The 72,089-nt window shown below is 37.4% G+C and overlaps 2 protein-coding genes across 2 annotated transcripts; both read right to left on the bottom strand.

Moving 5' to 3' along the window:
* Positions 1 to 29,827: 29,827 nt before the first annotated feature.
* NRPB5 (Eukaryotic rpb5 RNA polymerase subunit family protein) lies at positions 29,828 to 31,385 on the bottom strand. Its single transcript, XM_079017525.1, has 5 exons — positions 31,253 to 31,385; positions 30,907 to 31,135; positions 30,364 to 30,543; positions 30,177 to 30,290; positions 29,828 to 30,088 (listed from the first exon to the last, which is right to left on the bottom strand). Exons 2-5 carry the CDS (start codon positions 31,111 to 31,113, stop codon positions 29,963 to 29,965), a joined length of 627 nt encoding a protein of 208 aa, XP_078873651.1. The 5' UTR covers positions 31,114 to 31,135; positions 31,253 to 31,385; the 3' UTR covers positions 29,828 to 29,962.
* A 21,060-nt stretch (positions 31,386 to 52,445) lies between these two features.
* LOC145065503 (auxin-responsive protein IAA27-like) lies at positions 52,446 to 55,489 on the bottom strand. Its single transcript, XM_079012500.1, has 5 exons — positions 54,933 to 55,489; positions 54,171 to 54,400; positions 53,266 to 53,407; positions 52,915 to 52,976; positions 52,446 to 52,743 (listed from the first exon to the last, which is right to left on the bottom strand). Exons 1-5 carry the CDS (start codon positions 55,355 to 55,357, stop codon positions 52,706 to 52,708), a joined length of 897 nt encoding a protein of 298 aa, XP_078868626.1. The 5' UTR covers positions 55,358 to 55,489; the 3' UTR covers positions 52,446 to 52,705.
* Between the last annotated feature and the right edge of the window lie 16,600 nt (positions 55,490 to 72,089).

Raw genomic sequence — 72,089 nt, 5'->3', positions numbered from 1 at the left:
TATCTATTAGGCATAACTGCCAACATTATCCTTTAGGCGCAGCTACCAATGTTCATCTATAGAGCACTAAATCCACAGCTGTCAGGGTTTATTTCTTTTATTGATATTATTATTTTAGGGAGTCCACCCATAATACATGTCAATGGGTTTTTAGAGTACATCTGGTGAACACATCGTTCACAACACCTACAGGTTGCGATCCTGCTAGTGTTCCACTGGACTGCCTAGAATAGTCTGTGGTTGTCATCTATACTCTGCTAGATGACTGGGCCATCGCTTGGATCATCGTTTGGGTCATCCCGTCTCATCATCTTTCACCTTTCATCATCTATATCATCTTTCATCTCTCAACATTCATCTCTCATCTCATCTCTAATCTGCCCATCTTTACCCATCATAATTATAGGTATAAAGTATATATATAGTTTAAATCGAATAAAGCATGTATATTTTGTTCATCCAACATAGATATCAAGAACACAGATAATATGCACACATAGCACATAATTTATATTAAATACTACATATCTATGTGTAAGATGAAAGTAACTATGCACTCACCCGACTAGTTGGTGAAAACAAACTACTATTATGGCTCTAAGCTCAACACTGCTTGCCAACTTATTATATTGCCTAAAACATCTAGTATGTGAAGTGATATCCAAAAAAATTTCTTCAAAAGACTTTCGTTGATATAAAAATAATTCAAGATGTTATTTATACTAGAATTCAAACCGCCTATCTCTTATCTTTCGTATAGTTTAAAATGCTTACTCATTTAAAATTATTGACACGTATAACTCTAGTTACAAGAGTCAATAGAAAAACAAAACATGTATACCTTTTTATTAGATGAAGTTGTACAATCACATATTTAAACAATACATGTTATTTTTAATTAATAAAATATGTACAACCTTTCTTATATTTCTCTTATATTTCTTACATGTATGTTGGTTTGCAATTCACAAATCAATTATAGTTACATTTATGGTCCCTCAGTTATTCTTGTATTAACACAATATATCCTTCAAGTCACACTATAGTCCCTTAACTATTTATTAATAAAGTCATTATACCCTTTACAATAAAATCTTATCCAAATTTATAATCAACAACTAACGTCGTAAAAAGTACTCGGTCAATTATTATCGAAAAACGGGTATAGCGGAAAAATTATCATTTCACTACTTGGGTTCGCCCTTAGATGTATTTAGACCAAATACGTCTTATATAGTTTGAGATCTTACAATCGTTACACTTTTCGTTAAGATTATTTATCCTAAATAATCTTCTATTTAAAAATGTTATTTTATCACTTTTAGATAAGTTTATAACAAGATTTATACAAATATTACATACCCATAATATTTGTCCACATAACATGTATATAAGAAATAAGTATGTATATAACTTGTAACACATACGTATATGAAGAAAATTTATCCTATTTGAGGATTTAAATTATTTGATAAAACAAATATTTATTATTATTATCCCCTTAACGTTTAGCCTAACTCTTGGGTGTTACAGTGCTCAAGACGGTTGAGCTTGTAAAGCAGGGCATGCAAAGGTTACTGACGACTTAGAGTCGCCAGAAGAGTTATGCGGACGGACGATGTTATGAGTTAGAGTTTCATATTGGAGATATGATACTCCTGAAGGTATCACCTTGGAAAGGTGTTATTAGATTAAGGAAGTGGGGCAAGTTGGGTCCTAGGTTCATCAGTTCTTTTAGAGTAGTAGTCAGGGTAGGCAAGGTGGCCTACCGGTTGAATTTTCCAGATGAGCTTAGTCAGATTCATGACACCTTCCATGTTTCTCAACTAAGGAAGTGTATGGCCGATGAAACAGTTGTGCTTCCATTGAGAGATATTCAAGTCAATGATCGTTTGAACTACATTGAGCCACCAGTTGCGATTCTATACAAGAAGTCTAAGGCATTGTGGAACAAGGTAGTGACATTTTTCAAGGTTCAATTGCAGCATCGGAAGGGCTTTGAGTGGACTTGGTAGCCTGAGGCTGAGATGCATGAGCATTACCCTGATCTATTCGCAGTTGAGGACTTCGATAGCAAAGTCTGATTCAAGTGGGGGAGAATTGTAACACCCGTTCCTCAGGTATGTCTCTTTATGATTTTTAAGTTTAAAATTTTGAGAAATGGGAGTCTACGTAGGGCGTAGATTGGGTTTACACAGGGCATAATTCATTAAACCCATGTGCGGATCAAATCCACTACGTACGACATAACTTTGGCTATGTAGGGCGTACTGGTGCAGATTACAAACTCTAATTTTTGGGGTCTTGAGACCTATTTAAGGACCTTAACCCCTTGATACATGTCTTATGACCAACCTCCATCCCCTTTAACCCCCACCTGAAAACCCTAATCCCTTGGAGAGAGTTTTGAAGCTTTAAAGTTATTTTTGGTGCATTTTGATTGTGAGGAAAGGCCATTGTTGAAGTTCTGGTGCACTCAAGCTTGTGGATCCATATCTTACATCCCTTTGTCCATGTTCGGAAGGTATCAAGTTCAAACCTTGATGAATGCTTTGTTAAATCTTGCTAGTTTATGATTTTATGTCATTTTTGTCTCATATTCTTGGTCTTTTGGGTATGAGCTACTCCATACCTTGTGAGTAGCATTTTTAGACGTTTTGGGGTGTGTTAAGTCATAAAAATGCAATCATGTCCCCTTCCTTTCATCCATGCATGAGATTTGGATCATGAGAATGAATAAATGGTTAGGGTTTTGGACTTGAGCTCTCTTTAGCCATGCAAAGGCATAAAGTTTGAGACTTTAAGATTTGAAATGTTCATTAGGGTCAAATCTGAGATTTGAGTGAAAGGTCGTAAGATATTAAGTGCTTAAAATGAGGATTACCTAACAGGGCGGTACACAGGACGTAATCTGGGCTACGCCCGGCATAGCCTGATTTCCACCTGATTCTGAGTAAGGCTTTATGCCATGCGTAGAGACTTGGTGTATGCCATGCTTAAGTCAACAGTGAGGTTAGTTTTTATCATTTTGACTAGTTTAGCTATTGGTCAAATTTGAAGGGATGAGGACTTGGAAGGGAAAAATGGTATTTTGCCCAAATAAGGATTAATCTTGGTATTTGAACTTGTTAAGTTGAGGTAATTAACTTAATTGTTATTAAGCTTATTTTGATATGATTAGTAGGAGGATTCTAGTACCGGCAGTTCGGGTGTGAGGTTATCAGTCTTCTATGAAAGGTGAGTCTTCTCAGTATATTACCTATGTCATAGTATGTGTGCATGCTGACCAGTTGGGTCATATTTGATATTTGTTGTATGTACTATTTGGAGTTGTTGATAACTCACAAGCATGTTGTTAGCTCACTGAGACTGTTGATAATCTCTGGGGTTGTTGATAACTCATCGTGCGTGTTGTTAGCCCATTGAGACTGCTGATAGTCTCTAGGGTTGCTGATAACCCATCGGGCGTGCTGTTAGCCCATTGGGATTGCTGATAATCCCCAGGGTTGCTGATAACCCGTAGTTGTTTATTTTGTGTTATGTTGTATGTGATATTTTGGAGAACTCAATAAGTCTCATGCTTACAGTTGTTGACTAAATGTTTTTCAGGCACTTCAGATGATCGCGAGAAGGAAAAGGTTGGATTATACATATTCGTCTGTAGTTTTGTGTTTCCGCATGTTTTTGATACTCTGATATTATGCAACAACGGTATTTGATACTTATATTTTTCTTGATGTGGGTTTTATGAACATTGTTTTCTCTAAATTAAAAATGAAAATTCTGAATTAAAAATTCGGATGTTACAAATCGTCTTCTACGCATATATCGCCGTCATTTATATTTTATTGTTTTTATTTTCATAAGTAAGTATGATAATTTAATATTTTTTTGTGATGTAAGTTTTATATATTTGCATGTTATAATTATATTATAAACATTTAGTTAGGTTACTCTATTTTATGCGTGTATTGACCGACAATACATTATGCTTTGACATCTTTGTTTCTAGAGCAAATGTATGATGATGCTCGGTGGAGAATAATATTGTTAGCTTTAAACACTAATATACAAGATTGGCATGATTTAGCTTACGGAGCCTTTATATAGATTGGTCTAAATGTGATATAAATGTGTTTTTATGGATTATATTAGTATTTTTCACTTATAACGAAATGTATTTTAATATATTAAACCATTTGTGCAGCTATACATCCCATAAATATAATGCAAGGTCATTGGTTTTGGATTTTCGATCATTCACGCTCACTATCTATGGTAGTTCCTGGTGTAGCAATTATGTATATTGAAGGCGAATTACATTTATAACATGAGTTACATGTCAAATGTAACAGTCTATTTAGACATTTATTATTATATTAACAGATGTGAATATTTATTTTAAATGCAACTTTTTTTATGACATGGTTAACATGAGTTGATCTTACTTATAATCATACAGTTAGATTTGTTTAACAACCCACAATATCTTCTATCTTAATAAAAAATCCTATTTGCACACGTGTCATCTCAATGGTATTTTTGAAATAATAAGTCGAATTACCTTTTTACCCTTCTCTTCCTTAGTTTCCTCCATATTGTCAACGAAATTAAACTCAATCCCTAAACGTAATTATCACTATTTTGGTAACTTGGTGGCTTGCAGTTACACCCCCTCGCATTCTTCTCGCCATCTTCCAAAATTAAAAGCTGGATTCCTATATATTACATATATTATATTTGCACGTCTTCTTCGCTTTCTACTTCTTCGTCATCAGCTGAGTCTTCATCTGTTCTACTTCCCCAATCCATGCCTTCTGCCCCATCTTGCCACAAGTCTTTTACTTCCTTTTAACAGCCTACAAATCAATTTTCATGGTTCTTGATTTTTGGCCGCTTTATTTGAATCCATGTATGCTTTTCTTCTTCTACCCTTTGCTCTCAATCGCTCCCGACTATTTCCGGAAGAAAGAAAACCTTATCCCTTCCCTGATCTTTGCCTATATACGACCCATCTTCGTTCCTTAACTGTTGGCTTTTTTTGTGCTATTTGTTGATTTTGGGCGAAATTATTGATGATCTTTTTTGATGATCTATCATATACTTTGATTCTATGTGATGATTTTTGCTTCCACTGATTGTTTCATTGACCGTACTTTTCTTCTATCTGAAGTGTAAGTTTGAAAGTTGAGTAGTTGGTCCGTCTAAAAAAACAAAAATTGTTACTGAATCTTCATCGTATCAATCATACTCGCTTATTAAGTTTCTGTTATGTTTTGGCTTATTTCTTCATATTTATTGGTCTTTTTCACATGCCAACTATATTTTAGTTTATAAAAATATTACCGATTGTTTCAATACATTGGTCCTTTCACGTGTACAGGAAGTGTTTGATGAAATGCACCAATAAAATCTTGCATGCATATTATTCTAATAAGTTCAATGAAATTGCTATGTACTAATTGTTTTTTTTGTTATATGTGTATTTGTTGACATTTTGCTAAGTACATGATGTCATGATGGTTTATGGCTTATGCTTGAAATAAAATCTAAAACTACATGTTTTTATGTATGTGAACCATCTTTGTGTGTGATCTTCTGTACATTTTTCCATCTTCCTGTTCCATTCTCTCCTTTATCGCCCATGTTTCTACCAACACACAAACGTGCCACCAACACTGTAACATCTCAATTTTCAAGGCCAAAAATTTCATTTTTAAATAAGTTATTATATAAAACCATAAGTATAAAAACATTCATAATGATATCTCATGTCAAAACCAAAGTGTCAATAATCAAAACATATTATCATAAAACCATATCAGAGTGCAATCACAAAGATCTCATGCGTGGAAAACATAGTGTGATGCGCTGCGATCAAGCTGGCTCCTTTCCTTTAAACACGAAGTACCTGAAACCAAAACTGAAAACCGTAAGCACGAAGCTTAGTGAGTTCCCCCATCATACCACATACCATACAATCACAAAGTATACATACTGTCGGGCAATTCTTGGGTGCCCGACCTACCCGGTACGACCATTCTGGGGTGCCGACCTACCCGTGTCAAGCCATTATGGGGTGCCGACGCCGATCTACCTATGTCAAGCCATTATGGGGTGCCGACCTACCCGTTTCAAGCCATTGGGGTGCCGACCTACACGTGTCAAGCCAATCTGGGGTGCCGACCTACCCGTGTCAAGCCATTCTGGGGTGCTGACGTACCCGTCGGTCCTAATAACCGACCATCTGGGACTATTCCACCCCTACTGCTACTATCACATATATCATAACATAAACATACTATCAGACATATTTAGGGTGTCCGAACTACCCTTCGGTCCTAACAACCGAACTTGGGGACTATTCCCCTCCTACTACCACTATTACATATAACATATCATGCCAGCATATAAACATATCATCACATACTGTCAAACATATCTAGGGTGTCTGACCTACCCTTCGGTCCTAACAACCGAACTCTATTACTATCACATATAACATATCATGTCAGCATATAACATATTAGGTAGTAGCAAACCTAGATGATATCACAAAGACAATCATCTAACATACAACTCCTACTGGTAGGCCGGCATTGTGGCCGTAGACCCACCGCTACTGGAAGGTAACTCACCTCACACCGCTGAAGTCCCGAAGACACAATCTCACACTTGCTAAAGTCCCGCAGACTCGACCCCAACTGTTAGATGACAGATTCCCGAACTCACACTTTTAACCCCCGGCTTCCAAAAATGTGGCAATTAACTCCTCGAAACTAACACCATGCATATATAATTATTTATTTTAGGCTACCATTTGTTCATTAATTTATTTAATTAATAAATAAACGGGTGTTACAACTCTCCCCCACTTAACTTAGATTTCGTCCTCGAAATCACTCCTTACTATTTCTTGTATGCCAAACCACTTCTAGTAACATGATCACCGTCTTGGGCACACCCTAGCCTTCCCATGGTAGTTGTGACCAATCTTCACAAGGCCCTATTATCCTCATATAAACGAATCCCTCGCAACAGGATCACATCTACTTCGTCTGAATCTAATATCTTGAGATGGTCTGGTTCCATGACAGACTACTCATACTGAATCATCATCGACGAATCTCGTCTGTTTATCCCTCAACTGTCTACTCCACCTCTGATAGTTCAGGGTTCTCCCTATAAAGTGAAATTACCAACCCGATTATCCATGTGGGTCATTTAGCATAACCCAAGCAATCTGTTATTCCGTCCGTACTTGCAACCCAAAACACAATTACTAACGTTGCCCAAACACTGAAACTGTCCGAACATTGAACTGCCTGAAGTAGTATGTTGCCACATGGTTGCTTTCCAAAATCTAATGAGATCTCCCTGGTCTCCATTCGTTCACCCATTATCTGAAATATCGGGTTCCTGCCCGGCTGCAGAGCCAAAGAACTCCCACTTAGTCACCTCACACGACTTCTGAACGAAATCCTTCTGTGGAACTAGTTGCCAGTAGTTATTATGTCACTGTGGCTTTAACGACCTCCTGATCTAACTGATCGGGTCCATGCATCCAATCCTGTCATCATCAAATCCAAGACTAAAAGTGATTGCTACCTAACCAATGGTAGCCTTATATCACAAGCAATTTTATACAGTCCATTGCTTCCCTGATCTCATAACTGTAGTGTCTCTCCTACAGTCTTATCACTGGCCTAACTAGATCTAATCCATCTGGGTAACGCCGAAATCCAATCCGTGGATTTCCATATCCTCACTGTTGCACCCAAACTGGTGGGTACTATTGTTCCTTCCGCGTTCTAACAACACGCTTATGCCATCTACCAACCTAGTGAATGCTACAGCTACACCTGCAGGCTTACAACATTCTATCACTATCTAGTTGCTAGTGAATGCTACAGCTACACCCGTAGACTTACAACACTCTAACATTGTCTGCTAACCTGGTGAATGCTACGGATACACCCGTAGGCTTACAACACTCTAACACTATCTGCCAACCTGGTGAATGCTACGTCTACACCAGCAGACTTACGACACCCCTCACAATATCTGCTTCTAGTGAATGCTACGGCTACACCCGCAGGCTTACAACACTCTAACACTATCTGCCAACCTGGTGAATGCTATGGCTACACCCGCAGACTTACAACACCCCTCACACTATCTGTTGCTAGTGAATGCTATGGCTACCCCCGTAGCGTTACAACACTTCCTATGCTAACTGACTGCTAGTGAATGCTACGGCTACCCCCGTAGTCTTACAACACTTCCCATGCTAACTGACTGCTAGTGAATGCTACGGCTACCCCTGTATTCTTACAACACTTCCCAAACCGGGTCGAACATGCACTTGACCTAACCCTCAACTGAACTCAAGTCCTAACCGAACTCTAACCTAGTTCCCGAAACCTGCCATCACGTGACCTCACTGTACCAGTACCGCACCCATGCCCATGATCAAAGTGTCACCGTAAACCACAAAATCATCTACACCCTCTGGCAGGGTGAGAATCGATGCCTCGCACAACTGTTGTCTGAGAGTCTCGAAGGCTACCTGTTGCTCAGGCCCCCAACGAAAGGCCATCGACTTCTAGGTCAGTCGGGCCAAAAGAACCACAATCTCGGGGAAGACTCGTATAAATCTCCAGTAATAACCCGCTAGACCCAGGGAACTCCGAATCTCAGATGGAGACCTCGGAATCTCCCCCACTTAGATTCAACTAAGTCTTCATGGCCTGCGAGAATTGAGGGATTCCCAATCCCTCTTGCTTTCTAGTATCCCACTGACGACAACCTGTGCTTACCAATGCTAGCATTTAATCACCGATTAAACCTTAAGATCGTCCATCCTCTAAAATCTTGAAGAGTACGCTTGAAATCTGGTCCGATCTGACACCTCAATCCATATCTCATGCTGTCAATTGAAGGTCGCAATCTTTACTCTGGCTGACAAATCCTTGTTCCCACTTCCAATCTTGCAGTACCACTGAACTCTAACCGAACACAACCCATGCCAAAATACAATTCTTTTGAACATGAGATGACCAACCACTTATGCATCTAACACCCGCGACTGACACTACCCTTTTCATGTCACCAGCTCTGTCCTACCAACAGTAGTGCCTTGGACTCCAAAGTTCATCCATAGACAGTGACCGACCCTACTTGAACAATGATAGAACCCCTGAACGTCGGCTTCACTGGAGAACAATCACTCTAACCCTGATCGAGTATCCTCTATACAATACTCCTGCACAGATCTCGACAAAGATCCGAAATAATAACGGTACGTGCGGAACCCACTCCGTAAGATGTGTCCCTTTGTGGGTTCATCAAGTACCTTTCGGCATGCAGGATGGCATATATGATCCTTGGTAACCCAAACACTAGCAGAAAAAAAAAACGACCCGAGGTCTGACTTATCCAAACTCACTCACAATTCCCAAGCGGTACGTATTCCAAACATTCACCTAATAGCGTAGAAGATGTCATACTCACAACATATGAGGGAATACTGATCCCCTTCTGCTGACATGACCAACCCGCTACCCTGTAGCAGCCTAAACCCTTAGAGTGACAAACTCCCTCGTGTACTTTCTTGTACGCGCTGCACTGACTCAGGCCTTGCTGGCCTTTCACCCGATGATCAGAAATCATGGGTCTCTTCCCGGGACCCTCTACTATACGCACCTGGCACACACCTCTCTTTCCAGGGTGCACCCAAATCGATCCCACGTCTGCAACTCTTGGAAATCATAACCTTCAGGGTCTGACACTATGTCACGCTGACTAACTCGCTTGCCAATGGCTAAGCTACAACAACTGGAACATCCTTTGTCCCCAAACTGGGTCACAACCCTTCCCTGAAGCTTCTTAGATTCTCCAAGACTCTCACTGATTCGAGTATGAATCCTGTGCTTTCAGTAGTACGGGCCCAATACTACCTTCCACACCTATCCATACTTTCCTCAGTAATCCTCCTGAATCCTCCAAGTCACTTCCTCAAATTGGTACACCCAAGTCTCACTGAACCTCACTACTAACTCACTAAAATATATCCTAGGCTTCCCTTGGTTCCCGAACTCACCCAGTCCTCAGCTGCTGAAAGATTCCTAGTAATGTCAACTAGCCACCTCATGAATATAGCCACATGCAACAGAGATCATATAATCCTTCGAGTAAAAGAGCCATCCCTAGAACGGTTGGACTCAGACAAGAGCTGCGCAATAGGGTCAAGTCTCTCACTCTAAGATTATCCGGCATGTGTCTCATGTGACCTAGCATATTCACTTAATAGTTAGCTCACATTACTAAGAGTCCCACAAAGCACAGAGCAAGCAGCATTCAGACAATGGAAAATCTAACCATCATATTCCAATCAGATCATTCTATCCTCTAATCAGGAATCTGTACATGCAATTTAAAGGCTCATACAATCAGGCTATCCTATTACTGACTGATCAGTACTAACATGCAAATCTACAAGCACATACAATAGGCATATAAGGCGTCCTCCCGAGATCCTTAGCCCTAATCTAGCATGCAATTCTCATAATCATATCATATCATAACATTTCAAAGTTGGTATCAGAGCCTTGGTTTGAGGGATTCGGGCACACTCTCGGGTGTGTCTGAACTCAAACTAAGGACTTGGTATGAAAATTTTCAAAAAATAAAATAATTTTATAAAAGAAGTTTGAAAAGTGAAAAGAACTTTGAAAAGAACAAGGTGTGTGATGCGTGCAATCAACCGAGCTCAAGTAAGTCTTCCCCAAGATATCCATACATGTTATGAGATGATATGTTATGATATGATTATGAGAATTGAATGCTAGCTTAGGGCTAAGGATCTAGGAGGATGCCTTATATGCCTATTGTATGTGCTTGTAGACTTGCATGTTAGTACTGATCAGTCAGTAATAGGATAGCCTGTTTACGCTATGCCTGATTGTATGAGCCTTTGAATTGCATTTACAGATTCCTGATTAGAGGATAGAATCATTTGATTGGAATATGATGGCTAGATTTTCCATTGTCTGAATGTTGCTTGCTTTGTGCTTTGTGGGACTCTTAGTAATGTGAGTTAGCTATTAAGTGAATATGCTAAGTCACATGTGGCATAGGTTGGATAATCTTAGAGTGATATATTTGACCCTATTGTGCAGCTCTTGTTTGAGTCTAACCATTATAGATATGAATCTGTTACTTGAAGGATTATCTGATCTCTATTGCATGTGGCTATATTCATGAGGTAGCTAGTTGACATTATTGGGAATCTTTCAGCAGCTGAGGACTGGGTGAGTTCGGGAACCTATGGAAGCCTAGGATATATTTCAGTGAGTTAGTAGTGAGGCTCAGTTAGACTTGGGTGTACCAGTTGAGGAAGTGACTCGGAGGATTCGGGAGGATTGCTGAGGAAAGTATGGATAGGTGTGGAAGGTAGTATTAGACCCGTACTATTGAAAGCACAGGATCCATACTCGAATCAGTGAGAGTCTTGGAGAATCTGAGAAACTTCATGGAAGAGTTTGTGACCCAGTTTGGGGACAGAGGATGTTCCAGTTGCTGCAGCTTAGCCATTGTCAAGTGAGTTAGTGAGCGTGGCAGGGTGTCAGACCCTGAGGGACATGATTTCCATGAAGTTGCAGATGCGAGATCGATTTGGAGCACTTTGAGAAGAGAGTTCTGTTCTAGGTGTGTATAGTAAGGGTCCTGGGAAGAGACCCATGATTTCTGATCATCGGGTGAAAGGCCAGCAGGGTCGGAGTCAGTGCAACAGGTATAGGACAATGCACAAGGGAGTTTTTTGCTCCGAGGGTTTAGGCTACTTCAGGGTAGCAGGGTTGTTCATGTCAGTAGCAGGTGATTAGTATTCCTTCAGATGTTACGGGTATGTCATCTTCTATTGCTACTAGATGGATGTTGAGGATACGTACCGCTTTGGAATTGTGAGTGAGTTTGGATAAGTCAGACCTCGGGTCGGTTTTCTGCTAGTGTTTGGGTTATCAAGGATCATATATTCCATCCTGCATGCCGAAAGGTCCTTGATGAACCCACAGAGGGACGTACCTTGCGGAGCGGGTTTCGCGTGTACCGTTATCAGTCCGGATCTTTATCAAGATCTGTGCAGGAGTATTATTTAGAGGATACTCGATCAGGGTTGGAGTGATTGTTCTCCAATGAAGTCAGCGTTCAGAGGTTCTATCATTGTTCAGGTATGGTCGGTAATTGTTTATGGATGAACTTTGGAGTTCAAGGCACTACCATTGCTAGGACAGAACTGGTAACGGGAAGAGGGTAGTGTCAGTCGTGGGGGTTAGATGAATAAGTGGTTGGTCATTGGATGTTCAAGAGAATTGTGTTTTCGCATGGGCTGTGTTTGGTTAGAGTTCAATGGTACTGCAAGATTGGGAGTGGGAACGGGGATTCGTCAGCTAGAGTGAAGATAAAGGTCTTCAATTAACAGCATGTTAGATGGATTGAGGTGTCAGACTGGATCAGATTTCAAGAGTACTCATCAAGATTTCCGAGGATGGGATATCTCAAGGTTTAATCGACGATTAAGCGCTACCATTAGTAGGCACAAGATGTCATCAGTAGGATATTAGAAAGCGAGAAGGATTGGGAATCCTTTAATTCTAATGTAATATGAAGACTTACTCGAATCTAAGTGGGGGAGAGACTTCTTATAAAGTTCTCCAACTGTGAGTTCTAGTTGCGCAAGGTGCAATCTCTTGGCCACCTTGTCAACCAAAAGGTTATTCTAGTTGTTTCGGCCAAGATAGAGGCCGTGATGCGGTGGGAGATTCTGAGGTCTCCATCTGAGATTCGGAATTCCCTGGGTCTAGCAGGTTATTACTGGAGGTTATTACGGGACTTCTCTGAGATTGAGGTTCCTTTGACCCGACTGACCAAGAAGTCGGTGGACTTTCGTTAAGGGCCTGAGCAACAGGCAACCTTCGAGACTCTCAGACATCGGTTGTGCGAGGCACCGACTCTCACCCTGCCAGAGGTTGTGGATGATTTTGTGGTTTATAGTGACACTTTGAACACGAGCATGGGTGCGGTACTGATACAGTGGGGTCACGTGATAGAAGGTTTCGGGAACCAGGTTAGAGTTCCGGTTAGGACTCGAGTTTAGTTGAGGGTTAGGTCGAGTGCGTGTTCGACCCGGGTTAGAGAGTGTTGTAAGTCTACAGGTGTAGTCGTAGCATTCACTAGCAGTAGATAGTGTGAGGGGTGTTGTAAGTCTGCGGGTGTAGCCGTAGCATTCACCAGGTTGGAAGATAGTGTTAGAGTGTTGTAAGTCTACGGGTGTAGCCATAGCATTCACTAGCAGCAGATAGTGTGATAGGTGTTGTAAGTCTGCCGGTGTAGCCATAGCATTCACCGGGTTGGAAGATAGTGTTAGAGTGTTGTAAGTCTGCAGGTGTAGCCGTAGCATTCACTAGCAGCAGATAGTGTGAGGGGTGTTGTAAGTCTGTGGGTGTAGCCGTAACATTCACCATGTTGGAAAATAATGTTAGAGTGTTGTAAGTCTGTGGGTGTGGCCGTAGCATTCACTAGCATCTAGATAGTGATAAAGTGTTGTAAGTCTGCGGGTGTAGCCGTAGCATTCACTAGGTTGGTAGATGGCATGATCGTGTTGTTAGAACGCGGAAGGAACAGTAGTACCCACCAATTCGGGTGCAGCAGTGAGGATATGGAAATCCACATATTGGATCTCGGTATTATCCAGATGGATTAGCTCTGGTTGAGCCATTGATAAGACTGTAGGAACGCCACTACAATTATGAGATCAGGGAAGTAATGGGCTGCTTAAGGGCGTTTGTGATGCAAGGCTACCATTGGTTAGGTAGCAATCACTTTTAGTCTCGGATTGGATGATGACAGGATGCAACGCATGGACCCGATCGGTTAGATCTGGAGGTTGTTAGAGCCACAATGGCATGATAACTAGTCGCAACTAGTTTCAGAGAAGGATCATGTTCAGAGGTCGTGCGAGACGAATAAGTGGGAGTCCTTTGGCCCCACAGCCGGGCAGAAATCCGATAATGTAGATGATTGGTGAATGAATTGAGACCAGGAAGGTCTCGATAGGTTTTGGCAACAGTCATGAGGCAAAATACTGCTTCAGGCAGTTTAGTGTTCGGGCAGTTTAAATGTTTGGGCAGTGTTAGCATTTGTGTTTCAGGTTGCAAGTACGGACGGAATAGCTGGTTGATTTGGGGAGTGACAAGTCACTCACATCGTGAATATCTAAGCCTTGGCCAAGTATTAGTGGTATGCGAGGATAATTAGGTCTGTGACCCTGTTTTATGGTGAGAACCACAAGTTATAAGAAGTTGAGTAGTCAGTTAATGGATAAACAGACGGGGTTCAATGATAGTGATTCAGTATGGGTGGTCTGTCCGGATTTGGACCATCTCAGGACAGCAGATTTCGGACCGAGTAGATGTTATCTTGTTGCGAGGAAATCATTCACATACAGATTTTAGGGCTTGACGAGGATTGGTCATGGCTACCCTGGGGAGGCTAGGGTGTGCCCAGGTTGGTGATCATGTTACTAGAAATGGTTTGGCATATAAGAAATAGTAAGGAGTGGTTTCAAGGACGAAATCTATTTTAAGTGGGGGAGAGTTGTAACACCCGTTTATTTATTAGTTAAATAAATAAATTAATGAACAAATGGTAGCCTAAAATAAATAATTATATATGCGGGGTGTTGGGTTCGAGGATTTAATTGCCACATTTTTAGAAGTCGGGGGTTAAAAGTGTGAGTTTGGGACTCATTTTATAAATGTATATGAAGACAGGGACCCCGTGGTAATTAATTGGATTTAATTTAAAAAGGAAAAGAGGTGGAGGGGCTGAATATGTCACAATTACGATTTTGGTGGTTGTTTAGTAATTCATGGGTCGGATTTGAAAAGGATTTTCGAGGTTAGGGTAGAAAGGGAAAATTATTGACTTGATTTGAGAGAAAAGCGGAAGGGAGGGACTGTTGTTGCCATTATGGAAAATACCCACCATGGCCGCCGGCCATGGTGGCTACCCCCGCTCCTGCCGCCATCGGTCACCATAGGGTGGTTGTGTGTGTGTTTATTCCGTTTAGTGTATTTATTTCTTGGGTTGTAATTGTAATTTGGAAATGAAATAATAAAATAAATTGAAAACCACCACCTTAGGGTGGTGGCTGCCGCCACCGGCCACCATGTCGGGTGGTAGTGTGCTTATCTTGTGAGTTGACTCGGTTGGGGATGCTTGAAACCCTAATGGGCCTTGTTAGCCTAATGGGCCCAATAAAGCCAAATGGGCTTAGAGAAAACCCTAATGAGTCTAATGGAATCTAATTGACCGAATAAAACCCTAATGGGCTTGATGACATTCTAGTAGGCTTGATAGGCCTAATAAAGCCCTAAATAACCTAAAAGTCCATCAAATAAATAAATGGGCTAGTATTTGGGTTGGAAACCTTAATTAGGGTTTGGAAAACCCTAATGCCATCAAAACCCTAATTTTGGGGAATTAATCGAGACACACGGGACTTATTAATAACTTGGGATATTAAATAATAATCATTGGCGGAAATTAATCTAAGCAATATTGGACTTAATGGATTAAGTCCTTAATGGGTTAAGTAGGAAACTTAACCCTAATCATCATTTTATGTGAAACCCTAATTTCACTTGGGTTTATTGTTGGGCCTTTCTATTGGGCCATGATGATTGGGTTATTAAATGGGCTATCCAGGATCAAGCAAATGGTCTAGAGTAATTTAATGGGCCTAGGGTAAGGCCCATGTAAGGGGATTGGGCCCAATTTGGAAAATTGAGTCATAGATGTGTTGGATTAGTGTTTAAGTCCATAACTATTTTGGTATGTACTTGACCCGATGGTGCATGGTCCTTTTGGGTTGCCTTCACCAAAGCAACTTGATTGGAGAAATGAAATAAATAGAAAGAGAGGATAATATGATTTATTAATATGTTATAAGAATAATATATTAAAGGAGAAATCATATTTGTTTAATTAATATTGGTCAATAATTAATTAAGAATTAATTTTGTGATCAAGTGTAATTAATTAAACTAGAGGGGCTGAATTGTAATTATGTGATAGTTACAAAATAAGGTAAGAATTATCTTATAAGTATGGTGAACGAATTTAAGGTTGGAAAGCCTTAGAATTCGAGTATGATAAGGATTCAAGGATTATCTTATTGGTTGCTTAATGGATAATCAACTAGATAAGGATAATGACTGAAACCCTATCTCTACACCTATATAAACACCCCTAGGGTTATGAATTCGTGTATCCCTTCCCAAGAGGTCCCAAATACGAATTCTAACCTCCCTCCTCTCTCCTTATACCTTCTCCACTTGCTTATGGTGTTTGTAAGCCATTAGAGGAGTGACACTTGTGACTCTCTGCTTTCCAAGGTCAATTCAAGGAGGAATTGGATTGTTATTGCTACATAACAATCAAGGTATGTTCTTAAACCTATTTACATGTGAATTCTGATTTCCATATGCTAGAATTAGGGTTCAAAGTCTTGGATTCAAAGTATGTACAATAGAGAAACCTAGATCCGAGCTTTAGGGTTTGTATGAGCACATAGGATGTCTTATGACCAAAACCCATCAGTGGTATCAGAGCCATGATTGGTTTCTATTGTATTGATGCTTGATGTAACTGAAAATCGTGTTTTGGCCTCACTGTTCGACCTGACTCGGCGAGTCACTCTTGGACTCGGCGAGTCAGCCCTACTCGGCGAGTTCCAGAGGGTGACTCGGCGAGTCGGTGCGTCAGACAGTGTTTATCTCGGGATTTCTTGCTGTTTTTGCATTGGGATAATTACCTTATCATGTTAGATTAATATTAATCCAATTATATGATATATTTGACTATAATTTTAATCTAATTGAAGATATTTATCAATTAATAGGATAATTGTTTCCTTATAAGATAATTGATTAATTATTTTGAGTAAATTGATAAATTATTTTGCAAGAAATCATCAAATATGGATAATTATGTGATAAATGTTAATTTGAATTATTTGTTATTTGATCCTTGTTGTTATGAAAAGTTTCATATTTGACCCTTTAGGTTTTATAGTTTAAATTTGAACCCCAAAAGTTTTGTTGTTTTGAAATTTAAATAGTTGAAACCCTAATGTTTTGAAAAAAGGTTTCAAAACTTGCCGTCAAGTTTTGGAATTTAAATTTTGATTAAATAGTTTAATTTTGATGCATATTTAAATTCTAAACCCTAATGTGTTGAAATGTTTCAAAACTTGCCCTCAAGTTTTGGAATTTAAAAGTTGATTAAAAGTTTAATTAGGAATGTTAAATTCTAAAACTCTAGTATAGTTTTGAAAAAGTTCAAATCACACCCTTATGGTTTTATTAACTAATTAAGGTGTTTAATTAAAGAGGTTTAATAAATCCATAAAAGTTTAGGTTAACCATTTAATTAAAAGTATAATTGTTATAGTTAACCACATAGTATTTTAAAGTTATAAAATACACCCTATACTATATATAACATTAAAAGTCTAACATTATATATATGTATAACTAAAGGTCAGTCTTACCGTTAGTAGGCCTCATTCACGAAGCTGGTCTATAAGGGGTGTTTAAGGAAATTGCCTATAAAATGGCGATTGAATGGGTATCCACTCTTACCCACCGCACTCTTGACTAGTGGAGGGTCGTTAGCCGAACGGGTAGGATAGGACGAAACCTTCCATTATAAGTATAATGAATTATAAAAGTAACTAAATGTTTTCAAAAATTCCCAATCTTAGTTACTTAGGCAAAAGTGAATTGATGCAATTCCATGAAATTACACTTTGTGCCCTTGCGAAGACGTTAGTGGAGCGTGTGTGGTTAACCGGCACACTAAATGGGTCTAAGCAAAGGTAGCAAAGGGTGACTCAATGTTTGTCATAGTTCGGTGGAGCGTGTGTGGTTTACCGGCACATCGAATAGGTGACTGTAACATGTGAGGGCACCATGTAGTTTGCATGGTTATTCACACCCGCTTTGTGATCCTCGGCATCCCAGTCACAAACAAGAGGGGCATATCGAGATATAAACATGCCATTGAAAGTTCAATGTATCTCAAAGAATCTAGGAGTTTTCATAGATTTAAAACTTAAAATTCTTTTTCGTTTTTCATGGTGGAAATTAGTGAATCGTCATTCACTTACCTTCAAATATTCTGCAATTAGGGTTACGGCATCCCTCTCCCGAGTTGTAGAATATTGTGTTGGGTCCTAGCCTTAGTATCTCATTTGGGTGATTTACTAAGGACTCATTCAATCAACTAACTTGAATTCGTTTTCTCCCGTATTATAGATGTCAAAGTTCGACAACTATGGTCTTCCCAAATCCCGTGGAACAAGCATTCCACATGAAGATGATATTCCACGATTCGATCGAGGATCAAGAAATCATGCTTCACTTCCTCCTCCTCCTACAATTATTCTCCCTAACCCACAAGATTGTAAAATTGAAAGGTTCAATATCACTCAAGCCCTATTAGCAAGTAAACATAAAGAAGGAAAGTCGGTGTGTGCACACGTCCTAGGGATGAAGTCGCGCATTGATAGACTAAGAATGATGGGATCCGTTGTTAGTGAAGAGATGGCTGTTGATTGGGTTCTTCAGTCACTTCCCAACTCATATAGTGAGTTCGTAAGAGAGTACTATATGACGAACCACAACGTGACCCTTATAGATCTCACCTATATGCTTATTGCTGCCGAATCAGCAATGGTTTGGCGTAATAAAAAAAAAAAAAAAAAAAAAAAAAAAAAAAAAAACAAGGTTGATTGGTGAATCTGCCTTCAAGAACTCTATAGATATAGACAATGGCAATGAAAGACATGCAATGATCGAAAATTTTGATCATAAGAGAAAGGCGATGTCTGAAGTAGTTCCATGTGTTATTCCAAAAGAGTCAATTTGCTTTTATTACCAAGAGAAGGGGCATTGGAGACGAAGTTGCCCTAATTACCTAAGAGATCTAAGAGATGGGAGAGTCAAAGGTATGACTGCGCTTTAGGTAAAAATCCACTATCTAACTCCATTAAGTTCCTATTCATTGATTCTTAATACATGATGTAATAAGATTACATTTGAGTGTTTTGTAGGGTCGGTGAAAAGAAAGGAAGCTTGATAAGAGAGCAAGATGAATCTAATCATAAGAGATGGATTTCGATCGCATGGACTTGAAGATTAAATTTTGAGCTTAGACAGTTATGATAGAGTTGTTAGAAATTTTCTTTTGTACATAGTTTTCAATGGATTTTGCATTGTAAGGACAAATTTTTCCGCTGCTTTTATAAATAAAATAAATTTTGTTTGACTTATTTATTTATTTGTTTATTACCTTACAATGAAATCGTTATGAAAATTGATGTTCGAATATTTCTACAACAAATGGATATGATTCTTAGTTATGCTATTTATGGAAATGTCAAGAATTTACCAAATAGGGAGAGTTTCTCATCGCCCAAAGTTTCAATTGGACAGAAACTTGGAATCATGCAACTTGGTTGCACGATGAATGAGAAATTTCATATTTGGAAATTAGACAAATTCATTGACAAAGTGTCAAGTGAAGGACTAAGAGATCGAGTACACAAAGTTGTGTGTTGATCAAAGTCCACCATAAGAGTAACAATGATATTCGTCATGATTTACTAAAGGTTTAGTAAATATGATTATACTTACAAGATTAAGTGTAATTCTAAATTGATTAAAGAGTTTAGATCAATACCAGAACGAATAAGAAGAATCAAGTAGGCAGAAAGATAAAAGTTTCTCCATTCTAAGAAGATGGGAGAGTACCTTTTATGCTTTATGATAGGTCTTAATGATTAGGAACCATACCTCAATTGATCCTCTAAGTGAGTTTTAGTACAATGGTATGTCTAAGAAGAGGAATCAAGAATTGAAGAAATGGTTAAATCAATAAGTCAATCATACTTCGTTCCAATAACAAGTCTTAAAGTTAAGATTGTGACAATAAGTGAAAAGTATTAAGAAGGTTTAAAACATTCATTAAATGTGGTAAGCTGTGATGTCTTGAATAAGACAAAGACCAACTTGGACCAATTTATGAAGTGTTTTGATAAAAGCTACACTAACTCTTGAATATTTGTTTGTCAAGAAATGTTTTGACAAGAGAATCGTATATGTCAAGGAGTCAGTGGGAGTCTTAATGGTCTTGAAAGGTTTCAAGGACAAATCAAATAAACCTTATCGATCATCACTAGCACACGAGTTGAGGTTTACAACCTATCGTGTTGACATTATTTTGTTTCTGTGCCAATCTAATCGAGTTAATTATGCATGTGAGTTCTATGAGTTCTCATTTTGAACGCATAAAAGGCAAAGCACCCTAATCAATGAAAGGTACATTGATAGGAAAGGGTGAGCTGCTTAACTACTTGGAAGACATGGTGGGCAGCTGTGCTACCATAAAGGCAAGAAATCAAGATTAAGAAAGTTCGATCCATATGAGTTTGAATTTGTCGTAAACGTTGGTTTTGACAAATTCACATGGATAAGAACATTTACACCGTTTAAAATCTAAGTGTCATAAGATTTCCTCCTTCATGAAAATGATTGTGAGGAAATGCTTTCACTAAGAAAGATTTTAAGAAGATAGTGATTGTAAAATTGTATTCTCGAATTCAATTATGGTTACGGTATCCCTTTCCATAATTTGAATTGTGAGGTTTGGCAATTAGTCTTAATTGTTTAGACACACATATGAACTATCGAAGGCAAAGGTGTATAAAGAATCCTTGATAAAAGATTATCAAAGCACTAAGTATTAGAAACATGAACTTAAGAAATTCAATAAGCATTGTTTTCTGAAAGTTAAGATGTTTATGAATACATGTCGAAGCTAGTGGGAGCATAAGTGTTATGTTTTATAATAATCATCAAGATAGTGGGAGCATAAGAGTTATGATTGTATGATTATTAAGGAAAGTATTGCAAGGTTAGCAATATTAATTATAGAAAACAAGAGTCATACTTTGCAAAGTCGCAATAGTTGAAGAGTTGTTTTGCTATAATTAAGGGAGAGAATATTATGCTTCATTTCAAATCTAAAGGTTTAGGTTAAGAAATTTAGTCAAAGGTACAAAGTGTGTTCTTAAAATTTCGATTATGATTACGGCATCCCTTTTCACAATTCGAATTTTGAGAACATAGCAAATAAAACATTATGCGTTGTGTCTCATACGCTTCGGGTATAGGATCGATTGCAAATGCTTAATGTTTGACCATTCTAAAATTTTCCAAATGTCGAGCGCATTTAGAGGGAAAAGGGACTAGAATTGGTTTTGACTAAAATAATTAAACAACTATCAAAGGACAATCCAAGTCCGACGAGGATTGGTCGCTTGTGAGTAGTTGGAAGTATAGTATTGGAAAATATGGAAATGTTTCCATATTGGATGGACCATATCGACATCATTATGAATAGATAAGATTCTATTAAGAATGAGTTGTCATATGGAACATATGGAAGTGTGTCCATATTGGGAATTGAATATTGAGAAATCTATGACTAGATTAGAAACTTCTATGCAAAAGGATGTTCAAAGAAAGTACTTTGAGTGAGAGACATCACATCTATGGAATTGTCTTGTAACAATCTCCGATAGAAGACTTTGTAATATCATTGGCAATAGTCTTTGTGACTTTGGTGCAATGACATTACGAAAGGATAAGTTGCATAGAATGTTAGAATCTAGCATATTCTATAAGTAGCAAGAATTTGATATTCTTTAACTTATGAAAAACGGATTTAGAGTTGTGAAATGAGAAGGATTGGAAATGTGTTCAATGTGATCTATTTCACAAAGTAAGAACCATAGGTAAACATTGTGTGCATGCTAGGAGCATGAGACAAGTGTTGGAATTCAAGTAAGAAGTTGATTACCCGAAACTACAAATAATGAGTAATCAATATGGTGATAAATAAAAGGTGTTTTATTTATACTCAAAGGTTTGAGGCCATATGGGATTAGTATTATTCTTGTGTTTCACATTTGCATGTTTTTGACTTCCAGAATAATTGAGTTTATTAAGAATAATCGAATTATTCAAACGGGCCACAGTCGTTCATATGTTGGAAGTAGATATGAATGAAGACTGTCGTGAATTGGTGTGTGGAATGTCTAGAAAAGTATTAGACATAAGCAAATGTTTGCTGCAACGTTCATGAGTGCTTATGAATGTGATTTGAGCATTGGATTAGACCCACGCTCACTTGGATCACTCCATGGATTGTATCACGAGTGATTGGTGAGACGATAACATCTTATATTCTTGAAACCGAGATGTGTGAGTTGTATCTTGCAAATCGGTTACACATTGATAATATGTAAACGCACCAGTAACTTGGTGTTATAAAACATATTGTTGTGTGTGATTCGGTGCGTGAGTACAAGCAAGCATTGTATCAAAGTTTATCCGTTCCTTTTATCCAAAGTAGGATAAAAGCGATATCTTTGGGCCCCTCGATGGTTTAGTGATGACAAACGTAAATGCTCGGCCGGGCTAGGGCTAATTTGATTTGTTCAATTAGTCAGTCGTCATAAATCAGAAATCGAGATATAGTACAAAGAGAATGATTAGAAATCATATCTCATATGATATCTAGAATGGAGGAATATGTGATCCCTTATCTAAGGACACGCGTATTTGATATGATCAGAGTTGACAGCGGCTTTGGAAAGCTACGATTGCAGATCGGGATCCGAAGTCATACGCAGAATAGTTGTTAGACTTATCCAAGTGGGAGACTGTTGGATTAGTGTCTAAGTCCATAACTATTTTTGTATGTACTTGACCCGATGGTGCATGGTCCTTTTGGGTTGCCTTCACCAAAGCAACTTGATTGGAGAAATGAAATAAATAGAAAGAGAGGATAATATGATTTATTAATATGTTATAAGAATAATATATTAAAGGAGAAATCATATTTGTTTAATTAATATTGGTCAATAATTAATTAAGAATTAATTTTGTGATCAAGTGTAATTAATTAAACTAGAGGGGCTGAATTGTAATTATGTGATAGTTACAAAATAAGGTAAGAATTATCTTATAAGTATGGTGAACGAATTTAAGGTTGGAAAGCCTTAGAATTCGAGTATGATAAGGATTCAAGGATTATCTTATTGGTTGCTTAATGGATAATCAACTAGATAAGGATAATGACTGAAACCCTATCTCTACACCTATATAAACACCCCTAGGGTTATGAATTCGTGTATCCCTTCCCAAGAGGTCCCAAATACGAATTCTAACCTCCCTCCTCTCTCCTTATACCTTCTCCACTTGCTTATGGTGTTTGTAAGCCATTAGAGGAGTGACACTTGTGACTCTCTGCTTTCCAAGGTCAATTCAAGGAGGAATTGGATTGTTATTGCTACATAACAATCAAGGTATGTTCTTAAACCTATTTACATGTGAATTCTGATTTCCATATGCTAGAATTAGGGTTCAAAGTCTTGGATTCAAAGTATGTACAATAGAGAAACCTAGATCCGAGCTTTAGGGTTTGTATGAGCACATAGGATGTCTTATGACCAAAACCCATCAAGATGGGCCATAGTTTGGGCCTTAATGATTATATGATGTTGGGCCTTAGAATGAGACCATGTATAGGCCTAGGCCCAATTTAGAAAATTCGGCCATGTGTTAGGCTTTGATTCCTAATTGACTTTGGGCCTATGGTTTGGGCCTTGGGCTTGAATAAGCCAAGCTAGGGGTAATGTAGTAATTACCCAAAGAATGTACTTATGGTTATGTATTGGGACCCAATTATTAATTGGGTGTTATTTTGGTGTTGACAGTTTGGGAATTTGTCATCCAACAGCTGGGGTTGAGTCTGCGGGACTTCAGCAAGTGTGGGATTGTGTCTTCGGGACTTCAGCAGTGTGAGGTGAGTTACCTTCCAGTAGCGGTGAGTCTACGGCCACAATGCCGGCCCACCAGTAGGAGTTGTATGTTAGATGATTGTCTTTGTGATATCATCTAGGTTTGCTACTACCTTAAATGTTATATGCTGGCATGATATGTTATATGTGATAGTAGTAGAGTTTGGTTGTTAGGACCGAAGGGTAGGTCAGACACCCCAGATATGTCTGACAGTATGTGATGATATGTTTATATGTTGGCATGATATGTTATATGTGATAGTGGTAGTAGGAGGGGAATAGTCCCTAAGTTCGGTTGTTAGGACCGAAGGGTAGTTCGGACACCCCAGATATGTCTGATAGTATGTTTATGTTATGATATATGTGATAGTAGCAGTAAGGGGTGGAATAGTCCCCGATGGTCGGTTGTTAGGACCGACGGGTAGGTCAGCACCCCAGAATGGCTTGACATGGGTAGGTCGGCACCCCAGAATGGTCGTACTGGGTAGGTCGGGCACCCCAGAATTGCCCGGCAGTATGTATACTTTGTGATTGTATGGTATGTGGTATGATGGGGGAACTCACTAAGCTTCATGCTTACGGTTTTCAGTTTTGGTTTCAGGTACTTCGTGTTTAAAGGAAAGGAGCCGGCTTGATCGCAGCGCATCACACTATGTTTTCCGCACATTAGATCTTTGGGATTGCACTCTGATATGGTTTTATGATAATATGTTTTGATTATTGACACTTTGGTTTTGACATTAGATATCATTATGAATGTTTTTATACTTATGGTTTTATATAATAACTTATTTAAAAATGAAATTTTTGGCCTTGAAAATTGGGATGTTACAAACACCTTCTCTGTAACCATGTTTTGTTTTTGTTTCCAGGGGCATACTACTAATAACAACAACTCTTTCAGCTCATTCTCTCCATCTCAAAATCTAGGTGTGGATCTAACTGCTGAGTCCTTTCATTCCAACATTGTAGTTTTAGTTTTTTTCATCTTAAGACATTATACTGCTCAGTTTCGTTTAGAAATTGAATGAGATAGGTTTTTTGGAAAACGCAAAAAGATAGGAACAATTTTAATGCTTTTAATAGTTGCTATATTGATTTGTTTTAGTTGCTGTAATAAGTTTTCAAACGCTTTAGGGAAAATATTTGATCTACTCCCTTCCTCCTTCGCCGCCATGGTTATTGTCGGCTTTATTTGTCACCTAAAAGATCTATGGTATGCTAACCTCGGTCATCGGACATCTCAACATTGCAACAATTCAATGATGTAAGAGATATTATTCTACTGATTTGGTGTAACCTTGACCCGAAGTCAGTAGAGAATGGAGTAGAGAATGGAATTAAAAATAAACACTTAGACCAAAACTTGTATTCAACCTTCTAGCTTTTTTTAGCTCTTTTAGTTTATCTTAAACCTAACCCTGATCGATTGAGTTTTCAATTCACCAAATTACAAATATATAATATATAAAGTTTCGAATTACATTGGTTCTTTTTCTTGAGAAAATTTTCTATTAATTGACTTTTTAATTTTGATTAAGGTGGGTTTGGGTTTAGGTTTGGTAATATTTTACATCACAACATTTGACCTTGGCCCAATGTCTTTTTGTAATGAGCCGACCAATTGTGATATATTTTTTATGCAAATTTTGGTTCTTTTTTAATGTTTTTTCATTGTTGACAGGCAACACCTGATACAAGAAGATAGAGGTCGAGTTTTCATTTCAGCACATAAAGTGTGTGCTATAGTTTATTCGAGTTTCTGTAAGGTGAGTGCATATGTTGGTTTATGGATGAATTCAATTAGGATTATTGTTGATTTGATTCATGATGTAATTAGTATTATGTTTGTGTTTTTGTCTTGGGCACATGTCTCTCTGATGCTTGTATAATTAGTCTTTCTTATGGTTTCCTTGACTTTTTATTAAATTAGATAAGAGAATTGAATAATTGAATTGAATTGACATGATAGGGCTTTAAGTATAATGTGAGTTTTATGTTGAATGTAGTGGGTTTGAAAGTCCTGCTCTTGTCTATGTGTGACATCGTTAATGTCACCCCTATTTCTTTAACAAAAAATGAAATAATGCTTTTTTTTTGCAGGTATTTATTGTTATTTTTGTCCTAGGAACGTTTCTGTATATGAGTATATCTGCATTGGTCGTGATAACTAAAGTTTATTTTTAAATAATTGGAAATGAAAACCTAATCTTTTACATTAATTCTTCTGGTACCTAATCTTTTACATAATTAGTAATTAGCGTTTGTGATCATACAAGAAGCTTAGACTTTGTCTTTGCCTTTACGTTCAGGCTCTTAGGTTCTTGTAAATACTTGAGATTTATCATAAATTTCATTTTAAAAGTTTTTACTAAGCATACACCTCATCATAAATGTTTAATGAGAAGTATGATTAGTTGCTTAATAAATTTAAGTATTTAGTAAGAATACTTGACGTGTCAGTAAGCATACTTGGTCTCATGTATGTTATTAATATAAATATTTTTTGAGGCGAATGCTTATATTTTTACTATATACATATATTTAGTCAACGCCTAAATATATAGATTTTTTTTTTCATCTAGATTCTAGAAATGAGTTTTACTAAAAAAAATCTATGCTTCTTGAAATTAATCGAAGTCAAGATATTAATTTCATCTATAAATAAGTTTTAATTACTAAATACCGCAATGCGATCCTTCTCTTAAATTAAGAATGAACATATTTAATTTATTATACTTCCATCTAGAAATGAGTTTTACTAAAAGAAAAAAGTCTAATGGTTATTCAAATTTCAAAGTCAAGAGTTTAAATATATTTAAGCACGGGCTTAACATTTTAGATTCAAATAACCATATTTGAGAATAAATTAATTATGTACTCTTGATGAGAAAACCATAAAAAAATTCAATTCAAATAATGGATCGAATATATATATATATATATATATATTAATCATTATAAACTTATAGACAAAACTTCTATCTTTGTAAATTAATTAATTTTTTACAAATATTTAATTAGTCATATATCAATGTTATTTGTATGACTGATTGTGTTTTTTTACATTCTATTCAAATTTATAAAAGTTTAAGCAAAACTTATATCTTATCTTCCTTCTTAATAAAAGAAACTTTCATCCACATGTCACTCCTTTCATTACAGAATTCTGTCATTATGATTTTACTTTGATGCCCTTCCTTTAGAATACAAAAGTTCATGCGCTTTTAAATTCCTGCGACTTTAAATGATACAAAAATAGATATACATATATTTGGTATGAATCCCTCTACTGATACAAAATTAGATATACATATATTTGGTATGAATTTGTATGAATCCCTCTATGGACATTTTTTGGAATCATTATTTTAATCCAAAATTAACTCACTAACTCCAAGATTTAAGGAATTAACTGAGAATTAATTGTGAATAAATATTGGTTTATAAGTTTTATTAGTTTTGCCGATTGGAGGAAGAATCGAAGTAATATTCTCGGGTTGGAGGAAGAATCGAAGTAATATTCTCGGGTTTGGATTGATCCATCGGGGACAAGAAGATCTACATTTGGTGGTTGTTCTTCGACGGAGATTTGCATATCAGAACGTGGTATCTGCACCACAGGTGCATCTTCTACCATGGGAGGAAGTTGTGGGAAAGTCCGGCCGATTAGATACCCGGCCCAAAAAAGGTCCCTTACATATGAAATGACGAATTTACCCTCACGTGTGAGGCACATGAGGGGCTTAACATATCCTATTTAACGGGAATTAAGTCAAGGGACCAAAACCACAGACAAACCACTCCAAAAGGACCATGGATCCAAAAAACTCGGGGTTTGGACTAAAACTCCAAAAATCAGCATACCACAGGGACCATTTTTGCAATTTTGTCTACTCAAATTTATATATATATATATATATATATATATATATATATATATATATATATATATATATATATATATATATATATATTAATTTTAAATAATCAATACAAAAAGTTTTAAACAAACTTAACTTTTATTAATAATATAAATGTTTTATAAATTTTTTACTCGTGGTTCCCACGGGTTGTAACCTAGTATTTATTAAATAAGTCTTTTAACAAAAAAAAAATAACATAATAGAAATAGAAATGGACATAAAAACATAACTTCATATATATTCTTTTCTTAATATTGAAATTCATGATAATTGTCTGTGAATTTCGTTTTCTCTTTATCAATTTATGCTTTTATTTTAATCCATGTTCTTACAATCTCGCCTAAACTCACTCTCTACAATCTCACGGTCATGTTCGACTTTCTTTATCAAATGTTCAACGACTTGGAATTATTTTGTCCACATTCCAGTTTTTTCTTGTCTTCAATGGCTACCAACTTACCCTACATTTCTTACCCAAGTTCCTTAGATTCCACTTTTAGTTTTCATTATTTAGTTCTTTTTCTTCTATCATTTTTCCTCATAGATTTAAAGATTCCTTAATACCTTAGCTCCTTGTTGGAGTTTGAAGGACAACCGTCATCGAGAACGAATTTCAACTAGTTATAAGGCATTTTCAAATAATGTCTTAATAGTTTTTGGTGTACATTATAATTTGATCAAAATTGATTTAAATACATTATGTATATCAAATTAGATAGAAAAATATCTAATGATTTCCGGTGGTCGATAAGAAATCATAACTAGTTAAGTGGTTGTTGACGTGATAATAAAATATTAAAAATCTTAGGTAGGAGTTTGCAATTTTTTTTTATTATAACTAGTTAACGAGTATTGTTGTAAAATTACATTTACAACATTTAATTTCTAAAATAAAAACATCTAAATGTAAACTCCCAAATTCCATTCCTGAATGATAACTCCTGAATCCGGACTTGACTATGTTGTTCAAATTTCAAAAGAAAGTGTTTCTTGGAAAAACCTAAAAAATTGGTTATTTTTCTAAAAGATCTCGTCTATACGACTATACGGATAAATTTAATCAATATCCCAATCTTTTCACTTTATGAATCTAACCCATAAACTTTAGGCAGTTTTTGAAATCCGAAAACTACTTGGTTTAACTTTAATTGGACAAAAAAAAATTCAAAAAAACGAAAACAAATTATCTTTATCTACTATAATAAACAAAGATTTTTTGTCACACGTCCTCTTCTATTTCATTTGGACATATGGTATTTTTCTAGAATTTTTAAATTTTTTAATTTCCACTTGTTATTTTATTGTATTTTTTATTTTATTAAATTAAAATTTCACATTTAATATGTAAGGTAATATATATGGGAAAGTATTTATTAAAAATGATTTATATATGTAATGTATTTAATACATTCAAGTCTCACTAATTTTAATAATTCAAAAATTTTCTCATTTTTTATATAAATTCAAAATTTTCAAATTGTTAAAATTTCATATTTAATTTTCTCAAAATAAACTCATATAATACATAGGTCTCATAGCTAGTTTCTAATAAATCAAAATCTTTTTGCCACATGTTCTCTTCACTTTAATTTGATACATGACATCTTTTAGAATTTTTAATTTTTATATTTTCACTTATTATTTTATTATATTTTTTTATTTTATTAAACTAAATTCCATATTTAATATGTAAGATAATATATATAAGATATTTATTAGAAATATTTTATATATGTAATGTATTCAATATATTAAGCCTCGTTAATTTTAATAATTCGATTTTTTTCATTTTTCTTATAAATTCAAGTTTTTCAAATTGTTAAAATTTCATAATTAATTTTTTTTTTAAAAATAAACTCATATAATACATGGTCTCACAACTAGTAAACTAATATCTACTCTAATAATGTATATAACCAATTTGACTTCCATCATCATGAATGTCACATTAAGAGAGTTGCTAATGTTAATAATGCGATTTTAACAAACAGTTATTACACCACAACAAAGCTGAATAATCCAAGTTCACAATTCAGACACTCATTCAGACAACATATCTGTAAGTAACATATCGCCCAGCAGTCTCACTTGGTCTAATGATTTTCACAACCTGCCCACGTTTTAGCCCATAATATCTAGCAACTGGATCTGTCACTTGAATTCGAGGCAACTGCACCCAAATTTTCAAAACATTCATCTCAAATTCTCAATCAGTAATTAACTAAATCAACAATAAAAATACATATATATAAACTCACCTGTGTTTCTTTTACTGTGTATCTCTCAAGCAATGTTTTCTTCTCTTCATTTGCAAGAACCTGATGCTCAGGGACTAGAACATGGTTTTTTACATTCACTAGCAACTCTGCTTCCTGCATGTCAGTTGACTTATAAATTAGTCAATCCATATAATAAACCTATGTTAAGAATCCATGATGAAATTACCTGAAAAACCTCCAAATGAAATTTAGCAGATATCTCACTAATGCAAGTTCTGGCAAATGGAGTGAGATTTTGTTGCACAACCAGGATTCCTCGGGTGACATTCTCTGATTTCATTCGGTTTATGTAATTCTTTATTGTTTTGACTCCAACTTTTGCTTCATCAGGGAAGAAGACATAGATCTGATAGTGAAATTAGCAAGAACCGATCTTAGTTACGAAGTTAAATGGAAAATTCAATAAACTATTTCCTGATTCATGTTTTCTTATGAACAACAACTCATTGATATGTACTCTAACCCTAAATTTCTATGTTTTCTGCTTCTAATTTGTATATGAAAGAAGTTATATACAAATACATGATAGAAATCAATGTCATTAAGAGGAATCAGACAGATAACTGGTTCAAATTTATACCTAGTAGAAGTAATTAACAACAGAAGAGGATATCCGAACTTACATTCTATAAGCACTGATTACTAAGTTTTCAGCACAATCGAATCACAAAATCATATAGGAATAATTACATTAAAGCAAGATTAGAACCTGTTCGGAGCTATCGTTCTTCAAGGATTTGCTGATGACGAGATCTTCACGTTTCATGTTATCTCCATACTTTTGAATAAACTGCCTTCTATCCATCTCCAACTCGAAATCTCCAACCAAGTAATTCCTGTCCTTTAACATCTCCATCACTGTTTTCCTTATTCTGTACAACCTCTTGATATCTTCCTCCGTCAACGCCGTCGACATCTTTCGCTTTCTTCTCCTTTTACTGGATCAAAACAAGAGTTGTTATTCAAAATAACAAAAATCAAAGGTATACACAGAAATTCGTTCAAGAAACTGTTTCTAGATAAGATTCGGAATACATTTAGTGAAGATAACTTACAACAAGTGAACTAGGGTTTCTCAGCGGCGCGTCCGATTACGAAGTCGGCGACGAGGGAAAGTTTTGTTGTAGCTGCTCTTGCAAAATTGTGTAGCGGAATTTTTATGACGACCGCTGGTCAAAATGGGGTAAGTATTGACATTGAAAGTATTAATGGCATTTTGCTCCCTCAAGTTTATAATCATTTGCAACAAGACCCCTCTTATTATTAGTAGTTTCGTTGGGCCCAATTCATCAATGATATTGAAAATATTATTGTATAAAAATTGTTTTAGCACATGTAAGTAAAATTTAAACATGTAACTTCAAAAAATTACTAGTTAATATTGCATTAAATATGCTTCTTGTACCTACATTTATTTGGATCCAAAAAAAATCAATTTATAGAATCAAGTATAAATTACAACTAATAAAAGAGATATATCGTGATTAATTGATTTTTTTTGGACTATATAGTTTTTTATTTTAAACCAAAATCAAGATAATAATTTGGATTCGCTAAAAGTCAATCTAAATATCTGATATCAAAACCAAATTGTTCAATCCAAAATGCTCAATTAGACAATTTTATTTTATCAAAATAGTGAGCAGTCATACCTACATACAAAGATGTCGGGTGTGCGAACATACATGGTCCGTATCGTTAAGGCGCCTATAATTTTAATTTGTCACTATCCACTAATGTGTTGTTAATCTGCTGCAAACTTGTTGCTATCCTTTGTTATTCTTTTAGTATTCATCGCTAATATGTCGATAAATGTCAATAATAAACAAATCGACCCTAATTATATATATTTTCTTCGTCACAATTTCTATAAATCATTCTTGCTAAACCTTTGTATCATTACGTGGCTATTCTTTTCCTTATGTGATATGGATTTGATAGATCGTTGAGGTTGGTTAAATACTAAGTAGGTTGAATTGTAACAAATGATAATGTTGTGTTTAAAAAAGATCAAGGTGCTATGATTTTTATGTGATATGAATTTGATCATTCGTTGAGGTCGGTTAATTGCTCTTTCGGTTGAATTGTCAAATCATAATGTTGATTTTAAAAAAGATATTAGTGCTATGATTTTTTATGTTACAATGCAAAGGAAACAACGATAAGAAGTTGCTTAGATTATCCTCGTTGGCAAGACAACTCAACCTAACTTTTCTAATAAAAAAACTAATTTCTCTCTTCCACCTATACAACAAATTCAAACTAATTTTTTACACCCATTTTTATTTGAAAAATATAACTTATTTTTATTTTTCTTTTACTAAAAACTACTAAAAATATTAAAAACAAATATTTTATTTTGAAACAAAGAAATTATTTATTTTAAACATAAAATTAAATAAAAATAGGTAAAGAAAATATTTTATATTCATGAAACATACTTAAAAAAATAGATAAACTAAGTTACAAATACAGAAGATGCAAACTACTAAATTATTCTTCAATCCTGAATTTTTTCCATATATGCTCAATCAAATCGTTTTTTAGAGCGTTATAAGTTTCTCTATTATGAACTTGTGCCCCGTTGGTCGTATAACTGGATAGAGCTCCAACTCGTTGAGTAGAGTATTCAAAAGATTATTCGTCTTCTGTAGTTATAAATTATGATAGATCATAATAATGAAGGTATATATATCTTTCATCCTCAAGTATCATATTATGAATAATGATACATGCAATCATAATTTTCTACGTCTCTCATCTTCACTAACGATACAATATGTTGACATTAAAGTGATATCTTCATCAGCATCCTATTTATCACCTCTTGGATTTTTTTCGGTATTTTGCGAGGTTTGAACATTTTCAGTGGTGGGAAATTGATTGGGATTTGTGAAAAACTATGAGGTTTCATAACTTTGAAAGTTTTGATAATCTTGAGAATCATCAAGATTTAAAACGAAATTTGGATTCATCTTATTAAAGAAATCAAAATGGTTTAGAAATGAAAAGTTGAAATAAGATAAGAAGTATATCAACATTATACTCTATTTATAGAGAACAAAAATAGAAATTCTAGTATTTTTTTTTTAAATTTTTTTGATTGAGATAATATCAGATTTTTAATAGATAATGATTTGTATCCTAAAATATATAATCTTATCTAAAAAAATATGGTGGAAGACTTTATTTGTTCAACACGTGTTAAAGTGAAATGGTTGTGATCTTTTGTCAGCTGGGTTGCTTTGCCGGCCTAGTTCACCAAAATTAATTCATTTTTTTTAATAAATCTTCCGTGAGCAGCTCACCAAAAATCCCCTAATGGGGGTAATCTTAGGGTACATAGAGTCGTACGACGTGCAAGTTCAAGTTCAAAGGGGATACCAACATTATTGTTGGCTACACAACTACAAGCAAGTGCAATACTAGAGATTTGATAGAAGAACATGTAAGTTAATTCATGTTAGTACACCTCTCTTGACTTTCTCCACTTTAATTCTCTTTCACTATCACTCTATCTCTCTTCTCTTAAGTGTTTATCACTATCCATTTTTTCAAAATGTTCTGTTTATCACCCATAAATGTCACACTCATGACTCAACAACTTCAAAAACCATACATTCTCTCCAATTCTATTTCAACTTTCTCCCATTCTCTCTAATTTCATTTTAACTTTCTCCAGTCACATTCCATTTCTATTTCAAATGGATTCTAGTCGTAACAAATCCTACAAAAAAAAGGTCTAAGCCAAAAATGTAATCGACACAACAAAATTGAAAACGGTTCTCAAGATTTTCATATTCTATTCCTGAAATCCAAATCTCAAATTATCCTTAATACCCACCATATCAACCCCAATATAGCCATCCATTGATGTAAGTTTTGTATAATAAATATTGGTTATCCCAAAATAATTTTGATTTTAATGATACCCTCCATTATCCACAATCCATTTCTGAAACCCGATTCCAATATTCCACTCTTGAATGATCACAATTATGTGATGCTTAAAATGAAGCATCACATACACATTGTTGTCTCGACAATGCCCATATTTTATTCGCCATTGACTAAAACTATTTTGATAAGTAACTTCTCGATCAACACTTGGAGAACTATATTTTATATGATAAAACCAATCAATATCGACAATACCTTTCACCAAATAACTCCCTTCAGACACCTATTTAATATAATGCAACAAAACCTTGAACATCAAGAACAATGTAAAAATACTAAAGACTTTTATCAAATAGATTTTGTGAGTTCTTTCAACATTTCACACCTACATAATATTTCTTTTGTTGTTGGACCATGGTTTTAAATACAAATCTCCAAAAAAAAAACAATTTGAATACCTTTAATTACCTATTTCTCATAAAACTTTTTTTCAAAGAATCTCCCTTGATTCACCCTGTCAGATCTTGGTACCAATTTGATCAAGAAACTCTATGAAACTAATAGAGAATCGTTACTCGATAATACGTTCATCGTTTCATTGATTTCAAGAAATTAGCAGTCAAGAACTCATTAATTAAAACTCATCATTCGAGCAAAAAAAACTTATCCTATATATTTTGGTACCACTTTGTTGTGCATTTGCGAAAGCTAAACAATAATTGAACAAATAAACTTGCATACTAAGTTGCACAGAAACAGATACGACAACGGGAAACGGCAAAACTCAAAAATTCAGTATACAGATATGCCAGATATACGACAATATATATATATATATATATATATATATATATATATATATATATATATATATATATATATATATATATATATATATATATATATATATATATATATATATATATTAAAGAAATTCCAAAATATGTAAAGTGTAAACTCCAAAAATACTAAATATTTCAAAAGTAACTAATTATCAATAATCAAATCATTTTCAAAATCCAGTTCATCTAGTGAGAGATCGGCAACCTCCAAAAACCAGACATCTTCCATTGAATCAAAAGCATCTCCACCCACATCCCACATCTTTACATCATCATTCGGAGTCCTTGACAAAAGTCATAGATTATTGTGGATGTAAACCAAGTCTTGAGCATGACTTGTAGTCAACTTGTTCATTTTAAGCGAGTGAATAAATGCATGAGTACTCCAATTATGCTCAGCACAAGAAGAAGAACTAAGTTGTCCAAGTAATCTAAGTCTGAAGCAAAGGAGTTTGAGCACCAAAGTTAATGTAACAACGTAAAAATTTAAAACGATTTTTTCATTTTTCAACAATATAAAACTCATTCAACATTCTCAAATCTCATGTTCAACAAATGTCATCATGATAAAAACATATCCCAAGATCATATAATAAATCCTCTGCCAGTGTGTACGGATCATGTCGGCGCCTTCCAGCGATCCTCGCTAGTACCTGAAACACATATCACATAACACGGTAAGCATAAATGCTTAGTGAGTTTCCCAAAACACCACAGACAACACATACGCCACTCGAGGGTATAGTATAACCCTTCGGTTGATGTGTCTCAGCGGGACCCTCCAGTCCCGTAACTCGTTGGACCCTCCGGTCCGGTCTATGTCGTTGGACCCTCCGGTCCGGTCTATATCGTTGGACCTTTCGGTCCAGTCTATATAACACATAGCATACATATCACAATACTAAATCTCAAACATGCACATACACATAAGACCCTCTGGTCTACACATAGATACCACTCAAGGTAATATATAGTGAGAAGACTCACCTCGGGTAACTTGGATAATCTCGCACATGAAAATACTGATCTAGCCCCCGCCTAATCACATAAACAATTCCTCAAATAAATAATGGCTCTCAAAGGCTAGATTAAAACCCCTTCTACAATTCCATGGATGGGTAAAAGACCATTTTACCCCTTCCTGACCCAAAAGTCCAAAAAGTCAAAGAAAGTCAACATCAAGCAGTACACGGGGCGTACCCACTCTCGTACGTGGTGCGTACTCCGGCTAATCAGGATCGGGGGACTCGACCCCTTACGCGGCGCGTACTGGGATTACGCCCTACGTAAGTCCCAGTTTCACTTTCTCAAAGATTTTGGTCTGAATCGATTTAGACAACATTTCATATTTCAGATCTAGTCACTCCTCTGCCTCCTAAACCATAAAGTTGAGACCTTTAGGCCTTTGCATGGCTGAAAAGGTTATAGCTCACTCCAACCTTTTATCCCCTTTTCTCAATAGGACCAAAACTCATGCATGACTCCACAACCACGACCAAGTTTGGATTTTTGTTGATCTACAACACATTCTAAGCTGAAATGGAGCAGATCAAGGCTTAGGGAGTCCATTTACACAAAAGTCTCCCTTTTTGGGATGAAACCCTAGAAAATGGACCATGAAGCACATAACCAAAATAAAGAGGAAAGTTCTGAGCTTTTTACCTCCAAATGATGCTCCCACCTTTGCAAAGCTCAGATCCAAAACTTGCACTCCAAGACTAGCTTCCAAAATGGTCCTCTCTTCTTCTCCACTAACACACCAAGGGACTATTTGATGGGTTTTAGCCATATGAACATTCCTATGTGCACATACAAACCCTATTGCTTGGATCTAGGTTTATCTAATTGAACATGCATTGAATCCAAGACTTTTGAACAATAGATCTAGGTAATAACATAAGAAAAACAGATCTAGAAGATTACCTTAAGTTGCTTACTTGAATCTTCTTGTCCTTGGAGCTTAGTGTCACAATTGTCACTCCTCTAATGGCTTACAAACACCAACTTAGCAAGAGGATGATTAGAGAGAGAGAGGGGAGGGAGCTAGAAATCGGCCAGGGTTCTTCCAAAGGCAAGAGTGCCGATTTCATTAACCCCTTTGGTCTATTTATACTTGTAAGGCTCCTAGGGTTTCACCCTTAAAACCCTAATTGGATAACTTAGGCCCTAAGCAATCCAATACCCTAATGATAAGCCTTGGACGATTTCAAGGTTTATCCAAAGCCCCAAAACCGTCCCCCCTTATCCATAAGGGATTATAGCCCAAAGTAAACCTATCATACAATTGACAGTTTATGCCCCTTTATTCAATTAATCTCTTTAAGTCACCAAATTAATTCCTAATTAATTTATGACTTATATTAATCAAATAATAATATTATTATTCCTTATATTATTCTCATAATATATTAATAATATTTCTTCTCTCATTATAAATCATCCTGTCAAGTTGCTATGGTGAAGGCAACCCAAAAGGACCATGCACAACCGGGTCAAATACTTGCCTAATATAGTTGCAGCCTTAGACACTATTCCAACAGTCTCCCACTTGGATAAGTCTAGTAACTATATATACAAGTATAATCCGATTAGCAATCGTAGCTCTCAAAGACGCTGTCAAACTCTGATCTTATCAATCTTGTCCTTTAGATAAGGGATCGTATAGTCCCCTGTTCAGATATCATGCAGACATTTATATGGAACCAATTGTCTATCATTTGGTTTCTCGATCTCAAATTTATTTGACATAGAACTTAATCAAACACATCAATTCAGTTCTGACCGAGCCCGGCACATAAGTCAAATCAAATCATCGAACGGCCGAGATATCGCTTTTATCCTCTTAGGATAAAAGTAACAGATAAACTTCGACTTATATGTATTTACTTATTTACCAATCAATTATACACAACAATTTCCTTTGACCCGACTGACCAAGAAGTCGGTGGTCTTCCGTTGGGGGCCTGAGCAGCAGGCAACCTTTGAGACTCTGAGACAGCAGTTGTGCGAGACACCAATTTTGACTCTGCCCGAGGGAGTAGATGAATTTGTGGTGTATTGTGATGCGTCGATTACGGGCATGGGTGCAGTTCTGATGCAGAGGGGTCATGTGATAGCCTACGCGTCGAGGCAGCTGAAGCCTCATGAAGCTAACTATCCGACACACGATTTAGAGCTGGGGCAGTGGTGTTCACCCTTAATATTTGGTGGCATTACCTTTATGGGGTCCGATGTACCATTTACATGGATTATAAGAGTTTGAGGTACCTCATGGATCAGCCGGATCTGAACATGAGGCAGCGTCGGTGGTATATGTGGTGAAGGACTATGATTGTGAGATCCTTTACCACCAGGCAAGGCCAACACAGAGCTCAACCAGATTCACAACACTTTCCTTGTTTCTCAGTTTCAGAAGTGTTTAGTGGATGATTCAGCAGTGGTACCTCTTGAGGATATTCAGGTTGATAACAGCCTAAACTATATTGAGAGACCAGTGGCGATCCTAGATCGAAAGACGAAGGAACTGAGGAACAAGAGGTTTGAGTTAGTTAAGGTGCAGTGGCAGCACCGTAAGGGTTTAAAGTGGACATGGGAGCCTGAGAAGGAGATGAGGGAGCACTACATGAGTTGTTTTCAGACGCAGCAGATTTCGAGGACGAAGTCTAAGACAAGTGGGAGAGAATTGTAATGCCCCGTTCCTGGTATGCATCATTTCAATTAATATTCATTTTTTAAAAGCTAGTCGATGAAGTTGGTAGCCCTAACTTGTCGAGTAGATGCCAGATGGGACGCAAGATTTAAAGGTCTACTCGGCGAGTCGAAGCCTAGACTCGACGAGTAGGTTCGTCAGGAGGAAACCCTATTTTCAGGGTTTTGCACCCTATTTAAAACACTTAACTCCTTTTAGGCCTCCCTTAACAGCCTCCCTATCCTCCAAAAACCTTAATCCATTGTGAGCTTCATCCTTGAGATATTGTTGAGGTTTTGAGTGTGTTTTTGTGATATAGAAGAGAGTTGGAAGAGCTAGGAGCCATCAAGCTTGTGGAGAAGATCAAGATCCATGATTTCACCTTTCTTTGGCAACCTTCTGAGGTAAAAAGCTCTTAGCTTGATAACCCATAGCTTAGATCTCTTTTAGTGTTGATTTATGGGTCTTTTTGGTCCATTTGAAAAGGATAAGTTACTCTCCATGGATTGTATGCCAAGCAATCCCTTCTTCCTATGATATTTAGCTTCTAGAACCATAAAGGAGGTCTTGAACCTGTTTTTTTTTTCCAAGCAATGGTCATGTTCTTGGAAGTAGGTTACCATAACTTGAGTTTGGGTCCATTTGAGGTGTGCAAAGCCATAAAGTCACCAACTTTATAGAAATGGACCATGAAAATGATCTGGATCTGTATTTTGGGGCCTTAGAAGTATGAATTCAGCTATCTAGGTTAGATTTGCAAGGGACTCGACGAGTTTATAAAGGAACTCGGCGAGTCCGATCGAGGATCCCCGATGATGTTCATAAAACTCGACGAGTTGCTAAGGAACTCGACGAGTGGATCATCTTGTCCCTTTTTATGATTATGTTAGGACTCGACGAGTTAGTTCGCCCAGTCGCGATGATGGGTAGCCTGGGAACTCGACGAGTCATAGGGTGACTCGGCGAGCCGAATCGTGATTTTAGGGTTTCTGAGTTCTAGAACTCAGCGAGTCAATAGGCTGACTCGGCGAGTTAAGTCGACCGGGAAGGTTGACTTTGACCAGGGGTAAAATGGTCATTTTACCCTAAGAAGAATTATCATATTTTGATTAAGTGTTGTTATGGAACAGATAGTTGGAGAGTCACCGGAGCAACAGACAGGGATTCCTCTCTCGAGTTTTCAGCAGTCAGTCTTGCGAGGTGATTTTCCCTTTAGTAGGAACGAGTCTAAGGCACCAAGGCCGACATGTAGTATGATATGTTAGTAGCTGAGTGTGGGCGGGGCCCTTATCTCATAGTAGTCGAGTGTGGGCGGGGCCCGTATCTCACAGTTTAGTTTAATAATGGATATATGCCTGACTGATAGATTTAGTTATACCTGTTGCCTGTGTGATACTTGTATGTTTGTTTAGTAGCTGAGTGTGGGCGGGGCCCGTATCTCGAAGTAGCCGAGTGTGGGCAAGGCCCGTATCTCAGAGTCAACGAAGTGTGGGCGGGGCCCGTATCTACTAGTTTGCGGAGTGTGGACGGGGCCCGTATCTCTTAGTTGCATGTTATATGTGTATGGTATAGGGAGCTCTCTAAACTTCGTGCTTACAGTTTTTAGTTTTGGTTTCAGGTACTTCGACTAGCAAAGGGAAGGACTTGGGATGATCGTATGACACACACCACAGTCTTCAGCCTGGGAGTTTTACTCTGATATTTTGATATGATATATGATATGAGATTATGACATTTTGAGATACATGGTTTATGATTTTATAATTTGGCGATGATATTATGGTTTTAATAATATTTTAAAGACGAAAATTTTGATTTGTACTTTTGGGATGTTTCATACCAATATTATGATAACATATATTAAAGTGTTTATACGGTTATATGCACATTTATATGCACATTATATATATATATATATATATATATATATATATATATATATATATATATATATATATATATTAATGGTCCAGTGGGAGATTGTTAGATATTTATGGGACCATTCTATAAATGCACATGTATATTGGTATTATAATATTATGATACCAATATTATGATAACATATATTAAAGCGTTTATATGGTTATATGCACATTTATATATATTAATGGTCCAGTGGGAGATTGTTAGATATTTATGGGACCATTCTATAAATGCACATGTATATTGTTATCATTTAAATTCATAAATATTATGGTAAGTGTATAAGATTGTTGATGGACCGATATTCATACCATTTGTGGTTTGAGTTCCTGATTTGACTCAAGATCCTCAAGATCCCTTCCATCTCTCATATTAGAGTGTGTATGTGTGTGTGTATATATATATATATATATATATATATATATATATATATATATAGGTATAGAACATTCTAATTGACGTAGTTTTAAACAAAACAAATACAATTTTAATTTCTCTTAATTTTGTTTTAATAGAATACCATTGAACTGAGTTAAATTTTGGAATGAAAAAGATCTATTATATAGAATTTTATTGCAAAACATCATTGAATTTTATAGGGAAAGTATAAAATCGATACATTTTAACGAATATAACTCAAACGTTTTGTCCTTCAATTGAAAAACTATATTGAATAATTTATGAAAAGCTTGATTGAGTTATTGCATGTTCTTCTTTTATCTCTATTAGTTTTCATTCAGAATTTTATAGGGCTGATTAAATGGTCCTGACTTTTAATGTTTTAAGTTCTTAGACACAATGAAGAAAAAGAACATAAATTTGATTGGTTTAGTACGTCACATGATTAAGTAAGAATAGTAAACGAGATTTCATGATTAGTTTGGATATATGTGGATCAATCTATATAGTTTGGAGAGTTCTATGTATAAGTTTAAGTACATAACAACCACATATTCTCTAAGCTTATATATATATATATATATATATATATATATATATATATATATATGTGTGTGTGTGTGTATGTGTGTGTATGTGTGTGTGTGTGATGAGGAGCAGATCAAGACACACGAAATTACACAAAGAAATTTGTGAGACATTGCTCAGGGGTTTTAGATATAGTCTTGAGATCAACTGGAAAACTCATCCTAGTGTCCAAATCCGAAGATCATAATGAAACAAGTATGTAATTGTTCTTTCTTGTTTATGTTTTCTTTTAATCAGATTGAAGATAAATATCTACGGTTTATGCTTCCCTGTTTTTATGATTTGATTTGGTTATCAAAATAACCAACATGTAAAAGTAGCTTTTAGTTTTTAGGGTAAATTACACGGATCGTCCCTATGGTTTGGGGTAATTTGCATATTTGGTCCCTAACAAGTTTTTTTCACGCGAACCATCCCTATGGTTTGCATTTATTGCACGTGTGCTCCCTGGCCGATGTAGAAGACCATTATACCCTTATAATATTATTTTTACTTTTCTTTTTAATATATTTTATTTTTATAATAAAAAATAATGCAAATAGGCCCACCGTATCCCCTTATCTCTTCCCACTATTCTTTTCTTAAACATCCATCTTATCCCCATTATTAACACCTCCACTGAACACCACCGTAAACCACCCTTCTTTACCTTATACCACCACCATTCCCAGTAAGTTATGGGTTTTAGGCATAAGAACAATCCTATGTGCTCATACAAACCCTAATGCTTGGATCTAGGTTTCTCTATTGTACATGCTTTGAATCCAAGACTAATAAACTTAGATCTAACATATTATAAACTGAATTAGGGTTTAGAGAATTACCTTTGATTGTTATATAGCAATAACAATCAATTCCTTGCTTGGATTGGCTTCAAAAGCTTAGTGCCTCAAGTGTTGCACCTCTAATGGAGTCACAAACACCATATGCAACTTGGATGAAGAGGAGAAGAAGAGAGGCTGCCCAAAAACGGCTGGAAACCCTAGAGAATCAGTTGTCCACGTTTTTGGGGCCTAAGGGGTCCTTTATATACTTGTGTAGGCTGCTAGGGTTTCAGTCAAAACCCTAATGGACAGCTTAAACTCTAAGCAGCCCATGGAACCTTCTGGATAAGGCCATGGATGAAAATATGATGGGCTTCCATCATAATTTCGTTCACCCCTTATTCCTTTAGCATTCCTTAGCCCAATAACTCAATTATCCAATAATTGCAGTCCAGTCCCCTAAGTTTAATTAATGTCTTTTAGCCACAAAATTAATTCTTAATTAATTTTTGACTAATATTAATTAAACAATATGATTTCTCCTTTAATATATTATTCTCATAATATATTAATAAATCATATTTAAACCTCTCTCTCCTTAATTCATCCTACATATTGCTATGGTGAAGGCAACCCAAAAGGACCATGCTCATAATCGGGTCAAGTACATACCAAAATAGTTATGGACTTAGACACTAATCCAACAGTCTCCCACTTGGATAAGTCTAATAACTATTTTCCGTACGACTTCAAAACCTGATCAACAATCGTAGCTTTCAAAAGCCGCTGTCAACTCTGATCTTATCAGATAGCGTGTCCTCTAGATAAGGGATTATATATTCCTCCATTCTCAAGATATCGTATAGACATAAGACATGAATTTCAATCATTCTCTCTATACTATTTCCCGACTTCCGATTTATGACGACTGACAACAGACTACAATTGAACACATCAACTTAGTCTCGGCTTGGCCAAGCGCTTAGGTGTCATCACTAAATCATCGAGAGGCCCACATATATCGCTTTTATCCCACTTTGGATAAAAGGAATGGATAAACTTCGACTCAAATGCTCACTTGAATTTACTGATCGAATCACACACAACAATAAGTTTTATAACACCAAGTTACTAGTGCGTTTACTTATTATCAATGTGCAACCGACCAACAAATAACAACTCACATGTCTCGGTTTCAAGAATATACAATATTATCGTCTCACTAATCACTCGTGATAAATCTATGAAGTGATCCAAGTGAGCGTGGGTTTAATCCAATACTCTAATCTTATCAAAGCACTCATGAACTCTGCAGCAAACTTGTGCTATGTCTAAACACTTTAGACAATCTACAGACATATTCATGACAGTCTTTATTCATACCTACTCCCAACGTATGACCGACTGTGGATGTTTGAATAACCTAGTTATTCTGGAAGTCAAAAACATGCAAGCTGAAACAAGACAATAATACTTAATCCTATATGGCCCCAAACTTGTGAGAGTAAATAAAACACTTCTATTTATCCACCATATTGATCACTCATTGTTTATCATTTAATGTTTTGGATAATCAACTCATTACTTGAATTACAACAACAATTGTCCCATGCTCTAAGCATGCACACTTTGTTTCCTATGGTCCATGCTTTGTGAAATAGAACAATTGAAAACTTTTCCAATGATTCTCATTTCACAATTCCTCAATCCCCATTATTAGTGTAAGAACACAAGGTTCTTCCACTACTAGAATATGCTAGATTCTAACATTTTACGCAACGATCCTTTCGTAAAGTCATAGCACAAAAGTCACCAAGACTCGGCTAATGAAATTACAAAGTACTTTCTTAGAAATTGTTACAAGACAATTCCATAGACGTGAAGTCTCACATTCAAAGTACATTCCTTTGAACATCCTTCTTGCATAAAGTTTTCTAATCTAGACACAGAATCTCAATATCCAACTCCCAATATGGAAACATTTCCACATTTGCCATATGACAGCTCATTCTTAATAGAATCTTATCTATTCATAATAATGTCGATAAGGTCCATCCAATACCATACTTCCAACTACTCGCAAGCAACCAATCCTCAGCGAACTTTGGATCGTCCTTTGATAGTTGTTTAATAATTTTAGTTAAAATCCATTCTAGTCCTTTTTCCCTCTTAATGTGCTAGACATTTGAAAAATTTTTAGAATGGTAAATATTATAGCATTTGCAATCGATCCTATACCCGAAGCGTATGGGACACGATGCATAATGTCTTACATAAAGATATGATACTTTACCAATCTTTTGCCATAATATTTTATGTGTCATGTTCTCACAATTCGAACTATGAAGAGGGATGCCATAATCATAATCGAATTTTAACAACACACAATGTATCCTTTGACTGAAAATGTTAAAATTTCTCAATCTAAGCTTTAGATTTTGAAATGAAGTATAATATTCTCTCCCTTAATTATATTAAAACAACTTTTCAACCCATGCAACTTTGCAAATTGAATCTTTGTTTTTCTATAATTAATATTGCTAACTTGCAATACTCGCCATAATAATCATACAATCATAACACGTACGCTCCCACTATCATGATGATTATTATCATATAAGCATAACACTTATGCTCCCACTAGCTTTGACATGTATCCAGAAAACAAATGAACTCCCAGAAAACAATGCCTATTGAATTTCTGAGATTCATATTTCTAATACCAGATGCTTTGATAAGCTTTTATCTAAGCTTCTTAAACTTATACACATTTTCCTTAGATAACTCATATGTGTGTTTAAACAATTAAGAACTTATGTTACTAAGTTCCAAATGTTCAAACTAACTGCCAAATCTCACAATTCGAACTATGGAAAGGGATGCCGTAACCATAATCGAATTTGAGAATACAATTTTCACAATTGCTATTTTCTTAAGATCTCTCTTAGTGAAAGCATTTCCTCACAGTCATTTTCATGAAGGAGGGAATCTTATGACACTTAGATTTCACGGTGTATGAGTTCCTATCCATGTGAATTTGCCAAAACCAAAGTTTGTGACAAATTCAACCTCATATGGACTGAACTTTCTTAATCTTTATTTCTTGCCTTATGGTAACACGTGTGCCCACCATGTCTTCCAAGTAGTTTAGTAATTTGTCCTTACATATCAATGTACTTTCCATCGACTAAGGCTCTGGTATGCATTCAAATGAGAACTCATAGAACTCACATACACAATTAACTCAATTGGAATGGCATAGAAACAAAATAATGTCAACACGACAGGTTGTAAACCTCAAGTCGTGTGTTAGTGATGATCTATAAGGTTTATTCTTGATTTTTTCTTGAAACCTTTCAAGATCATTAAGACTCCCACTGACTCCTTGATATATAAGATTCTCCTGTCAAGAAACATTTCTTGACAAAGCAAATATTCAAGAGTTAGTGTAGCATTTATCAAGACAAACACTTCACAAACTGGTCCTAGTTGGTCTTTGTCTTATCCAAGACATCACAACTTACCAATTTCTAATGTGCATGAATAAGAAAACATTTCCAAATTCCACATTTGTTAAGTGTTATAAACCTACTTAAGACTTTTCACTCAAAGTCACAATCTTGACTCTAAGACTTGATATTGGAACGAAGTATGATTGACTTATTGATTTAACCATTTCTACAGTACTTGATTCCTCTTCTTAGACATGCAATTGCACTAAGACTCACTTAGAGGATCTATTGAGACATGGTTCTTAATCTTTAAGACTTATCACAAAACACAATAAAAGGTACTCTCCCTTCTTCTTAGAAAGGAGAAACTTTTATTTTTCTGCCTACTTGATTCTTCTTTATTCGTTCTACTATTCATTGAAACTCTTTCAATCAACTCAGAATTATACTCAATCTTATAAGTATAATCATATTTACTAAACTTTAGTAAATCATGACGAATATCTTTGTCACTCTTGTGGTGGACTTGATCAACGCACAACCTTGTGTACTTGATCTCCTTGTCCTTCAATTGACACTTTGTCAAAGAATTAGTCTAAGTTTCCCAAATGTGAAAGTTTTTCATTCATCATACAATACACATTGCATGATTCCAAGTTTCTGTCCAATTGAAACTTGGGCGATGAGAAACTCTCCCTATTTGGTAACCTTTTGACATTTCCACAAATAACATAATTAAGAATCAAATCCATTGTTGCTAATAATAGAAACATTCAAACATCAATTTTTCATACATGCCATCGCAAGGATAAATAAGATAAAATCAAAATTCATTTTTATTGCGGAAAAAATTTGTCCTTACAATGCAATTCAATTGAAAAACTATGTTATTACATATTTCTTAACAATCTATTCTAACTCCAAGTAGTAGCTCAAGAATCCATTCTTCAAGTAATGCGATCGAAATCCATTTCTTCACGATTAGATTCAGCTCACTTCTTCCCTTAAGCTTCCTCTCTTTTCTTCGATCCTATAAAACATCAAAATGCAATATTATCACATCATGTATTAAGAATCTAGAATAGGAACTTAAAAGAGTTAGATAATGGATTTTACCTGAAGCAGAGCCATACTTCTTGACTCTCCCATCTCTTAGATCTCTCAGGTAGTTAGGGCAATTTCGTCTCCAATGCCCCTTCTCTTGGCAATAAAAGCAAATGGACTCCTTTGGCACAGCACATCGGACAATCACAGACTTAGTTCTTTCTGGACTTCCAATGTTGCCAGTGTCCATTGAAGTTTGGGAGTTTGATTCACCAGACAAATTTGCTTGATTAGCACGCCAAATCATTGCTGATTCAGCAGCTATAAGCAAATAGGTGAGATCAATAAGGGTCACGTCGTGGTCCATCATATAGTACTCTCTAACGAAATCACTATATGATTCAGGAAGTGACTGAAGAACCTAGTCAACAGCCAACTCACTTGAAATCTCGACACCCAACATGTTTAACCTATCAATGTGTGTTTTCATCTCTAAGACGTGCGCACACACAGGTTTCCCATCTTCGTGTTTATTTGCCAAAAGGGCTTGAGTGAGCTTGAACTTTTCAAGCCTTTGAACTTGTGGGTCAGGGAGAACAATTAGAGGAGGTGGGGGAAGTGAAGCATGACTCTCATTTCCTTGATCGTATCTCGGAACGTCATCTTCATTTGGAAAACTTGTTCCATGGGATTTGGAAAGACCATTGTAAGATTCAGACATCTACAAAACAGGAGAAAATTCAAGTTATGTTGATTAGAATTCTTGATGTAACACCCAAATGAAACATCAAGCTAGGATCCAACACAATACTCTACAACCTAGAAGAGGGATGCCGTAATCTAGTTGCAGAATATTTGAAGGTAGGTAAATGACGATTTACCAATTTCCACCATGAAAAACGAAAAGGAAGATTAAGTTTTAAATGAATTGAAACTCCTAGATCTTTTGAGATTCATTGAACATTTCAATGGCATGTTTAATCTCGATTATGCCCTACTATTTGTGACTGGGATGCCGAGGATCACAAACAAGGTATGAATAACCATACGAATCACGTGGTGCACCCAATGCTACAATCACCTAATCAATGTGCCGGTTAGCCACACACGCTCCATTGATCTATGACAAACATCGAGTCACCCTTCGCTACCAATGTCATCCCCAAATTAGTGTGCCGGTTAACCACACACGCTCCACTAACGTTTGACAAGGGTACGAAGTGTAATTCCATGGGTTAGCATACAATTTCACATTTGCCTAAAGTAACTATGATTTGGGAATTTGAAAAAGCATTTAGTTACTTTGTACTTCATTATACTTATAATGGAAGGTTTCTGTCCTATCCTACCCGTTCGGCTAACGACCCTCCACTAGTCAAGAGTGCGGTGGGTAAGAGTGGATACCCATTCAATCGCCATTTTATAGGCAATTTCCTTAAACACCCCTTATAGACCAGCTTCGTGAATGAGGCCTACTAACGGTAAGACTGACTGGTTACTCATACATATATAATATTAGACTTTTAATGTTATATATAGTATAGGGTGTATTTTACACTTTTAAAATACTAGGTGGTTTAACTTAGTAAATTATACCTTTAATTTAATTAAATGTAAACCAGAAACTTTATGGGTTTATTAAATCACCTTTAATTATGCACTTTAATTAATTAACAAAACCATAAGGGTGTGATTTGAACTTTTTCAAATTACTAGGGTTTTAGAATTTAACATTTCAAAATTAAACTTTTAGTCAAATTTTAAATTCCAAAACTTGAGGGCAAGTTTTGAAACATTTCAAAACATTTGGGATCAAATAACAAATAATTCAAATTAAACAATTAATTTCATAATTATCTATATTTGACCTAATCTTATCTTAGTCACTAGATAATTACCAAATAATTTGAAATAATCCATATTTATCACATAAACAACCAATATTTAAAAGATTTGAAATTATCTATTGTTTTGGTAAGGATAATCATTAATTTAAGATAAAAATCGGATTTTAACTTCAAAAAACGAATTAAGCATCAAATCCAAGTCAAAACAGCAGCCAAAACCCGAAGATCCCTCTGTCTGACCCCTGGACTCGCCGAGTCAGACAGACTCGCCGAGTTCATCCACTGACTCGCCGAGTCAGGTCGGGCAGAGGCCAAAAAATTTCGGTTTTCATCAAATAAAGCAGTTAAGCATCACATACAACTGAAACCAATCAAGGCTCTGATACCACTTATGGGTTTTAGGCATAAGAACAATCCTATGTGCTCATACAAACCCTAATGCTTGGATCTAGGTTTCTCTATTGTACATGCTTTGAATCCAAGACTAATAAACTTAGATCTAACATATTATAAACTGAATTAGGGTTTAGAGAATTACCTTTGATTGTTATATAGCAATAACAATCAATTCCTTGCTTGGATTGGCTTCAAAAGCTTAGTGCCTCAAGTGTTGCACCTCTAATGGAGTCACAAACACCATATGCAACTTGGATGAAGAGGAGAAGAAGAGAGGCTGCCCAAAAACGGCTGGAAACCCTAGAGAATCAGTTGTCCACGTTTTTGGGGCCTAAGGGGTCCTTTATATACTTGTGTAGGCTGCTAGGGTTTCAGTCAAAACCCTAATGGACAGCTTAAACTCTAAGCAGCCCATGGAACCTTCTGGATAAGGCCATGGACGAAAATATGATGGGCTTCCATCATAATTTCGTTCACCCCTTATTCCTTTAGCATTCCTTAGCCCAATAACTCAATTATCCAATAATTGCAGTCCAGTCCCCTAAGTTTAATTAATGTCTTTTAGCCACAAAATTAATTCTTAATTAATTCTTGACTAATATTAATTAAACAATATGATTTCTCCTTTAATATATTATTCTCATAATATATATTAATAAATCATATTTAAACCTCTCTCTCCTTAATTCATCCTACATATTGCTATGGTGAAGGCAACCCAAAAGGACCATGCTCATAATCGGGTCAAGTACATACCAAAATAGTTATGGACTTAGACACTAATCCAACAGTAAGAACCCACCATCTTATTATCCAAAAACACCATCAACTTCACCTTTCTTCCTCTCAATAACCACCTCCGCCAACCACCCTCTACTACCACTAACCACCTAATACAAACCTTCTCAATCCCCATTCCCACCTTCCTAATCAATCTTCATCCACCTTAACATCACCTTTGTTTATTGATTCTAGCCAAAACAGAACCCACTCCACAACCATCATCAAAGACCCCACATCCCTACAACACCTTCCTTTCCACCATCTTTCACCCTGACATCATCATCAAACCTTTCATCTCGATCCTATGTTCTCGTGTTATTGTTGACATGGAGTTTCGACTCAGATATGAAAAGAAGAAAGGGGAAGGCGACTTGCTATCGATTCAAGAAGACACAAGGGTATCAATCGATTGCGATAAAAAAAGAGGGAAAACATGACCGATGATGGGAAATAGATGTTTGAAACTCAAATGTCAAGTTCCATGTGAGAGAAGAACATCAATGTTAATGAAAACCCATATGATAGAATTTACAAAGAAGATGATATCTGAAACAAAATCGAATTCAAAACTAAACCCACCACCTGATGAAATCGATTTCCAGAACTAAATTGATGAAGCTGAATTCAAACATTAAACTAAAAATTGGATCTCAAACTGAAATCAAATTCAAAATCGACTCTGAAACTCAACCTCAAACCTCAAAATTGATTTCCATAACTAAATCCACCACCATCATTGGACGCAGGTGGCGATGGTCGATAAAGGAACGTCGATGCATAAACCTTGAAGCTTGAAGGAACAGGAAACGCCGACGGGGGAAAAAATATGTGAGAGGTAATAAAGGAAGTAAGAGAAGATGTGTGGGAATGGTTTAGGTTTTCTTTAATATTTAGTTTATATAATAATAAATCAGAAAAATAAAAGAAAAATAATAAAATAAGGGTAATATAGTCATTTTAGGTCTATTAGGGACCCAACGTGCAACAAATATAAATCTTAGGGACCGTCCGAGTTAAAAAAAATATTAGGGACGAAACACATACATTGCTCCAAACCACAGGGACCATTCGTGTAATTTACCCTAGTTTTTAAATGTGCATTATTATAGATAAAACCAAAAGCTGCTTTTGAATTATAAGTTTTTTTTGTTTAAAATAAAAGCTAAAGGCTTTTATTTTCGAGCAAAATTTTTTTTGATTTTTTTCTTAAAAACTAAAAGATGTTAAAAGTTGGATTTTGAACACACCTATGACCTATGTGTATATCTATTTCAATGTCCAAAGTCAAACATTTTTGTAAATTTTCACACTTAGAACTAGGGATGTCAAAAAAACCCGAACCCGATTAACCCGACCCGACCCTAACCCGAATAAGGTAATTAGGGTCGGGTTCAATAGGGTTAGAATTCCAAATCGGGTTATTCGGGTTGACCCGAAACCCGATTTTGTTGTAAAAATCCTAATCGGGTTAACCCGACAAACCCGATTTGTAGTTAGGGTCGGGTTTAGGATTTTTACAAAAAAATCGGGTTTCGGGTCAACCCGAATAACCCGGTTAGGAATTCACAACCTTTACATATTTCACTGCTCTTTACTTGAACTATACAAAAAGACTACAAATCCTTTGAAAATGTAAATTTTTGTGACTTTAGAAGCATACGAGGGTCAAGTAACTCCCATTTGTGAAGTTGATGTCCAAAAAGATATAAAACCTCCGCATCTCAAAATTACTAGAGCGGCTGAGAAAGTAAAGATTTTATTTTGATAGTTATTTCTACTTTAAACTAACTATAAACATGAATAAACTACATGGTGTTGATCGCTAACTAGAGATTGAAAGTTCATCTATTTAATATTTATAATGGAAGAACTCTTTTAGCTATTGTGGTATGCATGTTTTCTCGTATGTTGTAATAACCATGAGGTCCATGATCTTTTATTTTTAATTTGTTTCAATTTGTATGCATTCTTGATGTTAAGAAAAGAGTAAAAAAATGGTTTGGATTTATATCAGATTGCACTCTTGAAAAAATCATATATATTATGTTTAAATTAAGTGTTTAGTGTATTAACCCGACTAACCCGACCCTATTAACCCGAAACCCGATTAACCCGAACCCGACCAACCCATACCTTAATAGGGTCGGGTACCGGGTTAAATTAGTTTTTGTAAAAACCCGACTAACCCGACCCGTTTAACCCGAAACCCGATCGGGTTGACCCGATTAACAGCCCTACTTAGAACCTAAACTTTATTGTAAGACCCAAAATAACCGTACATTATTTTTATATATCCACATCAATTAAGTTAAGATCATTAATATAATATGTGTAGTTCAACTTATTAAATAATATATATTACATTTTCATATCTTTACTTTACAGCACCTTATTTTACAATTCTAACTAACTTCAACTGCCATGACAACACCCAAAACATTTCCCCCAAGCCCTTGTACTTCAACATCATACTCGCAACGTCCGTACACTTGTACTTCCACTTGTACTTCCACTTCTTGTACCTCTACCCCAAACTTTTACAATGTTCAACCCTCCTATATCAACTTTACTTCAGCTAACCTAAAATCTTCATGTTCTGGATACAAATATCATAAATACGTATTCGAGTCTTACCCTTTTCAACATATATTAAAATTAAGAAACATAACAAGTATTTGTAGAAGTCATAGATGTAATACATGTCTTGTGCCTAAATGGCATCACTCTTCTAGTTACACTTAACACAAGTATTAATATTATACAATTTGAAGACTTTAGAATCCAAATTAAAGCTTTGTTTCCAGCCTTTCTAGAGCAAGACCCATTGGAATTCTTCCAAGAGAATTGATCTTTACACAAACATATTTTTGGTTGTTATTCTTCTAAGTTCGGTTTCGGCACTTCTCCATGGCTCGAGGGGCTGCAAAACAAGACATCAGACAATACAATTAACTTTTTTTGGTCAAATCTTGACAAAAATCATATCGGAGCCACCATTGATTTGCGGGGTTCTTGCTTTTTAGTTGAATAATCAAGATTTTAGGTTTCTTGATTTTTAGATGAAAAATCAAGAATCATATCAAGATTTTACCTAAGCCAATTGCATCTGAACTTTTCATGATCCTCATCCTCTTACAAGAGCCAATGAACATACTGCATCAATGTAAATTCATTAGGGTTTGCGACACTAGTATCAGATAATTTATTAATGTATTTGCAAAAGGGTTATTCTTCTTGAGCTGACCACACTGCCCCGCATCGGGAGCATGTATGAGAGGTAAATTAGGTACACTTTGGACCACAAGTTGCTACGATAAGGACTCGTTGACCACAAGGAGCCAAATTCATATCGGAATTAGAACTTTGACACTTATGCCTGCTTACACTCGAACCCTTGACCATACCATTTGAAACCAATTGTGTTAAGGGAATTGGAACTTACTCCCATGGAACATCACCTACGAGCATCCAATCGCCATCTTTATCTTCATAGGTCAATACATACTCAGAACCATGAAGTAAGTCCATTAGTCGACTCTCACTTAATCCGTCTCTTGTGTGAGCTCCATGGCTACCATATTGACCTGAAAATTTGATCATAATCGAATTCATTATGCTTTAAACACATGCATATATGTCAAAATATATTAAAAGATAGTGTTTCACATTTTTATACGGAGTGATTCTCAGGATTTAAGAAAGGACTAAACATAAAGTATGATACATAACATATTATAGAATTAATATCTAAGATCCAAATCATAAATCATCAAAGTGCAAAGAAAAGACGTTACTTCAATGATAAGCCCAAGAGAGAGCCAGGCCATAGCCCCATACCCACATAATTATCCATATACTACTATGTTGTTTTTTCTTTAACAATATATGGCCCACGTGGCCCAAATACACCGAAAGTAAACTTACATATAAAATGTAAACATATTTGTCAAGAAAAACTACCACTTCACTCCTACACGTACAAATGTCCATGTTTCTATCGAAAAAAAGTTATTCTTCCTATAATTAGGAATCCTAATTATGTGTATACGCATTAAGGTTGCTGAGACTCAACTCCTATACCACCCTAAAACCAACTTATCGATATTTCTCTCTATCTTTTACTATTTTACCCAATCCTAATCACAAAGACAAAGTCCCTTCGCACTTACTCTCTTTAAGTCCACTAAGGTCACAACTCACAAGCATCATCAACTTTACTTTATATATGACAATATTTTTCATATTTGGCCGACATGGATTAGCATATATGCCAAAAGTCGTCCTTCAAATTTATTTTAGATAACATAAAAGGCATAAAAGATGTATCAAAAAATCAAATGAGATTACCAATTGTAAAGCAGCTAAACATTTTTTCAAGAGCCGAAGAAAGATCCAAGTAGCTAGAGTACATCTGGAGATCCACTTTCCTCAAATATGGAGCTCCATCCATGCTCACCTTCACATAAAGACAACCCGAACCCATTTTTGGATCCTTATCTTCTTGATTCTTTGTTTGGCTAACAGCCATGGTGTTCTTACGAAAGGATCGAATTGGAGGCCATCCTACAACTTGTTGCCTGAATTATACATATATAAATCCACGAAAAAGTAAATAAAGATTTAATTAGAAAGAAAAAGCATGCAAAATTGGTATGTTTGACTTTTTGATGTCAAATTGTTAAATGAGTTTCCTCTTAACTTCGATTATCCATGAGAGTAATTTTCTTTTGCATGAAACTACAAATGAAATTTGATCGATCACATATTTTATATGAAATTAAAACATTTTGGAGTTGCAAAATGAGAATTGTAAGGGTTAATTTTGAATTCCACAAACTAGTAAGTGGACTTTCTAGAAATCATGGATCAAAAATCTCGTTCAAGAAACCATGCAAAATTCATAACAAATTACATGGTAAATTAAAAGGAAAAAAGATTGCATGATTAGATTCCATGATTCTTGAAAGAGCTGACTTTGAAAGTCAATCAAACAACTTTCCAACTCCAATAGTATCTCAATTTCTAAACTGGTTTAACGCAAACAATTTTGATATCAAATTTGAGTTCGAAAGTTACTTAAAATTGAAATTCATACGTAAAAATCCTTACTTTGGAGCAGGAACATTTGCATTTACAGAAACTTGAGACTTGTTTTCAAGTAAAACAGGCTTCGGAGAAGCCAAAACAGCTGTCTCTTTTACACAACCGGAGTTCTTGTTTTCAGCTTTCATACAAGAAAACAATCCGCCATTTTTAACCAAATCAACTTCAGATCCACCCTTACCAGCGAAAACCCATTTCCCAGAACCACCATTAATGGTATCAGAGAAACCCCTTTTAGCTCCGGCGACCAAATTCTTGATTGGACCACCGTTAACAGCCTCTCTTTCCGGCGACTCCGAACCAGGCAACCCAAGCCTCAATTCAGTGGCTTTTAAATTCAAATCTTTATTTTCGGTTATATCACAGGCTTTTTTCTCCATATTTGCCTCTGACAACCCTATGTAATCATGTTCTTCAATGGACATAGACATGAAAATTGAAGCTTTAATTTGCTTACATGAAATTGAAAATAAACTGTGCGTTCATGTGGGGTTTTTTGATGGCGAAAAAGAAAGCTTACTTTGGCATCTCTCTGTAGCCCCCTCTTAATATTCCTATATACTGTTACAAAGAATGGTGGAACAGGGAACATTTATTTGGAAAAGGTCACTGGCGAATGCTTTGTTAAATTTGTCATGATGACCCTTTTGGGTTTTGTATATTGTGCATTAAAGATTGTACCTTTATCTGATTTTGTTTAATCCCACTTCAGAAAATGGCATCGACAATGGTTAAAGATTGTTGATTGTATTAAGAAACATGGACGAATCTAGAGAAAACCCACAAATTTGATGTTATGGGATCTTTGACATATGTTCAAATTTAAGAGATTTTAGTTGTTGATTGATCAAATTTAAGGTCTATTATTTCAGAGTAAATGTGTGACCTAAACTCAACCATTTATTGGATCCAATAAAATGCATATTAAACAACCAAGTACTTTAAAAATTTCACCATACTAGAAAAAATCAAGTATATAATGATTATAATCAATCATTAGATATTTTAATTATCATAGTTATAAGATTCCAAAGTAAACAAAAAAATTAGTATTAAAAGTAGGAATGTGTGATTTGTGATTAAGATGTAACAGATTTGATACCAAGTTTAAGTATAGCTAGAGATAATTTGCATTAGGAAAATCTAGGGAGTTATTCTTATTCCAATTCTCATGAAAAAATATATAGTTTTAAATATAAATAATAAAAGAAAGCATAAAAAATTTAAATAATAAAATGTATGCATGGGGTTGGAAGGTGTTGAAATGGACTGTACAATGATGATAGGAAGACAGAAGACAAATCTAAAAAAAAGGAAGGGTATTTTTGAAAAGCTGATTTGGAGAATCAGAATTTTATTTTATCAATTATAAAGACATATCATTAGTGACATTTGACTCAACTAGTATCTTTGAGGATAAATTATGTATCGCTACTAATGTAAGTAATATATTTTGTTGTTATTCACTGAAATATCATGTATTAGGTCTATATATTTTTCCTAACCTATATCTCCTTTATTTAACAAAATGATCATGTGGCCCACAAACATATGCTTGCAACTCGTGAGTGAGAGAACAAAGGTCATCATATTTAAATTTTATTCTCATCGTTTTATTCTGTATTTTGTCCAAAGATTCTACGAACAACGAGCAACCATTATGGCTTCAAGGACGTACTCACGATGCAAATAAGTAATTATTGATCCTTCGCTTTCGAGGATGTTTAACAATAAAATGTTTCAAGAACATACCCGTGAGTGCCTGGAAAACACTCAACTCAACCATCATAGGTGGACAAACAAGGATGCTCAAGCAAATTTTCAACCAAAGTGATATTTCTTAGATGAAAATACCTCCAAAAATGTATCTTATAAATATAACTATATACGAGGAGTGAGCATAGATTGGTTTGAGTCAGTTTCAACCTAAAATCGAACCCATACCCACAACATTGATTTTTAAATAGTTAACACCGAACCTAAACCCAAACCCATTGGTTTGGTTTCTCGGTTTTTTGGTTTTTTCATGGTTCGGTTTCGGGTTTAAACTTAAACTCAATGCTAATCCCAATTTAACTCTATGAGAAATGATGAATCATTATATCAAGTTAAGGATAATGGATGTTTTCTTATCTTCGATGATGTGGGATGCCTACTTATTTTTGGTGATGTGGGACGTGTCTTATTGCTGGCAAAATAAAAACTAATTGTCACACATTAAAGTTTTAAACACAAGACCTCAATTGCATGTATAAAGTGTAACATCCTAAATTTCCTAACCAAATTTCGGTTTTTAAATCAAAGGAAATCATACCATTTATTAGATTTTGGGCCTTAAGAATATATATATATATATATATATATATATATATATATATATATATATATATATATATATATATATATATATTAGGATTGTGATTGCAATCACTTTTCCAAATCTGTGATTTTGACCCCATAGCATGGGGTACCACGAAATTAGATTTGGGGTAAGTCAAGAATGATAATTTAAAAGTTAGGCCACTTCTAAATCTTAAACACAAAAAGTACCTTGTTATTTTGTGTTTGATGAGATAGAGAGAATTCGATGAACAAATTTCGAGTGTAGAGAATGTAACATTTCTTTTTCTGGAACATACAATATGTTCTTAAACCGGAGAGATAGGTAGTTAATGGTGGTTACATGCAGTTTTAGCGCCAAAACGATGGTTAAAAATACAACTATTTAGACATAACCGAATCTAGCATCATCATGATCTCACAACCTATTTTTTACGGGAAATGCATGGTTGGAGTCTTTCCTGACATAGAAATTCGTTTAGGTTTCGAGGTGTTGCCCCTTGGACCCTGTTACGGGCACTGCTCTTAGACCTTGTCAGGGGCGTAACGCCTTGGAACCCTACACCTAGGGGCGCTGCCCCTGGGCCCCTGTATTCCCGATTCACAATTATCACTCCGAGTGTGCACCTCACATATCTTATCTCAATGAGTAAATGAAACTCAGTCTATCCCGATATTAATAATAACTACACTAGAATATGTTCATAACACTAAAATTGCCAACACCATTTTTACTCATAAAGAACACTTTACCAATTATTCTGACAACATAAATCAAAGTCTTAATTAAATCAATAGTATGAAACATCTCAAATTCAAAAAAGCATATACGATGCAATCACGTTGTGCCTTGCCCTTTGCTACTAGAAGTACCTGAAACATTTAAACTTAAAACCATAAGTATAAGGTTTTATGAGTTCTCCAAAAGACTACACACCATATGTCACACCCCTGAATCGGAATGGTGGGAACGTCCAAGGGTGGATGACGTCATTGCAGTATCATAACAATTAAATATAAATGAATCATAGCAACCCAAAACATCATACATTGAGTTTACAAGTTTACATTGTTTACAAACATTGTTTGTTCAAAAGTTAAATACAAGTAACTGAAAAGTAGGATTCATGATGCATCAACGCTTGCCCTCAAAATGGTTTGAATACATGATTATTGGTTTCCTGAGAATACAAGTGATTTTGAAGAGTGTCAACAAGTAAGTTGGTGAGTTCATAATCATTTTGTATGAGAATGATTGGTAACGGTTTCGTGTACAAATGATTTTTTATACTTCTAGAAAATCCGATATTTTCTTTAAAAACTAGTTGTAAGTCTTATTCCCAAGACGAAAATGTATGTATTTCCTTTGTATCTTTTCATTGTAAAATGATAATGTATGTTTCCAGAAAATCCAATATTTTCTTTAATATGAACTGTAGTCTTAAACCCTAAGACCAAAAATGTAAGAAATGTTGTACTGAAAAATAGTATGTAGTTACTAATGAAGTTTAAGTTACCCCGTAAACTGAGTAGTTTCGTTAGTCCCTATGTGAGTTATTATAACTATGTGAATATGATTGATATGCTTGAACGATGTTCTTCAGGCGTCGGAGCTGGTAGACATTTGTCACCCTAGACTTGCCGGTATAACTGTAGCTAACAGTTGAGGTACAGGGTTATCAATCCTGTATATATCTAAACACAACTATCTCGCTCTCCCTCAAGGAGACTCTTGTTATAATGCAAGACTTAAGGTGTACACTAGGTAGGTACGGTGAAGCGAATCTCTCACAAGAACATCAACAGATTTACGTGAACTATGACTCCTTTTTCTTGTAAAATGAAATAATTATACCTTTGAATAATTATATAGTTCTTCTGAAATGAAAGTGTGGTTTTGTGACTCCCAAACTATACCAATTATAGTTTATCTTGTATCTTTGTTGAGACTATTTATATAATCTTTAATCTAAATATAAAGTTGTAATCTAAACACCAAAATAGTAAATAACTATAATGTAACCATTTTTGCTAGAAAAGCTATATTTTAGTAAAAGTTTCCAAAACCTTGTAGTTTAATATTGTATAAAAGTAGTGATAATCATAACTTATGCAAATAATATCTTATTTTTAACATAAAGATGAAAACATGTAAGTATTTGTGCGATAAACAAAGTTTTACTTGTATTCCCCCCCCCCCTCTAAAAGCATGAAAAAAAGCTTGAAAAATGTAGCGGTATGAACTCACCTTGAGTGGATTTGTGCATTGTTTGAAGTGACGATGTGAAGATTTCCAAGCCTACACTCTTGGATAAGGTTGATGAACTTCTTGGAAATGGTATGATCCTAAAGGTTTTTAACACATAATAATATATGTAAATGGGATGAACTTAACAGAAGAATGTATAGAATGCTAGGAAATCTCGAAACTACTTACCAAAATACTAAGATTAATGCTTGAAGATTTAAATCCTTGGAGGCTTAGGTTTGATGCTTTGAGAGGAAATGAAGTTTACAACAAGTGCAAATGGGAATGGTGAGGTTTGGGAAAGTGATTTCGGCCTTAATATGATGAAAATAAGCGATTAGGATTTGCTTAGATACTTGCTGGATAATATGTTGGGGGTTTACTTGTAATACTGTGATCTTATTGGAATTGGGTGAACTATCCTATCATAAAGTCAAACCTTATCTTCTTAGTGTTGGATTAGTGTCTAAGTCCATAACTACAATTGGTAGATACTTGACCTGACCCGACATGGTCTATTTGGGTTGCATGACATCATGCATTTGGATAAACTAAAATGAGAGAAATAACACTTAAGGTTTATTAATATATTATAAGTTCTAATATATTTATAATATTATTTAATTAGTATTGATCAAGAATTAATCTAGAATTAATTAAGTAATCAAAAGAAGACTAATTAAATATATGGGTTGATTGTGTAAATCATCCATACTTATATAGTGGGCTATTGCTCCATGGATTATCAAGTTGGGCTAAAACCCCTAGGATGCTCCATGGTGTATTTGAACCCATGGATCCAAGGAAATGGAAAGCCATGACAATTAGGGTTTACCCTAATTGTAACAACTATATAAGCATCTTATTTTGTGCAAAAATCGGCCACAAGTGAAACAAGTGAGGGCAAACCAATTTTAGAAGTGTTCTACTTTCTCTCAAGTTATTCCAAATGTTCATAGTGTTGTGTGAACCATTTGAGGTGTCACATTTGGGGCACTAGGCTCTTGAGCTCCATGGAATCAAGCACCAAACAAGAGGTATGTAATTCTACTAGAATTTATATTATGTGTACTTTATATTATGCTACTTAGAACAATACCTTGGAAAATTGATATTTTCATGTATAATAAAGAAAACATAGATCCAAGGTATTTAGGGTTGCATGTACACCATAGGAGTGTTAGATTGCTCAAAACCCAACACTTAATCCCATCAAAAGCACTCTAGGAAGAGCCACCTTAGAGTTTTCGGCCACAAAGAGGGTGATTTTGGTCTAGGTATGATCGAAATCCCTTGGTACACACCCATACTTGATGATTTCGGTCCTATCTTGAAGAGATTTCGACCTTAATGGGCCATAAACTAGAGATTCCGGTCTTGTGGTGATGTCATGAATGTGTTTTCGGTCCTAGGGTGTTCTAGGATGATGATTTTGGTCTTGGCAAACTGAAATCACATGTGAGTGGGGTACTAGGCCAAACTTATAAAGTAATGTTTTTAAATTCATGATTTGTTGCCATTTAATTGGCTTGATAGACCCTTAAGTGTTTACTACAAGCATGGTTTTCAACATGTATATATTTTTAATCATACAAATGATGCCCTCCTGGCTTTCAATGAATTACTATTTCATCAAGGTTACATAGATATACATTATGGGTACACTTATACACATGACTCCTTAAGCTTTGTTTGACCCGAAATTTTCTAGTTGTCACATCTTCCCCCCGTTAGAGGGAATTTCATCCTGAAATTGTCATCTTGGACGGGTTCTTGCAACTATCGGAAAAGTTGTGGGTACTTTTGTTTAATTCGATCTTCGTGCTCCCAAGTGAATTCGGGTCCCCGTTTAGCATTCTAACTGTCCTTTCACTATGGGTATTCGACTCTGCTTTGTCCTCTTGACTTCCTTGTCCATTATTTCTACAGCCTCCTCGACGAAGTGGAGATTCTCGCTTACTTTAATCTCCTCAAGAGGGATGACAAGGGTTTCGTCAGACATGCATTTCTTCAAATTGGACACATGGAAGGTAGGATGTATGTTGCCGAGTTCTTGTGGTAACCGAAGTCTATAGGCCACTGGACCGATCCTGGTGAGGATCTCAAATGGTCCGATGTACCTTGGATTCAACTTTCCACGCTTCCCAAAGCGTATCATCCCTTTCTAGGGCGAGACCTTTAACATCACGCGGTCGCCGATTTGGAATTCCAAGGGTTTCATTTGTTTATCTGCGTAGCTCTTTTGTCGGTCCCTGGATGCCTTTAGTCGTTCCTGAATTTGGATGATCTTCTCGTTGGTCTCTCTGATGATCTCGAGACCAGTGAGAGTGCTATCAGGTACTCGCCCTCTTGCTAACTGTGTGTCACCCACCTCGGCTGAGCACCTAGGTGATCTGCATTTGTGTCCATATAGAGCTTCAAATGGTGCGACCTTAATGCTAGTGTGATAGCTATTTTTGTATGATAACTCAACGAGTGGAAAAGAGGTATCCCATGCTTTGCCAAAGTTTACCACACAAGACATTAACATGTCTTCTAGTGTCTGAATGGTCCTCTCACTTTGCCCTTCAGTTTGAGGATGGCAAGCTGTACTCATATCGAGTTTGGTTCCCAAGGACTTTTACAGCGATTCCCAAAACCGGGAGGTAAATCTACTATCTCTGTCGGAGATAATAGATATTGGCATGTCGTACGATTTCCTTTATGTACATCCTGGTTAGCTTCACCATTTTTTCGGTCTCCTTTATTGGCAGGAAGTGGGCGGATTCGGTTAACCTGTCAACGATCACCCAGATGGTGTCATGTCTGCCCACAGTCTTGGGAAACTTGGTTATGAAGTCCATGGTTATTCGCTCCCACTTCCACTCGGGTATGTCTGGTTGTTGTAACAAACCCAAGGGCTTCTAATACTATACCTTGACTTTGGCACAAGTCAGACACTTGCCCACGTAGGTAGCGATCTCATCTTTCATGTTCGGTCACCAATAAAGTTTCTTGAAGTCCAGGTACATCTTGTCCGAACCTGGATGGACGGAGTACTTTGTATTATGGGCTTCGTTCATGACAATGTCTTTGTACCCACCGAACTGTTGGATTAGTGTCTAAGTCCATAACTATAATTGGTATATACTTGACCCGACCCGACATGGTCTATTTGGGTTGCATGGCATCATGCATTTGGATAAACTAAAATGAGAGAAATAAAACTTAAGGTTTATTAATATATTATAAGTTCTAATATATTAATAAGATTATTTAATTAGTATTGATCAAGAATTAGTCTATAATTAATTAAGTGATCAAAAGAAGACTAATTAAATATATCGGTTGATTGTGTAAATCATCCATACTTATATAGTGGGCTATTGCTCCATGGATTATCAAGTTGGGCTAAAACCCCTAGGATGCTCCATGGTGTATTTGAACCCATGGATCCAAGGAAATGGAAAGCCATGACAATTAGGGTTTACCCTAATTGTAACAACTATATAAGCATCTTATTTTGTGCAAAAATCGGCCACAAGTGAAACAAGTGAGGGCAAACCAATTTTAGAAGTGTTCTACTTTCTCTCAAGTTATTCCAAATGTTCATAGTGTTGTGTGAACCATTTGAGGTGTCACATTTGGGGCACTAGGCTCTTGAGCTCCATGGAATCAAGCACCAAACAAGAGGTATGTAATTCTACTAGTTTTATATTACTTGTACTTCATAATATGCTAGTTAGGATAACACCTTGGAAAATTGATATTTGCATGTATAATAGAGAAAACATAGATCCAATGTATTTAGGGTTGCATGCACACCATAGGAGTGTTAGATTTCTCAAAACCCAACAGTGGTATCAGAGCCTAGGCTTCTTTTCACTTATACTTGCAAAATTGGCTCAAAAAACAAAGTTTTGTGCTGTCTGGACAAGAGACTCAACGGGTCCATAAAGGGACCCGACGATCGAGTCCAAGGCAAAACTCATCCAACTCGCCGAGTTTGTTCATGCATGTAACACCGTGAATTTCAAAATAATTTTTTCGCATAACATAAAAACATTTTCATTTAATTTTCATAAAAACATCAATGTTTTAAGACTCCAATCCATATCATACAAAAATCCCAAGATCACATATCATAAAAAAATCCCATGCGTGTGTACAGATCAAACCGGCACCTTCCCACGGTCGTCACTAGTACCTGAAAGAAACAACACTAACACTGTAAGCACAAAGCTTATTGAGTTCCCCAAAATACCACACATAACACATATTAGGCACTCGAGGCTATAACTCTGTGGGTCCGTAGACCCTACTCTGTGAACCCACTGGTTCTAACTCTGGGAACCTTCCGGTTCCAACTCTATAAACATGCACAACATAAATCACATAGAAATAATGCAGTACAACACATAACATACATATAGCATACAAATACTCTGTCACATAACTCTGATTACCTACTCAAGGTAAAGTATAGTGAGAAGACTCACCTCGCGTATCTCGATAACTCGCAAATCCCGGAAATCACTCGCGCTCGATCCTCCGAGCTATAATCCTCCTATAACACAATATATCTCTAATTAACACTTTCTCAACTAAGGTTGACTACCCCTATCAAGTCAACATTGGTCAACTCTGGTCAACGGACAACGGTCAACTTTGACCGGACTCGGCGAGTGCACTAGAGCGACTCGGCGAGTCTATACGTGTTCACTGACTCCCTAGGATCCTCTTTTGACACGTCGAGTACTTCCCTGACTCAACGAGTTCCACCTGACATGAATCGTGGGGCCACCACGACTCAACTCGCCGAGTCTCAAGAACAACTCTGCGAGTTCCAGCTCGACTCAGTCCACCTGTCAACCCTCTCTAACTCTTCCTCACTCACTGAGTCAACCCTTAACTCGGCAAGACCACTCGCTGAGTGGTTAGGACAATCTTCATGCTACTCGCCCAGTCTGTTCTTCGGACTCGGCGAGTCTATGACATGCATCGACTCAATCTCGCTTCTGAGGTCAGATCCGCTCCAACAACTCATAGATCTAGCCCTCCCAAGCACATTCATCACGTAAAGTCACAATCTTGGCTACCATGCAACGCCTACAAGGCTTCTTTTGGTGAAATGACATCTAAAATGGTAACCTAAGTCTCCAACTCAAAAGGAAAGGCATAAAGCATGGTGTTTGGGACTCTCTGGACCTACTATGGTCCAGATCTAGGTACCATTTCCTCATGGGACCTCTCACACTCCAAATACAAGGCAAACAAGGCATGAAGAAACCCTAGATTTGACCATATCAAGAAAAACATGAGAATAAGCTCTGAATGTTACCTCAAATAGCTTCCTCTGCCGAAATGGGAGTAGATCTAAGCTCCCCAACTCCCCTAGCTTGGCCTTCTTCTTCCTTTCTTGCAAATACACACAAAAATGGTGAATAATGGCCTCTTATCTCACTCACAAGAACTCTCAGCTGCTCTGGTGCTCTCAAGGTCGAAGGTAGCCGCAATGAAGGGCTATAAGGTCCTTTAAATAGGGCTCAGGACCGGGAAATTAGGGTTTCATTAAACAGCGCGGACTCGCCGAGTCCATTTCTTGGACTCGCTGAGTCCAGGCGCGAACCCGCGTCCAAAACCGCGATCCTACTCGGCGAGTTTGAGCTCCAACTCGTCGAGTCCCCTCACAAAACACCAAAAATATATGAATAAATAATACCTGGGGATCCGGGCTGTTACAGTTCTCCCCCTACTAGAACTTGACTTTGCCCTCGAAGTCTCGCTCTGCAAATAACTTCGGATGCTGCTCACGCATCTCACGCTCCGGCTCCCAGGTCATCTCGGACCCCTTCCGATGCTGCCACTGAACCAAAACCAAGGGTACCTCCTTGTTCCTCAGAACCTTGATTTTCCTATCTCTGATGGCCACTGGTCTCTCAGCATAATTCAGGCTCGCATCCACCTGAATATCCTCTAATGGAACCACTGCCGACTCATCGGCTATACACTTTCTCAGCTGCGACACATGGAAAGTGTCGTGAATCTGCCCCAACTCTACTGGCAAATGCAAACGATAGGCTACCCGGCCTACCCTCGCGATCACTCGGAAAGGACCAATATATCGAGGCCCCAACTTGCCCCTCTTCCTGAATCGAATCACTCCTTTCCAAGGAGAGACCTTCAGGAGTACAAGGTCGCTGACCTAAAACTCAAGCTCGGACCGGCGTCTGTCTGCATGACTCTTCTATCGGCTTTGAGCGGTCAACAACCTCTGTCTGACCTGCTGGATTTGCTTTGTCGTCTAAAGCACGATCTCTGTACTACCCATCACCCGCTGTCCAACCTCTCCCCAACAAATGGGGGTCCGACACCTCCTCCCATACAACAGCTCAAAGGGCGGCATACCAATGCTCGAATGATGGCTGTTGTTGTAGGAAAACTCTGCCAAGGACACATATGCATCCCAGCTACCCCCGAAATCCAACACACATGCCCGGAGCATGTCCTCGAGCGTCTGAATCGTCCGCTCACTCTGACCGTCTGTCTGGGGATGATATGCGGTACTAAAATGCAGTCTAGTACCCAACTCCTCATGAAACTTCTTCCAGAATCTGGAAGTGAAGCGCACATCACGGTCTGAAACAATCGAGATCGGCACCCCATGCCGAGATACCACTTCCCTCACTTACACCTCCGCCAATTTCTCTGCTGAAGAACTCTTGCTGATAGCAAGGAAGTGAGCGCTCTTCGTCAATCTGTCCACAATCACCCAAATTGCATCAACTCCTCTGGCAGTCCTTGGCAATTTGGTGATGAAATCCATTGTGATCTGTTCCCACTTCCATTCGAGAACTTCCAATGGCTGCAACTTACCATGCGGCCTCTGGTGCTCGGCCTTAACCCTACGGTAGGTCAAGCACCTATCAACAAACCACGCGACATCCCTCTTCATACAGGGCCACCAATACTCCTTTCTCATATCCAAATACATCTTAGTGGCCCCCGGATGGAATCGAGAATTTTGACCGATGAGCCTCCTCCATCAAAATGGTACGCGTTCCTCCCACAAACGGCACCCAGATACGCCCATGAAATGTCATAAGCCCCTGACCATCGGTAACGAACTCTGAAACCAAACCAACAACCCGTTCCCTCTTCTGCATCTTAGGTTGCACAACCTCGGCCTGTGCCCCACGAATGGCGTCCAACACTGGAGCTATCACGGTCAATCTCAAACATACATCCCGCAGCGGGGTGCTCTTCGCCCTGCGGCTCAATGCATCGGCTACCACATTAGCCTTGCCTGGGTGGTATAGGATCTCACAATCATAATCCTTGACCACATCCAACCACCTTCTCTGATGCATATTTAGGTTGGGCTGATCCATCAAATACTTCAAACTCTTATGGTCAGTGTATATCGTACACCGAACCCCATACAAGTAGTGACGCCAAATCTTGAGGGCGAACACCACTGCCCCCAATTCTAGATCATGGGTGGGATATCTCGTCTCATGAGGCTTCAGCTGCCTTGATGCATATGCTATCACATGCCCTCTCTGCATCAGCACCGCTCCCAGCCCCAAAATCGATGCGTCACAGTATACCACAAAGTCCTCCATCCCTTCTGGGTGGGCTAACACCGGGGCTTCGCACAACCTTCGGCGAAGTGTCTCAAAGGAGGCCTGCTGCTCGGGCCCCATGAAAAAGCAACACCCTTCCGGGTCAACCTGGTGAGTGGCACTGCGATCTTAGAGAAATCCTTGATAAATCTCCGATAATACCCTGCCAACCCTAGGAAACTCCTGATCTCGGAGGGTGACCTCGGCACCTCCCAACTCATCACCGCCTCAACCTTAGCCAGATCAACCAATATCCCTTCCTGGTTAACGAGATGTCCTAAGAACTGGACCTCCCACAACCAGAAATCACACTTGGAGAATTTGGCATAAAGCCTCTCCGATCTCAGAACTCCGAGAACCTCTCTCAAATGCTCCTCATGCTGCTCTCTAGATCTCGAATATACCAGAATGTCATCGATAAATACAATCACCTACCGATCCAGCATTGGCCTGCACACTCGGTTCATGAGATCCATGAACACTGCCGGGGCATTGGTGAGCCCGAAAGGCATCACCACAAACTCATAATGCCCATAACGCGTCCTGAACGCTGTCTTCTGGACGTCCTCATCCCGCACCCTCACCTGATGGTATCTAGACCTCAAATCGATCTTGGAGAACCAAGATGCTCCCTGCAACCGATCGAATAAATCGTCGATCCTCAGAAACGGGTAACGGTTCTTGACCGTCAGCTTGTTCAACTCCCGGTAATCAATGCACATCCGGTGTGAACCATCCTTCTTCTTGACGAACAGGATAGGCGCTCCCCACGACGAGCTGCTCGGCCGAATAAACTCCTTCCCCAGCAGCTCCTGAAGCTGCGAGGATAACTCTTGCATCTCTGGAGGTGCAAGGCGATAAGGCACCTTAGCGATAGGCGCGGCCCCCGGAACCAAATCGATACTGAACTCCACTTGCCTCACAGGAGGCACACCCGGCAACTCCTCGGGAAATACATCCGGGAACTCACGCACTACCGGAACCTCCTCAACTGACCTCGGCCTCTCGGAATCCACCCGCGCATCCATCACATACGCCACAAAACCCTTACAACCCTGATGTAGACACTGCCTCGCCCTAGTGGCCGAACAAAACACTGATCCTGAACGTGTACCCTCGCCGTACACTGAAAGAACTCCCCCACTAGGGTCTCGTATGGTCACCAGCTGTCGCTCGCAGTCGATAACCGCACCGAATCTGCTCAACCAATCCATGCCCACAATGACACATACATCACCCATCGCAATAGGAACCAGATCAATCGGGAACTCAACACCGAAAATCTCGACTACGCACCCTCGGAGAACCTCCGTGGCATATATCACCCTCTCATCAGCTATGGAAACTCTCAGAGGCCGACTCAACGCCTCACGACTAACACTGATATGCTGACTTAAAGCCAAAGATACAAAAGACCGACTCGCACCCGAGTCAAATAACACCAAGGCAGGTACAGAATTCACAAGAAAAGTACCTACGCATAACATAATATAAGCATAATATCTCAACATCAAAATAAATACACGAAAGAATACATACCAACCACGACATCGGGCACTGCGTGGACCTCCTCCGCGGTCAGCTGAAAAGCTCTCCCTCGTGCCTTCGGCGCCTCGGCCTTCACTGGCCGACTCTCGGTAGCTCTGATGGCGGCAGGGGCAGATCCCTGAGGTGCTCCCTGAGATGATCCTCGCAACTGCGGACACTCTGCCTTCCGGTGTCCGGTCTGATTGCAGTGAAAACACACCGCAAACCCCTTAGGGCAGTCCTTGGCCATGTTCCGCTCCTTGCCACACTTGTAGCAAGATCCCGCTCTACAGACTCCATCATGACCCTTGCCACACTTCCCACAAGTGCGGCCCTTCTGGCTCCCTGGTTTGGGATCAGCGGGCTTGGCCCGCTTGGCTGCCGGCTGAGACTGTGTCGGTCGCCGATCCCTCCCCTGAGACTCCACCTCCTCCCTGGCCTGAGTCTCTAGCTCAATCTCCCTCTTCTGGGCATTTGCCTGAAGCTCGGCAAATGTCCGGTACGAGGAGTTCGCCGCGAACTACCGAATGTCTCTCCTCAAAATACTCAGATATCGGCTCATACGTGCCTGCTTGGTGGACACGTGCTCAGGGCAGAACATCGCTCTCTCATGGAACATCCTGGTAATCGCCGTAACAGACTCAGTACCCTGCTTGAGGGTCAGAAACTCCTGGGCCAAACGATCCCTCTCCACCTGGGGAACGTACTCATCTCGGAACATGGCAGTGAACCTCTCCCAGGTCACTGCCGCAAGCTCAGCAGGCGTAAAGTGCGCCGTCACAAACTTCCACCAGTCCTTCGCTCCTAAGCGAAGCTGGTTCAGTGTGAACCGAACCTTCAAATGCTCAGGAGATGAGCAAGTGAAGAAACACCCCTCTATGTCAGAAATCCACCTCATAGCTGCCACCGGGTCCTGGGTCCCATCAAACTCTGGCAGTTTTGTGTTGCTGAACTCCCGGAACAGCAATGCATCACCACCTTGCGGCCTCGCGACAACAATAGCTGCGGTGGCCGCTGCAACAGCAGCCTCAGAAAGAGCGGCATAATGCTCGTCAAAGGTCTCAATCAGCGTGGTCTTAATAGACCCGAACATCTCTGGTATCTTTGCCCTGATGGCCGCAGCCACCTCCTCATGAATGATCCGGTGGATCACCTCATCACTGGTCTCACTGCTCTCAGGCATCAGATGTGTCCTCACCATGATCTACCTCTGAAATACAACATACGATAAATTAGAATCCATTCGAGCATACTCACACTCGACAACTCATCCCTCCTTGATCCTTGGTATTCCAAAGATTCCTACTTGGGCTGTACTCCGCCCCGGTGCTTTCAGTAGTACGGGCCCAATACTACTGTCCGCACCGTACCAGAATACACCCCAAGTCCTCCTCTTCGGATCCCAAATTCCAAGTACTCTATCATGCACAATCCACTCTCTAACAAATCTCTCATAAGCCCCTCGCTGCTACCTACTCACTCTCAAGCATCTCATAGCAGCTCACCTCTCCCTAGGCTAAGGCATCACAAATCAGGCCACTCTAGTCCTAATAGGAGTACCTAGCCTACTTTAGCATGAGAATACATCATATCAATATTAATAACACATAACATGAGGGTATTTTGGGAAATCACCGTTCGGGCGCGGACTGATCGTACACACAACTCTGCTCTGCGTTTTTCCAAAAATCTTTTACTCTTTTTTGAAAATACTTCTCAAATCCTCAGTTTGAGTTCAAATACGCCCGAAGGTGTACTCGAATCCCTCAAACCAAGGCTCTGATACCAACTTGTAACACCGTGAATTTCAAAATAATTTTTTCGCATAACATAAAAACATTTTCATTTAATTTTCATAAAAACATCAATGTTTTAAGACTCCAATCCATATCATACAAAAATCCCAAGATCACATATCATAAAAAAATCCCATGCGTGTGTACAGATCAAGCCGGCGCCTTCCCACGGTCGTCACTAGTATTCGAAACAAACAACACTAACACTGTAAGCACAAAGCTTAGTGAGTTCCCCAAAATACCATACATAACACATATTAGCCACTCGAGGCTATAACTCTGTGGGTCCGTAGACCCTACTCTGTGAACCCACTGGTTCTAACTCTGGGAACCTTCCGGTTCCAACTCTATAAACATGCACAACATAAATCACATAGAAATAATGCAGTACAACACATAACATACATATAGCATACAAATACTCTGTCAAATAACTCTGATTACCTACTCAAGGTAAAGTATAGTGAGAAGACTCAGCTCGCGTATCTCGATAACTCGCAAATCCCGGAAATCACTCGCGCTCGATCCTCCGAGCTATAATCCTCCTATAACACAATATATCTCTAATTAACACTTTCTCAACTAAGGTTGACTACCCCTATAAAGCAACACTGGTCAACTCTGGTCAACGGTCAACGGTCAACTTTGACCGGACTCGGCGAGTGCACTAGAGCGACTCGGCGAGTCTATACGTGTTCACTGACTCCCTAGGATCCTCTTTTGACATGTCGAGTACTTCCCTGACTCAACGAGTTCCACCTGGCATGAATTGCGGGGCCACCACAACTCAACTTGCCGAGTCTCAAGAACAACTCGGCGAGTTCCAGCTCAACTCAGTCCACTTGTCAATCCTCTCTAACTCTCCCTGACTCACTGAGTCAACCCTTAACTCGGCAAGACCACTCGCTGAGTGGTTAGGACAATCTTCATGCTACTTGCCGAGTCTGTTCTTCGGACTCGGCGAATCCATGCCATGCATCGACTCAATCTTGCTTCTGAGGTCAGATCTGCTCCAACAATTCATAGATCTAGCCCTCCCAAGCACATTCATCACGTAAAGTCACAATCTTGGCTACCATGCAACGCCTACAAGGCGTCTTTTGGTGAAATGACATCTAAAATGGTAACCTAAGTCTCCAACTCAAAAGGAAAGGCATAAAGCATGGCGTTTGGGACTCTCTGGACCTACTAAGGTCCAGATCTAGTTACCATTTCCCCATGGGACCTCTCACACTCCAAATACAAGGCAAATAAGGCATGAAGAAACCCTAGATTTGACCATATCAAGAAAAACACGAGAATAAGCTCTGAATGTTACCTCAAATAGCTTCCTCTGCCGAAATGGGAGTAGATCTAAGCTCCCCAACTCCCCTAGCTTGGCCTTCCTCTTCCTTTCTTGCAAATACACACAAAAATGGTGAATAATGGCCTCTTATCTCACTCACAAGAACTCTCAGCTGCTCTGGTGCTCTCAAGGTCGAAGGTAGCCGCAATGAAGGGCCATAAGGTCCTTTAAATAGGGCTAAAGACCGGGAAATTAGGGTTTCATTAAACAGCACGGACTCGCCGAGTCCAGGCGCGAACCCGCGTCCAAAACCGCGATCCTACTCGGCGAGTTTGAGCTCCATCTCGCCGAGTCCCCTCACAA

The sequence above is a fragment of the Lactuca serriola genome, chromosome 8 (genome assembly GCF_051521515.1).
Source record: "Lactuca serriola cultivar US96UC23 chromosome 8, Lser_US96UC23_V15, whole genome shotgun sequence".
NCBI lineage: Eukaryota > Viridiplantae > Streptophyta > Magnoliopsida > Asterales > Asteraceae > Lactuca > Lactuca serriola.
The sequence above is the reverse complement of the archived record's forward strand: the minus strand, read 5'-3'. Positions and strand labels throughout refer to the sequence as shown.

Coding starts and splice junctions, on each gene's coding strand:
- NRPB5 (XM_079017525.1), bottom strand. CDS start 31,113: ATGTCGACGGCGTTGACGGAGGAAGATATCAAGAGGTTGTACAGAATA. Junction 30,544..30,906: donor AGAACGATAGCTCCGAACAG/GTTCTAATCTTG, acceptor TTTCACTATCAG/ATCTATGTCTTCTTCCCTGA. Junction 30,089..30,176: donor ACACAGTAAAAGAAACACAG/GTGAGTTTATAT, acceptor ATTTGGGTGCAG/TTGCCTCGAATTCAAGTGAC.
- LOC145065503 (XM_079012500.1), bottom strand. CDS start 55,357: ATGTCTATGTCCATTGAAGAACATGATTACATAGGGTTGTCAGAGGCA. Junction 54,401..54,932: donor GCAAATGTTCCTGCTCCAAA/GTAAGGATTTTT, acceptor TGTATAATTCAG/GCAACAAGTTGTAGGATGGC. Junction 52,744..52,914: donor TTCAGATGCAATTGGCTTAG/GTAAAATCTTGA, acceptor CTTGTTTTGCAG/CCCCTCGAGCCATGGAGAAG.